Genomic DNA, 70,730 nt, shown 5'->3' with positions numbered 1-70,730 from the left:
AACCCATGGATGGGGGTGGACAGGCCGAGAATGAGGTGGTCGATGGATGTTACCCGGTATCCGATTCGTGACGTCGGGAAACTCTCGTCGCCAGGAAAGATCAGTGCGTCCTTCTTCTTCAGCAGCTCGTGCTTCTTGAGGGTGCTCTGGTCTTGGTTCGAGATCTTGGATCTCTCCCATCCAGAGATCTCCGTCTCCTTTGCTGGCATGTTGGTTCCTGGAGCGGTGTGCTTGGTGAGCTTTGTGCGCGGTGGAATTAAGGCAAGCGTTGGGGAAAATGGAGATGAGCGGAAGCATGAGGAGCTTGGGGGACATCAATGGCGATTTTGGAGAGAGAAGGGAAAGTTGAGCGGCGCAGCGAAGGGGAGGATTGAGAAAGAAGGAGAAGATTTATACCGAGCAATCGAGTCGTCGCATCGTTGGATAAAAAGGAAATGAATCTGGTGCCCTACACGTGTCATCAGGGGTATAATTGTATTTTTACTACAAAGTTAATGGTGCTACAGCGCGTGTGCCAGGAATTACGGAGGACATGTGTCCCCCACTTGTGCAACGTGTCAACGACGCAGAGTTTTGGACCCACATGTCAGGGAAGTGACAGGACTCGCGCCTTTCCAATGTGGAGGTCGTGGCCATCGTCAGCATTGACGTCGCCACGGTTCTCTTTCAAAATAGCGACAGGAAAATATTGATGATCCAAATAAAAGAATTTCGGGAGCCTTTGATCAAATACATGTATTTGTTCAAATGCTCGGGGGCTACTCTTATCAAAAGTTTTTTTTTCGCTTTCGATAAGAGGATAATGTGAAAACCAAGTATATGGAGTTGATTCAGAGAAGACAAAAAGTTGAGCCTACATCCAAGTATAAATACTCGACTATAGCCTCGGGGGCTACTCCCATCAGGAGCGCTGGTCGCGCACCGGATAAAAAGGAAAAAGATGAGAAGCTGACAATATAACAACAAGAAAACAAAAAGGTGAGCCTACAACCAAGTGCAAGCACTTGGCTGTATCCTCGGGGGCTACTCCCATCGGAAACGCTGGTCGCGTACCCGATGAAATATAAGGAGTCAAAATAAGCATATTCGAGTTAAAACATAAATCTTCATATACTCCCATCGGGAAGTCAAGATAACAAGTCATCATATGACTCGAGTAAATATGCCATTCCAGCAGCCAAAAAAGGCACTCGACAATATATTCTCAGAGTGCGTCCATCGCGAATAAATCTCAGAATGCCTAAATGCCGTAATACTTTACGAAGGTAAGACCCCGGGATCCGTCCTGCGTGGCATGGTATCGCACATGAATGTGCTCTACTACTTTTTTCTGTATCAACATATGCGAAGAAAAATCCTAACGGACGCGTTAGGTACCCGATAAAATATGACTGGAGTTCGGCATATGGTAAGACCTTAAGCGGCACATGTCGAATTACGCCAGTATACTGGGGACTTGACCTGGAAGTAGGTTGTTGCGGGATTGCCACAATAGCAGTTAACTGGTACCTGATCCGTTAGATGAACCAGCCATATTTACCATTATCCCTGTGCAATATATGACTGTTTTATGAAAATTATTTAGTGACTCGAAGAAATTATGTGTTAATTGTAATGATGAAGATTTTACTCGATTCTACGATTCAAGCAAAATTTCGAGGGCTACTGACATAGGCATACCCAATGGGCCTGCCGAAGGTTTACTGAATGCCCATGACTCAAAAAATATAAAACCCGGAAGCCCAATAATGTGTCGATATGGAAGATAGAGATATATTAGGAATAAAGACTTGTAACTATACGGGACGAACTCAAATAGTATCCCGCTGTTTGTAACTTGTACATCATGAAACCCTCGGCTCCGCCTCCTATATAAGGGGTAGTCGAGGGAGATAGAAAGCATCGATTTCATTGTCAACATAACCCTAGTTTTCTAGCAGTCGAGCACCTTTTCGGCTGAAACCTTCGAGATCTACTTGCCCTCTACTTTCCATGAAACCCTAGTCTATAACATGTAGGCATTGACAAGTCGATACCTTGTCACTAATATAAAAACTAAACTCACACATATAAAAAGTAGAAGCTTGCACATAAATATCCTCAAACAAAGTTGTCGCAGCCGTCGAGGAGGAGGAGCTTGATTGAAGCGTTTCGATGACCTGCATGCAATCGGATTGGATGATAATGCGAGCACAGCCAAGCTCGTTTGCGAGGGCCAAACCTCAACTAACAACATTTGTTTCAAGAGAATGTGCGTCAATAGCATATTCCATTGGGTCGCTGCACGCTGCAATAAATCTCCCTCTATCATCTTGAATTACAGCTCCAATTCCGCCTCTAAAGTTTTCTGGATTTTAACTTGCATCTACATAAATTAGAACATAGCGAAACTTCCCTAAATGTAGTGCACCATCTTAATAGAAAGGGCCAAAAGCTTTAAATCAAAGTCAAGGGGGCAATTTAAAATATCTTCTAATATTTACGGCAAACAAAGTTCTAAACATATAGTATTATTGCAAATTCTGAAGGAGTTACGCCCTAGAGGTAATAATAATTGTTTCCGTCTCTATCGCAAAGCTTAAGGTTTATATTATTTTTAGAAAGTCAAAGTATGTTAAATTTGACTAGTATGTTTTTTTTATCAAAATTCATTAACATGCAAAATACGAATTAATATCATTAAATATATTTTCGTATTGTATCAGTAAAATATTATATTTGTTGATAGATTGTTCTAAAAGTTTGGTCAAACTTTACTTGTTTTGACTTTTTTTTTAAAAAAGCCTTAAGCTTTGGTATGGAGGTAGTATTATTTAAACTCCAAGTTCATGATTAGAGGTTATTCCTTTTATGCCATAGCTTTAGGATGAAGGCATCGTATGACACAACACTAGGAGGTCGAACTCCGCAGCCTCGGGAGGAATTCCATGCATTTGCAAAAAGAAGGGGGGAGGGGGTCGAAAGGTGATGGGATGAGTTACCGTGCTAGAAAGAAGTTTGACTATAAATTTGGTCAACAAAATGTGAGATATATGTCATAAAAGTTATACTATCAACTTCAAATTCAACAGAAGTTTTCAATAGTTTATTATTCCAATAGTTTATTTATATATATATGGAGTATGTTTTATTGACTAAATTAATAGTTAATTTTTTCGAAATACGTAACATACTAATAGCTCCATAAACCGGTAGTATACTAGGACGCCAACCTTCATTTGTTTTTGGAAAATGATTCTCTTCCCCCGGGGGACGGAACGCCCCGCGACCTCCTGTTCGCGCGCGTGACGCGTGTCCAAGGGGACCCACCTTATCTCCACCACTTCCTTCCTTCTTCCTCTCTCCCGCACACGTTTTTGGCCCCAGTTTAACGCCATTAATTCCCCCGGCGAGTTCCCCAGCCAGCCACCGCGCTCCGCCGCCCCGGCGAGTTCCCCAGCCAGCCACCGCGCTCCGCCGCCCCGGCGAGTTCCCCAGCCAGCCACCGCGCTCCGCCGCCGTGCCGAGCCACGCGCCCGTATCCCCTCCACCCGACCGCCGCCGAGGACCCTCAGCCACCGCGTCCTCGTGCCTAGCGACGCCGCATGCCCTGATCCAGCCGCCGTGGCCCCATAAGCTACCGCCGCCACGCGGCAAGGTTCGTCTCCGGCTGCTGCGACCGCTCCTCCATGATCCGGCTCCGCGCCGTTGACTTCCAAGCCGGCGCCGCCTCTTGCTCCGCCGCCGGCGTGACGTCCTGGACCTCCCATGGACCCGGTCGTGGCCTCCTCCTCCCAAGGCCGAGGTAGTCGACGGCACGTCGCCATCGTCCGTGCTGGCCTACGGCTGCCGCCTTCCTCATCGGCCATATGGATGCGACCCCAAGCGGTCATAGCTGCAAAAGGGTGGCGATTTTGCTACCGTCCGCATCTGAAGATGCTACTATAGGTTGGCGATGATGCTGCATTGTTCGATGGCGTGGGGGTGCTGCAAACGACACACGGCGATGCTACCAACCGTGGTCGGGGTTGCTTCCAATGGTGTTATGTGCTGCTACCTACGGGATTGTGTTTTGGGGATTTTGTGGCCATATGTTTCGTGGATTTGCAACATAGGAATTATTTTTTTGCTACTTTTTTTTTGCGATGTTGCTACAATTGTAAAATATTATTGCTACGAGGTCTCCAGCGAGGTCTTCAATGAGTCTCCGGCGAGGTCTCCGGTGAGTTCCCCGGCGAGTTCCCCATCAATGTATCCAACAATAATCATTTTTGCTACAATAGCACACTTTTTTTGCTACGATCTTTCCGGCGAGGTCTCCGGCGAGATTCCGGTGAGCTCAGACGTTTTCTTTTATTTCATGAGCGAATCGTTTTTTGCTACATGAAGTTGCTGCCGGGGTGTTTATTTTGCTGTCGGAGGTGTTTTTTTGCTACATACAAATCTGACCGTCCATGATGTTGATCCGACGGTTGGGGACCCGGGGGCTGGGGAATCAAATCCCCCGGGGGACGCCCAGCACTGTCCTTTGTTTTTCGCGAGTGCCGACTTTCACTTCTTAATTATCAATGCGCCAGAATGAGTAATTAACCAACTTAGTACGTACCATAATTAACCAGGCAATACGATACTCCAGTTTTGTGATATTTAATACTCTTTTTTTTTTGCGGGGAAATCACATCATGCAAGTTTATTGACCACTATGAATGCACCTGGAAAACATTTCTCCAGCCGACTGCTTTGACTATTGAGGTGTGCTACAGACAAGAATCCAAATGGCACAAGTTTCTCAGAGAGTGACCTAGAGTCCTAGAGACTACTCATGCCCTTAACTTTCTACCAAACTTATGGGCGATAAGTAATGTTTCACCCGCCTTTTAAGCTGAAGAAAAATGTTATACGATCTCACGGCTTGTCTATTTCACTTTGCGTGTTTCCATACAATAACTTTTCATTTCTTGCGATTCAGACGCTTATTTTATGTTTTGACTCGCCATGAACTTCCGAAAAGTATTGACAATTCGACGGGTTATGGGATCAAGTATTCAAGCGGTTTAAGAACTAAACTATGGTCCGATGGTTAGGAGAACGGAGATACCTCCAACTTATCAGAGTTTGAACTCTAGGTTTATCACTTAGTGTCTTATAAAAGAAGAACAATTTTTAGTGGGAGGAAACTGTTCTCTCCTCAACAAGGAAATCCTCGCTGAAACCCAAATCAGAAACCAGGCAAAACCATAAGCCAATACGTACGCAGGACAAAAACCTACTCCCTTCGTTTACAATTACTCCGCTTTCTAGGTTCCGCCAAAGTCAAACTTTACAAAGTTTGATTACAAATACAGATAAAATATTAATATCTAAAATATTAATATGCTATTATTACAGAGTGGAAGTTTATTCCTGGATGTGCGACCGCAGAAGATGCTGAAGCGCCGGCATGTTTAGAGGGTCTGAAACATGTGATCACTCTTAATGGACAATCTTCTGTTTTGGAGTCAGATTGGCTCCGGGCTGTTCAAGTTCTCACAAGTGGTTCTATGGACAAATCCAATAGTTGGTGCACGTATAGTGAGTGTAGAGAGCTTCTGAAGGTGTATAACAACATTAGTGTATCCAAAGTGGATCGAGTGTGTAATTCAGTAGCTCATAGTTTAGTACAATTAGGCAAGAGTGGCACCTCGGGTTGCCTTGCTGGATCTGCTCCGCCGTGTGTGATGGAGAGTATTCATAAGGATTGCAATACGACTCTGTCTACCTGAAGCAACACGTTTCTAACGCACGTTTTTCCTCATCAGGGTACCTAAGGGGATTGGGAGGTTTTTAATGAGGCGGCGTGCTTGCTTAATATATTGTGCTCCATTGTTTCAAAAAAATAGCACCATTAGAATTTTCTTGAATTTATTTCATATTATATAAATATGCAATTATAGATGTTATTTTTTTGCTATGTCTTTGGTCAACCTTTAAGTTTTTGACTTTGACTAAAGCAAAAAAACGCAGGGTGAAATAAAAACGGAGGGGGTAGCATAGTGTAGGGTACTACATATTTAGCATTTCCGATCCTAAGATGGACACACATATTACATTATTACTAGTTGAGTGCCCGTGCGTTACCACGGATCCCCAATTTTTTCCACCACACATTTAAACCCTATGATGCATGTTAAAATTCATGTTTATACAATAGTAAAGTTTAATTTGAAAGACCAGCTAGAGCGCTTTCCCTATCATAGTCGTCCATTTCAACCACATTGTGACGAATGTGAGCGACGGTAGCTTATCAGTACCTTAAGAGATTTTAGTATTATATTTATCTCATATTAAGTCAATCCAAGGCTTATGCGAATCTCAACGGCCCTGACCGGTGTAGATTTCGTAAGTATATATTTTCCCGGGAGCCAAAGCGTATCTCTTTCCTTCTTTCTTTTTTTCTTTCTTTTTCTTATTTTTTCTTAGCACCTCCCTATGCCCATGTGATACTCTCCATATAAACTGGCAGACCTACCACTTTAACCTGATTTTCCTAGCCATATCTTTGCCAGCTACAATCATACATATCACAATTTTTTTTTAGTTCTTCTCATCACACATTGAACCAAAGATATTTTAAGAGAACACATTTAGCCGAAAATTTATTCTTAACTTGGTTGCACCTACCAATTTCTCATGGGAAATTACAACTACAACATACTGCAGATTATTTTTTTACTAACTCAACACAATGCAACTCTCATAATTTCAATGATATCTGTAGGTGTTCTTCGGATGACTCGTAAGACCGAAATTTGAGAAACAGAGCTTTTTCGTGTTGTTTCTTTGGAGAATGCAGATTGTGTTTATGTGCTAGCAGTCCTGGCAAACAAAATAGAACCTACACATGTTGACTGAATCTTCTTTTCGCCATCTATGACTTGGTGCAGAGAGCCACCATCCACAATATCTCATTAATCATCAACGAATGTGATACATCAAGATGAAATTGGTAACATTTTATTATTGAAACATTAAACTAAAAACAACTTCTAAATACATTTTTTATACATGGAACTTCAACGCATGGACTTTCAGTTTTAATCTTGAATGAAATTGTCTGTCAGCATGTCGACTTGATGCATTTACCTCCGATATAAACCAAATGTGTTCAGTATGTAATGTATCTACCTACACACTAAGACCCAGTAAGTACAAATCAAAATGTGTTCTACTCAGACATAGTCCTGTCGGGTTGACCTGTATAAATCATGATCCTGAATGTACCAAGTTTCATTTTGGCCAGCCAAAATAATTCTACCTAATGGTAAACAATCAAAGTAGAATGCTAAAAATGTCCAATTATAGTTTCTACTGGTTGTCCCAATTCCAAGTGAGCACTACTCTTTGGCAAACTAACTACAATAGCCTGAATTCTTGTTTTATTTTGAAGAGACTAAGCATCACAAACAACTTAATTTATTTTCAATACAGGACCTCCCCAAAAATATTTATTATTTTGATTGAATGGTCCTAAGGTTGATCGTTAAATGCATGCATAATTAAGGGTTTGCCATGATTCAATTTCTTACCTTTCTTTGGGTCAGATGGCTACCATATAACAAAAACATCACATAAAAGTTCAGAAGTGAACATCTGCAATCCTGGCATAAGGCCAAATTCAGTACAAGTCACCACAAAAAAATGGATTAAACTTACACATGTTTCAACAAGCCAACCATATGACTGCAATTTACAAGTGAAAAATCATATGAGTTCACATGACAATCACATAAAAAATTGATTCACAAACGAAAGTAGAAATTCATTTTCCAGCAGTGTTTCAACACACACTGCAAAATCCTACAAACTATCGGAGACACTTGCGGTATTCTTTTTTTTCGCTCTTATGCTGCTACTCTAGCTAGTACTATTTTTTCTCATCAAACATCCAAGCATACCCACCTCGAAAACTTGGTGGTTCATTTCTGAGATGATCATTACTCACGGCATTTGTAGCTCCATCAGTCATTGTGTTCGTTAAGTCTTTGAATGGGGAACATCCCAAAACTTTTTGCCAAGAATTTTAACTCATCGAGTCAATCTATAACCAACCAACTTAAAATATATATGAACCCTATGTAATATCTTGATATGTAAAATAGAAGGTTCACAATTGCGTGAGTTCGAAAAGGAATTGGAAATGGCCAAGTAGCATGTAAAATTGCAATTGTGAGAAATGCAGATGTAGGAAAAATAACGGTATGTTGAGACAATCTATAAAAAAACAGATTATTTTCAGCTTCTAGTTGCACAATTTACATGTGCTAGAGCCTGAAAGATTTACAACCTGATGCAACTCTTTTTCCATACCACTTCTCAATTCATGTTCATAGTAAAAAGTAAGAACTCATCGATACCCTAGCTTCTTTGCATTTTCATACAGAAAGTGCACAAAAATTAGTCAAACAAAAAACCGTTCAAGAACTGGAACCAATACATGTTGTACCACTGCACTATTTGGATATAGACAAGTAAAGAAGTGGAATTGATCGAAAAATGAGTAAATTGCCACCATGAACACAACAATGCAATAGGGGAAGTAATATAGGTAGTAAGATTGATGAAAAAGCAAGTCTAGCTTGACCATCAGGTAGCAGCGTTAGGGTACCATCTAAAAAAAAGCAGCGTCAAGGTACCCCTGTCCAAGCTGGTCAAGGGGTCGGGGTGCAGGCAGCCACCGATCGTCCTCTCTGAACCACCAAGCTCGGAACAGCCGTCAACGCACGCTAGTGACACATCTCTTCCTGAGTTACTATTCCTCCCCTTGTCGGCGACTGGCGGCGCTGACACCCGATCGCATCGCATGACCAAGAGCCACACCCAGAAATCCCTCGCCGTCCTGTGCCAGGATACTCCCGGATGGCCGGACCCTGTCCCCTCACCACCGCATGCCCTATCATCACAAGAGCCCCGACCACCGTGCCCCGCTCGCCTCTGGCTCCACACCTCCGTACATCTCAGACGGGTACCGCTGCCTCGACCGGGACAGCCACCACAAGATCCTCCGATCCCAAGCGATCGGTTATAACATGCCCCGCGCACGTGTACGCGACCTCATACGCCGCGCCAGTACGTGAACGTCTCAAGGCCACTTGGGGGTTTGGGATGAGCATGCAGCGACAGCCGAGGGGCACCGGTCCGAACTGCTGGCGCATTTCTCCATTCACCTGTGATGAGAGAGAGAGAAAGAGAGAGATGTGGGAGGCACCAAGCATGTACAGGAAACGAAAACTTTCACGGGAGTGATGCAAGGAGGTAGATATACATCACGTCCTGATTTTTGGGGAGATAACATTCGTTTCCATCTTGATAGTTTCCTTTTTTCGGAAATAACCTTCCTTAATGGATAAGGAGTGAATCACGTCTTGATTGTTAATTGGAAAGACCGGATCATGTCTGGATTCTTTTGTTGCACGGACGGTAGAAAAGACATTGAGTATATTGGATGGACAAGATGCTCCGAATGACGACCACCAAAGTGCGTTGAGTGTCAAACGACCAACTCCCATTTAATAGTAAAGATTATGAGGCCGCCGACCTTTTTAAAAATAAATTGGCAGTGCATCAGCAGGAGTAATTAAACCAGCCTATAGGAGCACTTTACGACCTGTGCGCACCATAAAATCAACCAGGCATGGATCATTCTTGTCGTACGTTCACTGCACTCACACCCCTGGTAGAACGTATGTATAGCTACGTTACGTACAGGCCTACCAGGTCCATGCGCTCTGTCCCACACGCCCGTTCTCGTGACGAACGTGATCGGAGAGCGAGACTTGATCACACAGCACAAAAGAATACTCCCATGACGACGAGACTCGGGCCGAGTGAGGTGACGGTTGCAACACATGGATGGAGTCATGGACGGACCGACCGAGGACGCGTACGTGCGTGCGTCACCCATTGCAGAAAGGACTGACTGACCGAGCCAGAGCCAGAGCCAGAGCCAGACCGAACCTTCCCTTCAGCGCAATGTCAGCGGCGCGTCGATCATCCATCCGGATTGCTGACGCGACGCGACGCGCGCGCGGAGAAAAGTAATCCGAGACCCATACGTCCATATCGAGCTAGCTCCGACGCGACGCATGCGAGCTAGCTACGGTGGAAATTTATGTAAACGACTAGACTAGCTAGTGTACGAGTAAGTTTTTATATATGTGCCACGATGATTGGTGGCGCGCGTCAATAGCTCGGGCGGGGAGCTTCTTCTTCTTCTAGGCGTGTCGTGTACCGTGAAACTTGCGGCTGGTCTCTCGCGACGTGAAACACGCGCGCACATTCTCGCATCTCCAGCACATAGACTCGTTTCAGACAACAGAAATACGTGGTGGATCCCGGGTACTCCGGAACCCGTTTCAATGTGCGGGCCAGAAATACGAATTTTCAGACCTTCAAAAATTTGCATGTATGTATATATGTGTGTGCCATTTTATACCATACAGTAAATTTTGTAACTTAGAAGTGATAACTTACTGTTGGGATAAGTTTAATTAATCGGGTTCCGCGGTAGCCAGGTCCCAAAAAATCGCTTATCCAGACAATAATATGTTATATTTGTTTCCTTTGGATTGGCCCCTAGATAGAAAATAGGAATAGTCCTTTGGATCGCTTTATCCTAATGTCTTTTGGTCGAGAGGTTCTGCAAGATGGAATTAGTCGTCGTAGAGCTGGACATGGTTGGCTTCCCGATTACAATTCAACTTGGCCTTTCGTCCATTCACCGAGTGCTTAAAACCCGTGAGCTGCCTCTCGTTGTAGTTATGGATGGGGGTTTGTCACTGCCGTAAAAACATCGGTATCACCGGGACTTGTCGTCCAACTATGTATCAATGAAAATGGTTGTCAGAAAAACTCGACTCGAGTTACTATCTATATATGTGCAAAATAAAGGACGACGGTCATATAAATGGTCACTAGATCATTGTCGATGCCGACACAAAATAGAGGTTGAGCTCGTGCCTCAAATTCAACATGGCAATTGGTCGAACATTACCTGGCGATGTTGTTCGTAGACGCGTCAGGGCCTACAAGACGCGAAGTGGAGTTGTCTTGGGCAGGTTCGAGAAAACAACTGTAAAAGCATATGCGTACAAACAACCGTCCGCGGGAACTGCTACATGTTCCGAGTTCCTCCGACATGGCACGTGCATACAAACAAAGTTGGCAAGAGAACTGCCCTTCATCAAGCAGCGGCCGAAACGGGTGACACCATACAAGGGTGAGGAGCGGTGCAAGCGACTACGAGGAGGGAGAGGATGATTCATGAGTGAAGTGATTTGTAGGCCACCTCGCAGAGGGACCTAAGTAGGACAAGAGGGGAACAAGCGCGGATGCAAACGCTATCCATGCGACCACTTATGCAATCCAAATTTAGGCTAGCAATGGATCCTCGTAGGACCGATTCACGTCGCTCGGTCCGTCCAAATCACACCGTTGGGCCATTCCCAATATTCTAGCTGACACGTTCGGACGTCATCCGAACGTGTGAGCTTGAATTCGGTGAATGGCCGAAAGGCGTAGCAGTACATGGTCGGAAGTTTCCTGGCACCCACATAGTTTTGACATGGTCCATACTGTGCAGCGGGCATGGTCACTTTGCGCTCCCGGCTTTGCATGCCCAAGTGTGTCAAAGTAATTAGCACACGCGGCCTTGAGCTCCTATAGAAAAACGGGGCCAGTGCGACTAACTAAACGTGGCCACTAGCCAAAAAATATAAGTCTAGGTAACAACGGCTTCATAATCCATTGCCCATGTACGGAGTACTTCGATAGACCGATGGATAGAAAAATGAGATCGGCTTAATCAAATGCGTCGTGATTGCTACACGGGGAATCTAACGAACAATCATCATCCGGTTGCTGGGAAGTCCCTTGCATCCACACGCACGCTTGCTGGCTGCATCTTTCTTCGATCTCTCCATGATCGATCGGTTAACGGCCGGCCGGCTCCGATGACACTGACCATGCAAAGCGTATGCGAGCCTCTCATGATCGATCGACCTGGTCCATGTCGTGCACACGCACACACGCACACACGGCACCGGCCGCTTCGTCGCCCGTCAGCGATCGGTCACGCCATGAACTGCGCAGTACATCATGTGCTTCTCGTTGCGCCCTGCCTGACCAAGCAATAATAGCCATACTCTAATACAGTATGTACGGAGTACTGTACTATCGATGAACTGATCACATATGATGATGATTACACGATGGGTATGTGTACCATGAGTTAATATTCATACTTACTTAATCTTTTTGAATGCGATAGTATGACAATTTCTACTGGTGATTGGCTACTTCGACTAGAGGCGGACTTGGGGCACATGAGCCACGACTTTACCAGATCAATCGATCTCAAGGGTGGATTTGATTTGACAGAGCCATATATCAATCCAGGTCACATCGATCGCACTGACTCAAGATTCTACAGTAATCGGATTGCATGGTAGGCAGAAGCCAGCAGGCAGTTGCAAATTGGCATTCCAAATCTAGGACCTCATCATCTATGACAACTGACAAAGCAGTACTGGGATAAGATAATGTACATGTAATAAACGATCTCATCGTGAACAGACAGACAGACAAGGAGGAATCGACAAAATGGCAGGAACTAGAGACTACAGAAACCGATCGGCTATGCATATGAATCATGAGAGCATCCGCGCGTACGTACGTGGACGGAGCATTAGTAAGTAGCTGCATGATTTGCTCAAGGAATTCTCATGTCAGGCTGGGGCACAGGCCGGCACCCGGCGGCGGCGGCGGCTTCACGTCCGCCCACATCTCCGCCTGCGCGTTGGGGAAATAGCACGCCGAGAGCTCCTGGAGGGTCGACGTCGCCCTGCTGTCCTGTTCCTGCAGCAGCGTCCCGAAGCCCCCGAAGAGGTCCCCATTCGGGAACTCGCCGGCCCCGACGAGCTCCGGCAGGAACATGTCGTCGAAGGCCATGTTGATGGCCCAGCTGTTCGCGGCAGCCGGCGTCGGGAACTCGGCGAGCGTCGCCGTGGCGGCGGCGTTGACGTTGTTGTAGTGCGCAAGGTGCGCCTGCGTCTGCGCCTGGTTGGACGGGGAGTAGGCTGTGGCGCCGAAGCTACTGTACGCGTCGCCGCTCGCGGTGGTGACGGCGGAGGAGGCGGACGCGGGCGACGGCTGCATGTATGATGATGGAGCGGGCGGCGGCGTGGCGATCGGAGTGGCATGTCCCCGGCCGTGGTGGTGCTGGTGGTGGTAGGGATGCTGCTGGTGCATGGCCATGGCCTTCTTCTTGAGCTTGGTGTTCCAGTAGTTCTTGACGTCGTTGTCCGTCCTGCCGGGCAGCTTGGACGCGATGATGGACCACCTGCTTCCGATGGAGTTGTAGAGGGAGCAGATGACGAGGTCCTCCTGCTCGGTGTAGCCGCCGTGCTTGATGTCCGGGCGGAGGTAGTTAAGCCACCGCAGCCTGCAGCTCTTGCCGCACCGGTTGAGCCCTGCGCAGGAACGTGTGTCCAGTTAGTTAGCTGACATCGAAACATCAGCGAGCGAGCTCACTGGCTGCAAGCTAGCAAGCTCACTGGCCGGCTTGGACAGCGATCACGTACTAGCCGGCCAGCCACCGGCAAGCTAGCGAGCTCACTGGGCACCGGCCAGTTCTACCCAAATTAGAAGGTAGCTAGCCGATCAGCAGGCACGTACCTGCTTTGTGCGGGAGCGCGATCCAGTTGCTGACTGCGCCGTGTGTCCGGACGTAGCTCCGCAGCAGCTCGTCCTCCTCCGGCGACCACGGCCCCCTCTTCACGCTCGCCTTGTCGCAGCACGGCGCGCGCCCCATGTCTGCCTGCCGCTATATATCAGCACGCAGCACACAGCTCGCGCACCCCCGCCGTCAGCTCCCGACCCAAATCTTCTTGCCGGCAGCGGCGGCGCGGCGTGAACCTTTATTTCTTCCTGCAGCAGCTGGGGGTGTGTGCGTTGCAGACTTGCAGTGTTGCAGCGCAGGCGATGGCAAGCCAAGGCTAGGCTCGCGGCAGCCCAGGTTTTATACTGGCCGTCTGAGCAATCAGGGAGGACGGGTGGGTGGGTGGGGCCTCGTACCTACGTTGTACGTACGACCGCGCGTCTCTGTCTAAATGTCGCCTCGTCCTCGACCGTCGACCGCAGTATTGTTCCGCTCCCTGGCCGTATTATTTCCAGCGTGGCCTTTCCTGGTATTATACAATCTGTTTCAGCCCGTGTTATCTGGTTGCTGCTGTTGACTTCCAAATTTCAGAGGTCGCTCCCTCGCGTTTTACCTGTGGCACTAGTGAGTGGTGGTCATAGTATAATTCCCCCGTCTGTACTTTTTGCACTCACGCGGATAGGAGAAGAGCGCGTTGTTTCGATTGTTTCTTTGCTACTATATAAATCCATCTTGGAAGGTGCGGTGCAGTCCGTTTTGCGTTTCGTGACAAATGTGCTCCAGGTTTCCGGGGTTTTCATCGGTTCATCGTTGGAAGCTCGTGAGTACGATACAAGATGGTTGAATTGGTCCACATCATGCTGTCGCTGCCGCTGATTCAGCGATGCTCTGAAAATATCACGAAATGTCGCACCCAGCAACGGGCTCCGGTGGCGGTGGCAGGGTCAAGCTGATCGACGCCGGGACTGAAACCGAAGGGGAAATGGATGATGATGCATCACAGCATCAGACGTCTCCAGAGCTCGGACAATCTTCAGGTAAAAGAAAAAAAAAACTCCCTTGTCCAGCACCGTCAGCTAGCCGCTGTCTGAAACTCTCAATCCACTTGTGAGTGTGTGCGCGTCAATTTCCAATCCATTGAAGTAAAACGCAGTGCTTGTCAAACTTGTACCCATGCAGCTAGATAAGCACGGTGCTATAACTAAACAAAGAATATAGGGCATGGCCAGACGAATAGTTTGATGACGCTTTCGGCACGCAGGCCGGCCGGCCGGGGAAAGAAGCTAGGGAGCGTCCGATAGAGTTTCTATTTCTAAACCCTGAGCCATCGCAGGGCAACTCAGGCGGTCAATCGCTCTGACTCACGAGTTTGGGGGAGCACCCGACTTGCGGTTACACCGAATCCGGTTGACATCACTAGTGACAGGCCGTATATATGCATGGGCGGCGCATTGACCCTGCTGTAGCTTCACCGGGGAGAGGGATGACGAAGAAGGAAGACAGAAGACGGCAAATCATCAAATCATGTGGTACGTACGCGTAAGACATGGCGGCGACGGCTGAAGATCAAGGCTGCCGTACTAGTTTATGATGATAAAATCCGTGAAGAAGAAAATGGTGGTGGCCGGCCTAGCTGGTGGGGAAGAAGGAAGATGCCGACGTACGTGTTCTCCGCTGCCCTCCGATTCTAGTAGCTTTGACTGTTGCTCTCTTGTTCCGACAGCTTTCAAAGGATTGGACTTCCAAGGCCCGGCGAAATGGTTTTTAAAATGGAGGAGAACATCGGAGCAGATTCACATGTACTGTACTACGTACTTCGTTTGTTGGAGTCGTGGCATGCCGTTTCTTTAAGAGAGTACGGTATGTATGTGTGCTTGGAAGTTCCGTTGGTCCACTGTAGTTTGTTATAAGAATTGGTAACTTTGACTCACTTACAAGTCGTTGTGTACTAGGATACAATTAATTATTTCTTTACCCGAGTAACCCTTGACTTATATACTTAAAGTTGTTTTCACACAAGGCATTGCACCAATTAATTAGTCACATTATTAGTTTAAAAAAAGCGCGACATTTCCTTGTGAAGTTGACTGTGTCAAAGCTAGACCAAGAATCTCTAGATACATGGTAAGTAGAGAAGTATTCATCGCACAGACCTTTCTTCCATTTTGGTTTTTCCGCTTCGAGCGAGGAAAATCAATTTTAGCATGCGCAGAGAGCTCCTATCTATATGTTCATGATAACCGGTGCAGTGTAGGTGTTGTCATCTACATCATAATCTTTGCATGAATGACCGCCAAATAGAAAAATGAACAAGGGTTTGGGTGAAAGATGTGTTTACCTAGTTACCCACCAGGGCATTGGCTGGTACTCTGGGACCAACCGAACCAGGACCTTAGTGCGATCCTCCATGGTGGGTTTTAGTGGGGTGAGGTGTTTTGTCATCATCGAGGGACAACGTCGCCTCCAACACCCGACTCGAGTGCCTACTTCATCCTTGTACTTCTGAATCACGCTGATGGATGCATCCATGCACTGAGCCCCATAGGCGTCTCGGTCTTAGTCATGGCCTTGATTGAGTTGTTCTCTATCGCTTCTTGGATCTCCAATTTGGATAAGTATGTATGGACTTTCTCCGTGGCCACGGGCCATCGATATCTATTTTCTCTTGACCATAGTGTGAAGGCGATTCATTGCCAATTAGACTGTTCTTCAATGACACGCAAATCAATCGATCGAGTTGGAATTTTACGATTCAAAGTAAGGATATGTGATCAACTACCCAAGCAACAACCATTTTGTATATGACCTAACACTGATTCATGTCCGTGGGTGCCAGTATCATGTTGCAAAACCTCTCACATCGTGGGTGCACAAAAACGAAGGTGGGAGTTCACGGGAAATCCTCACCACTTCGTCTAATTCACTGCTATCGACGGTACAATGAAGCAATAACATGGATAGTGACTCTCTCTCTCTCTATGGTTATGTGGAAATCAGATCCGACTCAACAGGAATCACAAATTTTATTGGTCACTACGCCAAAAAATTGGTCACTCTCATGCCTTATGCATTCACTTATTATAACTAGGCACAAATTAAACGGAGTACAAGCATTATCATGATGCCGAGCATGAGAAGATGTAATCGAGATGACCTCAAATGTTCAATGGATCATCGAAGAGAGAAGGTGAGAGGATACACCAGTAAAGTTTTTGGTCTACATAATAGATCAACCTGCCTTTTCTAGAATAATAGATCAAGCTTACTTTTTTAAGAATTATTCAGACAATTTGTTTTTAGACAAAAAAAATAGATCAATCTAGAGTCTAGACTTTGGGCCTTTTTTTACTTCCCTTTCAGATGGGCTTCACGGATGAGCTGCGTCCATGGGTTCTCTCCTTGAGCTTCCGAGCCTCGACCAGGTAGGGGAGCAGCTAACCATCACCCCTTAGCGATGGTTTAAATCGTTAATGGGCCTGACCCATTAGTTCGGTTGTTTTAAATTTTTCCAAATTCGAAATTTCTTTAGATTTAAAATTTGCTCAGAATTGAAATTTTCTCATGTTCAAAAATTTCTTAGATTTCAAATTTGCCCAGATTCGAAATTTGCTTAGATTTTAAAATTTCCTAGATTCAAAATTTACTCAGATTTGAAATTTGATCAGATTAAAAATTTGCTTACTTTGAAATTTGTTCAAATTTGAAATTTTCTTAACTTTAAAAATTTGCTTGACTTTAAAATTTGTTAAAAAAATAAAAAATAGAAAAATGAAAATTGAAAAAAATTGAAAGAAAACCGAAAACCAGGAAAAACCTCGACAAAAACCGAAAAAACACGAGGCCTACTAGCTTCCTATCTGTTGATGGGCCACGACCCAAAACTACCCGTTAGCTGAAACCACGCGGGTGATGATTTGTACCCATCATCTGTGGGCGATGAATAGGATTTGCTGTCAGGTAGCATGTCGTGACATTCCTTCCTGGGCCGTAAAAGCCTGAAACCGCCTACAACCCAGTCAGCGGTGGGCACCCTGGACTCCTGGAGACGAACCCCACAGACCCAGCATTGATAACTCGTAAGCCCAGGGGGTAAAACGGAAAATGTGCACCCTTCTCTGAGCTCTGTCTATTTCCCCTCCCCCAAATCCAAAGCCAAAACCCCTCTCTCCCTCTCCCTCCCCACCTCGCCCGCTCCGTACGGCCACCGGCGGCGGCGGCGGCGATGAGCGCGGTGAACCTGACGAACGTGGCGGTGCTCGACAACCCCACCTCCTTCGTCAACCCGTTCCAGTTCGAGATCTCCTACGAGTGCCTCGTCGCCCTCGAGGACGGTGCGTTCGCCTCCTTCACCTCCCCCTCCCTCCTAAATCGAACCCGTTTGTCGATGTTGTTTTGCGTATTTCTCGGGAGCTCGTTTCGATGCTTTGGTGATCCATAAGTTATTTCTCCCGATTCGGTTGCCTGATATACGAGGGACGCTGAAACTGAAATAGGGGCGTCAGCCTGGGATAACGCGGGTTGTATTCTAGGGTTTAGGGTGGCGGCGGAGCAGTTTCATGACTCGATGGGATTGTAAGCTGCCTGGAATTTGTGGATGTGGGTGTCATAGTTTCAACTACTTGTTTATCAGTGCATTTTGATGAGTGAATGAAATTGTTTATTAGGTAAATCCCCCCAGCTTTGAGAATAAAACAGAGCTCTGAAAGCAAGGCAAGTTTTAGCAGGAATTAGCACACATCGGTGGAATAAACTACTCCTATCTGTTTCCATGATACTTAGGGTACCAGTTACCTCTTACAATGAATTTGTCTAGTATTGTCAAAGCTACAGCTCATTATACTGGCATGACATGAACTGGCATACAATTTAACTGGTGTCAGGGATAAGTGTTATAGCACCGGTGTGCGCTAAGTGTTTTTTTTCTTCCTTATGAATAGTAATTTTCTTCTTCACAAGCGGCATTTATATTGTATTGAGGTGATATGCAATTCTGATGGACTCTCCTATTTGTATGTTTTTATCCTTCAGTTTAAGAATCATTTATTCTAATCGATGATCGTTAGGCTGCTGGATACAGTGCATAATAGGGACATGCTATCAAGATATTTGACTACTCTTCAGGGTCTTCCCGTCGAGTTCGCTAAAATAATGTAGTCTAGAAACTGTATATTGTACTTGGCATGTGCATCTACGCCCCTAAGGAGATTGATTGAATACTGCCATTTGATTACTTTCCTCTATAAAAGTCAATGGTTTCTAGAATACTTACATGGGCTGTATTCATGCTTCATTGCTGTTTTCGTTCGTGCTGTCCTCGTGACAGAGCAACTCTTGGTAATAGGATCATAATTGTTTTCTTATGTCGCTACTTTCTTATTGGGGCACCTTTTATGAGTCTGTCATACTATTTTGGGCTCAAGACATAATTGTCGGTCAATTTGCTGAAACATTTCTTTCTCAAACCATCATGAGTTGGGTGCCACTGCAAATTATCACTTATCAGTATGCTTTTATTGACCATCTTCCTACCAATTTCACATTGTTTTCACAATGAATTAACAAGTACAATCAGACTACCATTTACCGCTATTGTCGAAGGAGCTTATCTAAAATACCCTAGCTGGTTTCCTTGGTGGCTTGGTGTTCCTATTTTTGTTTGGTATGTGTTTATGCACGTGTTGGGCCAGTGAACATTTGCACTGCTGCTGATTGAAATTATAACCTGCCTCTACCCTTTAGTGAAAAGATGTGCAAAAGCTTTTGCAGGTTCTCTAATAAAATAGCTGGTTTACATCTTGATAGTTTTACTTGATCTATTTAACTATTTAACTTATCAGTTGTTGTAAGTACTGTGGAAGTGCTAACATTGATTCTGTTGGCTGGCCTTTCAGATCTGGAGTGGAAGCTTATATACGTTGGATCAGCTGAAGATGAGAATTATGATCAGCAACTTGAGAGTGTGCTGGTTGGCCCTGTGAATGTTGGGACATACCGATTTGTTCTGCAGGTAAAATAGGTCATCTTATACGGATCTACGAGTTCACGATTGGCAATCATGGACTCTGATAAGAGTGCAGTTTGACTGCTGTGCAGAAATCTCCATGTTCATGTTGCAGTCAGCTGCTTTGCTCCTACCTGAGGTCTAAGTTTGCGACATGAGACTGATATATGTCTTTTCTGTTTTCAGGCTGACCCTCCGGATCCCTCAAAGATCCGGGAGGAAGACATAATTGGTGTTACAGTGCTCCTGTTGACTTGTTCGTACATGGGGCAGGAGTTCATCAGAGTAGGTTACTACGTGAACAATGACTATGATGATGAGCAACTCAGAGAAGAACCCCCAGCGAAGCTGCTGATTGACCGGGTGCAGAGAAATATTTTGACTGACAAGCCCCGAGTCACCAAGTTCCCCATCAACTTCCATCCTGAAACCAGCGCAGGACAGCAGCAAGAGCAGCCACAATCAGCTTTACCTGAAAACCAGGCAGGCGAAGGGGGCAAGCCCACCAACACGGATCCATGATCGGAGTTGAAAACTTGGAATGTCAAAATTTTGAGCTGCATGCCTACTAGGACAGTACTGCAAGTCCTGGGACTGGGAGACTGGGGCGGGTATCTGAACTGTCTGTTCCAGGACAGAAGCTGTGTGCACCACTAAACTAGAGTGATTTAATCAAAAGTTCGCATTGGTTAGTCAAGTGCCTGTAGTGACTAGGTTCTGACGTGCTACTGAAATGTTGCATCCTTTTGTTAGCGATGAACTGTAAGATCTTCGTCCAGTAATCTGTCCAACCCTAGTTGTCTTGGATTATGTCTGCAATCGCAAGACCTTGTTAGATGACTTGGTTGTACATAACCATGTCCTGTTATAAATCAGAGATGCTCCTATTATCTGTGACTATGTGTTGGAAGTCGTGCTCTTTGGGCTCCAAATGCGGCACTGACGTTTTGCCTCATAGGAGTAGATGATCTTAAAACACATATAAAATGTTCAAAATATTTTTGAAAGGTACTTTTCTTTGCAGTAGCAAAAAAAGTATTTTACACAGGTAGCAACAAATGTATTTTTCCCTGAATTTTATATGTGGAAAGAGAATATGCAGATATGCAACAAGTTTTTTTCCTTTTTCTTTTATTTTTAAAATATGATTTTTTAATGGAGTATCTAGTCCTATAAACCAAAGTGGATTTCTGCTCCAAATGAGCTACGTACACATGTGTGCACTAATAAAAAAAGGCTTCTCTATCGGAAATGCTCATCTGATCTCAGGTGTAGCTGCTCCTGATATGAGGACCAATGGCATTCTGCCAGATTAGCTCACCTCCTCGTATTTTCACCTGTATTTTAGATTGTTAGAATGATTTGGTACAGTGGCCTGACTCACATCTGCAAAGTAATAAATACGGAGCTGCCGTTTCTTTCTCCACTGTAGAAACGGAGACATCGGTCATAGCCCGACACGAGTAGATTTCTGGACTGTTCCTCTCCACCGCATCCATCCCAGCCTCACATATCCAACCCAATCCGTCGTTCTTTCCGCCGCCGCCGCTCGCCGCTGTCGGCGACAGCTTCGGCAACACCCGAACACCCTCTAGCAGGCCATGGTCAAGTGCTCCTCCCACCGCCGCCCAGCCGCACTCGGCCGCTTCGGCAACTCTGTCTAGGAGGCCATGGTCAAGTGCTCACCGGGCCATGCTTTGGTAGCTGGTGGGGATTTTCCCGAAGCCGCCAAACGCACGGTGGACAGGGCGTTCATGCGGTCTCGGATTGACTGCCTGTATCCGGATAATGGCGTTCAAGCGCGCAGTGGTTTAGCGCCAACATAAGTGGGACTTCCGGCCATCGGTCCATGGACCATGACTGGCTTGATGTACGCCAGATCCGTTCAATCACGAGCTCGTGCGGGGCTCGCTGTTCAGATCTATTTGTACCAGATGTCGCTGCCGTCGTTTTCTTCCGCTCCCTCTTGCGCTGCTTCGTCCCCATGGTCACTTGTTCAGGTCCGTCCACCACGCGCCCCAGCATCAACTCGCTGTTCGCACTGAACCGGCCAGGCAGCAACTGCTAGTGCTAGGTAAAACGGTGGTCACTTTCCTGCCAATTTGATGATGTCGATTTGTATGTTCGTTTACTTCCAGTTACCTCCATACTCCATTGGACCTTGTTCTTTCTCTAAAACGTGTTTCCTTGATTAGAATTGGTGCTCGTATTTGCACTTGAGCCCTTTTTATGTGTGAAAACTAAGATGCCGTTTGTTATAAGTCGACCAGTCTCAATAAATAGCAGTATGTGCAGATTAAATTGCTTGATCATCTTGTGCAATTATTTGTTTTTGTATTTGCAGTTCTTTCAAAAAAATTGTATTCCAGCAAAATTTGAATAGAAATAAAGGATGCAATAGTTATTCGGTTTTTTTTTGTATTTGCGTGAATGCACTGTTTGTTCTCACCACCCAAAGAAATCCCCACCTAAGCGGTCAGATTCTGTACCACAGGAACAGCCGTTTCATAGTTCTGTTCCACTAGAACAAGCTCACGCCCGCCAAACGTCACCGCTCGCCCAGCCCAAACGGCCGTCCCGCACAGTGCCACGGTAGGTTACCGTACCGTAGACGTATCGATCTTTAACCCCCTTTTCCCTGGCGCTCTTCTGTCAACAACTGTCAGACTAGCTCAGATCCCAACACGAAATGGACGGTCCACAAAACAGGACCATATGTGCTCGGGACCAGAAATGCCCCTCTCCTTCTCTATAGCTTGAAAAGTTAAATTGTTTTAGCAATTAGCACTCAACTTTTGTACTCTGTCTATGATGTTTTCTGCTTTATTTTGTCAAAGGTGCAAAACTATATCCTATATGTGTTGAAGTTCTCAACTCTCATTATATTTTTTTTTACCAAATGTTACGATGACTTGAAACAGAATGGCTAGAAAATTAACGTATTACTAAATTGTAACAAAAAGAGGCTGATTTTTACGTCGAAACATAGTCATGTGGGTGACACAAATCATCCAACACAAACTCCCAAAGTATTGTTCGCAAAAAAAAAAAACTCCCATAATATTCCAAAACAAAAGTGGGGCAAATTATAAGTGCCCAACCAATATGGGCCCAAATGATCAAAAACTTGCCAGTCCTTCGGTCCATCTTGTCTCGGTAGGGTTCTGCCCAGGCGCCGCCCGCTCTGCTCTGACCAGCTGTTCTCCGCCCCGACCAGCTCCCTGCACCTCTCCACGCCCCGACCGCAGCCGCCACCCCGCCGCCGCCCACCGTCTGCCGCCCCATCCCCGCTGCCGCCGCTGCTCGTCCGCCCCGGCGCCCCGCCCGCTGTCTCTGCCCAGTCAGGCGCTCGCCCGCCCGAGCTGCGTGGCTGCGTCCCGTCCGCCCCCCGCCCTCTACATATCCTCGTCCGGTCTGTCCCGCCGAGCCCGGCGCCGTCGGCCGTCCCCTGGCCATCCTCCGCCCCGGAGCTTTCTCTGAAGTTTCTCAACTTCGACATGTAAGAGGGCGCTCTCTGTTACAAATCACATATGCAGTGTAGTTCATGTATGGTTGATGCCACGGTAGCATTGTTTCAGCAGTTGGTAGTGAGATCTAAATTTCCTTCCATGATGTATGTGTTACGCCTTTCTGGAATTCTTCATATTTTGTGCAAATGGTTGAGCATGTCTTGGGAAAGTTATAGATACACGAGGATTCAGATGATAATTGATTCATGCATATATCTATACATTATTATCTCCTGCGTATTTGACTTGTTCAAGTAATGATGACACCACATATTTATTGTAATTTCAGCATTTTGTTATTAGATGGTCTGCAACACACACACACGCTAGTAGCACTCTGTCCATGCCACCGCCTCAGATCCTCCTCTCCGACCCATCTTTTGCTTTGCTGCCACCTTAATAGTGTATTTGGTGACAACTGGTTTCTACAGAGATAAAGATGGGGTAAACATGATTTGGGAGCTTCTGATCCTGACCCGGTCAAATAGCATTTTCTTTGATGAGCACATCTACTTTTAGTCGTCTGAACCCTTCCTTGGACTGGAGTAATTTTGTCTTGTACTGTTATTGCGATTTGTTTGCGGAGTTGATTCTTGTTGTCCTCTTGAAGAGTCCTTATAACTGAAAATTCAAATGCTTGCAGGACTGGGTCTAGGAAGCAGGAGCTCAACTCTAAGAAAAAGCTCGAGAAGAAGCTTAGCTTCTACACAAGTAAGTGTACCCTTCCTGCTGAGGTTCATGATTTTTCTTCCATGTGCTCCTTCTGTGTAAGGTTTTTCTATGCTAGTTCTTGTGATCATGTACTACATGTTCTGGATTATGCATTGTTGTGTGTTGAGCAACGCATTTTGAAAGTACTCAAGGCGTATGGTAATTGTTTGTAATCATATCACTTCTGCGGTATTCTTAAAGAGAATGCTATTATTGTTAGAAAATCATTTTCCTATAGCAGATAGCTGGTTAGTGCAATGGTGAATTGTTGCAGAACATTTATTGGTTCCTTTGGTATTGTACAAGGTTATATTTTTGGTAGATTTCAAAAGGCTCACTTTGCTTACCCATGTGCGTAAGATTAGATTGTACATCGATTTTTCATGTCACCAAATGGACCCTGATAGGTATTATACAATATTTTAAGCAATTACCAATTTACTACACTTTTCTAGAAAAGAACCAAACGCCTGCCTAATTCCTTGAGCTATTGCTCATCTGCTAATATGCACAAGTCCCCCTGCCTAGCGAATCAAGATGGGCAGTGCAAAGTGTTTCTTAATTTGCCTGAATATCTATGAATTGCGTTCATCCAGAAAATAAAAAAGACCGTCCCCTTTTTTCCATGTGCTTGTTTACCATCGTCAAAACCTTGTGTAAAGTGCAACATTATGTGGCCCTCCTGATGTATAATGCTGCATCTAGACATACATGGTCCAAAGTCCAAACTGCAACTGCTATAATAAAATCTGGTCTAAAATGCAATTTACTCATACTACAATCTGTTATATTTTTCACATATTATTGTACTTATCTAGTATCTTCATTTCTCGTAACTCATATGCACTTCAGGACCATCAACTTTCTCTACAATAAAGTGTACAGGATATCAGCTTAGTTTGAGATATTGTACTGTAGATTATGCGTTATGATTGATGATTGATTTTTTTTCATGTATGTATATTGCATTTTGCTTCTTCTACTTAGCCACCTTGAATGTATTTTGCAGAATATTATGACTTATTTTGTTTGCCTCAACTTATAATGTAACTCATTGGACCTTTTGCTTGTCATTTCAGAAGTGAAAGATACGGTTACTTCCCTAAACGCTAAGAAGGCTATCAGTAAGGTACTTTGGTGTTTTTATGTTCAAAATCCTTTTCCTTCATTAGCATAACATTCTTTTTTACCAGCTTTTACATAAATGTGCAATATTGTGACTTGTTTGTCCGCTTGATAGTTTGGTTAAAACAAAAAAATAAGCATTATTGCGCTTCCCTTGTAGAACCCTGCCTACGCTTGCCGGTTATTGACTTACAATGACATTTAGTATGTTTAATATGTTACGGTTGGCTGATGTTTCTGTGATGTTATATTATCTATTTCCATATTCCAAGGATACTGTTATATTCAGTATGAATTATCGGGTCACATGCGTGGGAAGTTGTCCAATTGGACTTCATGTTAAATTGGAGTTCACAAAGAACTAAGGTTTCACTGTCAATACCAGTTTAATTGAACTAAGGACTTGCCCCTTGAATACTGGATTCTTCTAGAATGTCTTTTGCATCATTTATGTATTGATTGAATAATGTGGAACGATGGCTTGCAGATTTTGTCTGTCTGTTGGCTTTCATATCTATCCTACTCCAACTTGCTTGGGAAAAAGGTTTTGATGTTGGTGTTACTCTAATGATAGTGATGAACCAATGTTTTTGCTTGAAGGAACACTAAAAATGGGTTAAAGGGACTAGTGAATAGCAGTATTTGACCATAGCCCAGTTGAACCTGACATTGACGATTGTTCTCTCTCCTATTTGCAAAATTCCAGCTCTTATTTGAAATCTGGAAACTGATAAAGTACTTATGTTTACCCCCCAGCAGTATTTGACCATGGCCCAGTTGAACCTAACATAGGTGATTGCTTTCTGGTTCATGTTTTTAAAAATCCTAGCTCTTATTTGAAATCTGGAAACTGATAAATTACTTAAGTCGGGTCGGTTATCAGTAAGTTCCCAACCCTGGTAACTTTTTCGCACTTTAAGAGTTCCTTCATCTTTGACAAGGCCATGATGGTCACAACACATTATCCATCTCCAACAAGGTTGATACCTAGTTAACAAGATTCAGTTCTGAAATGTTAAAATAATGATAAGAGAGTGCAGACTGCCAGAGTTCTCCTGGTCAGTTTACTCCATCTTTTGTTACCAGAAGTATGCTGCCTCACCTATCCAGTTCTTTTAACCAACAATGATTGACATGCACATCCAAGCAACATGTACAATTTATTAAAAAATATAACAGGGGGCGCCATCCTGACTTTTATTCTAGTGGGTGAATCCTCGGAACCCTGTGAGTGTACCTACAATTTCATCCCAGGAGACTTCTAGCATGCCCTCGTCAACAAGCTAACACTGAATCAGATGTGCCAGCCAGCGCGTGGCATGGCAATAGAAAACTTATGGTATTGTGGTGTCATTCACATGTGGAATTTTAATTATGTTAGTTTTCTCCAGTTTAGCGACGGGACAATTCACAGAGGCCGAGATCAGTATGATTGCTTAGACTCACACCTTTCTTTAGCATAAGCTACTAATAGTTACATGGACCGTGTGTCAGCAAGACAAACACAGTTACGTGTAGTAGTCATGAAAACTTGAAAAGCCAAGCCACGATATAAGCTATAGACTCGGCGAAGCCAGTATACCAAGCTAGGCCATTTGCAAAACAAAACAAAACAAAGTTATCTACATGGGTCTAGCTTGTTTAGGTACTCAATTGTAACACATTGAATAGTGAAGGCTAGATCGATAGGAGGTCCTCCGTAGTTGGAAATGTGTACATCTTTTTACCACAATTTCTGCTGCTTGTGTCTTGTTACAAAAAAATGCACGGCCAATTACCAAAATTTTGAGTTTAACTGCTAATTTGCCTCCAATATTTCCCTGTCTGTATATATCTTTTGTATCTGCTACCCTCGTGTCCTTAGTTGTGCACATTTGATGCATGTAGCTAGTACCCTTCTGTATCTGCTGCACCTATCAAGCAAATGTATTTTCGGGTGTTAAAGGATGCCTTTTGCTTTTCCATATTAGTCTGACACTACTGGTTGTGTACTTGTTTGTCTTGTTTTTGTTATTTTGAATGTACATAATACATAAGTTCACATTCAGTTCTCATCAAGTGAGTGTTGTGCTCTCCCAATTTGTCACGTGAATGTATTTGTGGGTGTTGAAAAGAGGCATTTTGTTCCTTGTCAAAGCTGGACAAGAAAAATGTCTCTTGATATGAAGCTGTCGTACTGGCAGTTTTTCTTGGTTTTGTTACTGCTGTCTGCTTGATACCATATATGCTGTAATTGCCCCGGTATAGAGGAAATTTACATGCAGTTGTCAAACTCTGGCTCATTTTGAGTTCCATGTCTGCAGAAAAAGAAACAGAGGAGCCGTCAGAAGAAATTGAAAGCATATGATTTCTCAGAACTTTCTGAGTTCCTCCCTGAAACAACTAGCTCACAGAAGCAGACTGAAGTAAAACTGAACTGCAAATCTAAGCAGGCTTTAGTGTAATTCTCAGTTGACATCTCTGTCCTCCAGTTTTCTTTGCTCTTTCCATCGTTAGTTTCAATACCTGCTTTGTTTTTCAGGCAACGGGAATCTGCTCAACTAAACGCTGTACTGAACAATCCTCAGTTCCAGTTAGACCCATTTGCGGCAATTCATCAGCATCTGGTATTAACACAACCACCTTCATCCATTAAAGAAGATGACCCTGCAAAGATTGGGAAGAAATCTAGGAAGGACAAGAAAAGGAAGAAAAAGAAGAACGGCGCTTTGTCGGCCACCGAGTCAATGTATATCTGATATTACCAACTATAACTATCTAATGAAATGAACGCAGTTATTTTTTTAAGGTGACCTTTGTCACGTGTGAGTTTGAAGTCGTCAAATTTTGATACCGGTGTGAGTTTTCTCTGCCAGAATATCTAGAGGCCTATTTCTCAAAAAAGAAAAAAGATTACAGTACCAGATTGCATGTAAACATCACTCAGAAGATTCAGGTTTAGCTCATTGTAGGTGATGGTCATGCGGTTCCATTTCACCATGTTCTGTCAGATGCTATTAAATCACTGGACATGCTTCTCATTTTGCTGCGGTATTGGCGATTTTGTCGATATGGACATTTTGTGTCTCCCAGACATCATAAATTCGTCCCTTTGCCTGTGTGGTCTAGATTCTGGAATCAACAGAATCTGAACCAATCAGTTTTTCAAACATACCACAATCTGTAGACGCATGTGATTCCCGAAGTGCAAATGCCGCAGCAGCTGGAGACCAGCTTCCACCCCCCGTTGAGAGCATCTCCAGCTGTTTGAGGTCCTCGGGCCAAAATCCGGACTTAACAAACGCTGGGTTAATAAAAAGAGCGTGGGTGATAACATTTTTCTAGTCGCATCCTGTCATTCGCCCATCAGCGGGGATGGTTTCAAAAAATTGTCTTCCCGCTACACAAAAGCATCATCCAATAGTTCGACGATCGAAACATAAACTAGACGAGAACAACCGCATCGGTGGTCCCTTCCTGCGCCTTGTCTGGCGTGGAATAGGGCGGCGATGCATCGTAGCCCGCCGGTGTCGCATCGGCGGGAGTGGACGTCGAAGGGGAGGACGAAGCAGTCGACGAAGGCCGGAGGATGTCTTGGTGATGGGTTTCGTACTAAGCCCTCGTCTCCTCGTCCATCTTATCGTCGTTGCTGCCGATCAGGAACGCCATGTCGATGTTCCTCTTCTTCGTCGCGGAGGTTGCTTTCAGCAAGGCGATCCGGACACCGTGGTTGGCGAGCATTTCCTTCGACCGCACGTCATACTTGTTGTCCCTCCCGGCGGCGTGCGCCCTCGCATCGGCCCAGCACTTGTCGAAGGACGCATGCAACCTTTTCGGCTGGATGGCCCGCCTTCTTCAGTTCTTTCAGCTTCTTCCGGCCGAGCTCGGGGCGGACCGCCGACGCGGCAGGGGCTGGAGCGTCGGGGTTGTACTGCTCGTCCTTGTTCTTCGCGATGTTCCGGCGTATGTCCGCCCACTTCTCGCAATTCTCGATGCGGGCGAAGACGTTGAGGTACTTGAATGTCTGGCTGTCAGTGTCGTCATTGTACATGTCGAACGCCCGCCGCATCTGCAAATAAAGGCCGACGAATCAAAATGAAACCTCGGCGATCCATGGTCGACAACGACACGACGAGTGAGCTTACCTTTGACTCGAAGTCGGCGCCGCTCATCGGCGAGCTTCAACCCGGCGACCCAAACGAACGCGCTGGGCCGTTTGGGTGGCCGCGCTGACACCCGGACAGCGCCCTGCGTCTGTGTGTCCGTTTGGGTCGCACGATGCGCCCAATGCGGCGACCCAAATGGCCGCCACGTGGTTCGTCTTCCCTGCGCGGCGCTGCGCCATGGCAGGCCTTGATGGGACAGCAATGGCGGGCGGGATAACGCGCGGGAAAGTTCCCGCGCGCACCAGGGTTCCCGCGCGAAAAGGCCATGGGCGCGCGCTCGGGCCCAAGTTTCCCGCCCAAGGCCGCCTGCTATAAAAGACGGCGGCGGCCTCATAGATCTCACACCCGCTCCGCCATCCTCTGCCCCTCTTCCTTCTCCGGCGCCCTCGCCATGCCGCGCACCCTGCAGGCCACGTGGGCCAAGCTCTCCCTCGCCGCCTGGGCCAGGTTCCCGCGGACGGAGGAGGAGGAGCGGGCGGACGCGCGTTGGGTCTCCGACGATGAGGCTCTCCGCGTCGCTGCCGAGGGGGCGGTGAAGAAGGAAGAGGACGCGGAGATGGTGGACTGGCCCGCGGACGGCTGATACGAGGCCGCGGAGGAGGGGGCGGTGACCGCCACGGAGGAGGAGCCCGTCGACGCGAAGGACCTCGCGCTGGTGAACATCAACGCCGCCATCGAGGAGCGTCTCGCCGACCTCACGCGCGTGACGAAGGAGCACGAGGCCACCTGCCGGGCCGGCCGCCGCCGATTAGGCGACCTCCTCGGCCAGAAGAACCAGCTCCTCGCTATGCGAGCAGCCCGCCACCTCATCCAGCTCCCCTCGCCCGAGCGGCGCGCCCGGGAGGCTGCTGCGTCGGCGGAGCGCGGCCGACAAGAGCGCATGCGCAGTCGGAACGAGAACCACGAGGCACAGGCGGCCGGCCGCGTCCACGGACCGCTGTGGAACGCGCCGCCCTGCAGGAGGTGGAGCTGTGCGGGAAACAGATGGTGCCGCCGCAGGAGGCGGAGCGCGAGCGTGCCCTAGGCGCGAGGACAGAAAGGAGGAGGGCGGCCGCGGAGGAACGCCAGAAGAGGGCCGCCGCCGAGCCACCCAGCTGGTAAGTTGGAGTGGAATCCTCACGCGTACAGGCCGCCCGCGTCGAGTGAAATCCACGGCCCCGGCGGCGAGTCGGCGGCGAGGCCGCCGGCCCCGTACGTATTAGTGTAGTAGTAGTAGATTAAAAAAAATGTAATGGCTACATTTTTAATGAAGAAAAAACTTTCTCCCTATGATACGCGGGCCAGAGGCGGACAAGGGTCGGACGCGAGCGGCCAGCCATCGGCGTCCGCGGCCGCGCAAACTCGTTCCAGATTTAGGCCGGGTTTGGATCGTCCCGGACGCTGCGACCATCCGTTTTTGGATGTCCGCGCGCTGGGCCGGGTTTTTGTCCGGTTTGACCCGTCCGAACGCGCGCGGGATAGATCGCTGCGTTGGAGAACTGGATACCAAACGCAAAAACACCCTCACACAAAAAAATATACACGTTAATACCCCTTCCCGGAGAAAGCTAGTATGAGAAATTACTTTTTAACCCTCTAGAGTAGGTACTCCGCAAGTTTATGATAAAATTTGAGTTGCTACTGTATGTCCTGTTGTGGAGTACAAGCGCTCGTTAGCCGCTCGATCGTCGAAAATGGATGGCCCATATAAACTCAGGGGTACTGTAAAGGTCCTCAAAAAGACCTCTCCGTTGGCTAACTCGATTTGACCGTTGCCTAACAAAATTAGACCAAATCGAGATTCAAATTTCCCGAAACCCTAAAGGAGAAAAACACCACAGCGGAGCTCAAATAGTACAAAATTTGGGCAAATCTTGAACAAGCTCCAAAGCTGCGGGGACCGCCATGGAGAGAGGAGAATCAGGAGATGGCTGTGAGCGAGGCGGGACGACGGGGGCGCCTGCTGCTACTCATGATCATCCTCTAGCCGTCGCAGGAGGTGAATAGATCTGCCCTCCTTTCTTTCAAAATGTTGATGCCGACGCGGGCACATCCTTTCTTTCCTCTAATCGCGCATCGTTTCTTTCTCGGTATCTGAAATCTTTGGCACATCGTTTCTTTCCTCTAATCGCGCATCGTTTCTTTCTCGGTATCTGAAATCTTTGGCACATCGTTTCTTTCCTCTAATCGCGCATCGTTTCTTTCTCGGTATCTGAAATCTTTGGCAAGTCGACGGATTTGGTTCTGTTATGTTCGTGTTGCTCCCCCACTATCTCTTCCAGACCGAGCCTGAGCCGGTCAGCCGGCGACGAAGGCGAGGCTGGACCGAGCCGAAGGCGGCGCTCGACGCGGAGGCGGCGGCGCCGACGGAGGCGAGGAAAGCACTTCGGGGTGGGGTGGAGGGGCACGCCGGCGTCGGAGATAACCACTGCTCCCGGGGCTTCGAGGGAGGCCCCGGGCAGCGGCGGACCGGCGGTAGAGGCGGTTCGGGGAGGGCGGGGCGGCGAGGCGGGCACGGCAACGCCGCCGGCCGCGGGTGGCCGGATACAGCCGGTGGGCACGGTTGACGGGCGGCTCAGGCGATGGCGGCTGAGATGGGGAAGAAGGACTGGAAGAGGCGGCGGTGTCAGCTACAGAGTATGGTTGAGAATTGGGGAGCCCCGGTAGCATGTGTATGTCATTGTACTGCCTATACTTGATGATTAGCTACCTAGGAAGTAATTTATCCAAAATAATTTCCTTTTCCCTGTGAGTGATAGCGACAAAAGCTGATTATAGACTGCAGTGACATCCTTTACCCTGTTAGTGATAGCAACAAAAGCAAATCATCAACTTGTTCTTGAAGATTTCTGACCGCTCCCAACTGGTGATTTATCACTTCACCACTGGTTCTTGAGCATTCTCAGCGCATTCTTTCACCTATTTTGGAACGGTGGATAATTGTTCTGCATTTTAATTATTTACAAATGCTGCTATATGTGTACTGCCTGGAGGAGGAAGACAACTTCTCGTGTCTTTTTCTTTCCATGCTTGATTTTTTTTCTACAACTATTATAAAAGAACATAACCACCATGCTGATATGTTTGTATGGTATATGCAGGTATTGCCCCCATGGATATTGATATCCCCTTAGTGAACAGAAGCGATCTCCATGATCTGCTCAAAGACACAGAATATAGTCAAGACATATATGATGTACTGAGTACCGACGAGGTAGTTTCTGAATTGAAGAAAGGATTGTGTAATTCATTATGAAGTTCTGTAGATCCGGTTCCCTTTTTTCCCATGCTATATGATGTTCGATGTTCAGCAATTTTATGCTACACAACTATGGTTTAGTTTCCCTCTCGTTTCTTGTCACATATTCATTGACTTTTTTTAGGGAAGCTTTATTGATTATAAAATAAGCTCGTGCTATCCTAGTTGTGCCGAACAATGCGCCACTCTATTGCTACTCCTATCAACTTTCCGTAGCTCTAGGTCCGGATGAAAGTGTAGCAGATCTTTAATGTCGATGTAGACGCTCCAGGAGGACAAGCGGTCCGGCAGAGTGATCACCCGGCATATTTATTACTAATAACGTTTTGTTGCCAGTATACCAATATTTAGTATGGTCTATTCTTATTCCTTGTTTCATCTATCGTTTATAGAACTCATTGACCTTATTTGGTTACTCACTTTCTTAAGGAATAATAACGTTTTGTTGCCAGTATTCCAATATTTAGTTTAGTTTGTTCTTGTTCCATGTTCCCTATACCAGCAGTTATGCTTAATTGAGCCATTGAACTTATCTAGTTACTCACTCTATGTCAATTCATTAATGGTCAGACAAATCTGTCATATCTTGGAGCGCCATACAAATGTTTGCTCAATGACCAAGATGAGGAAAATGTGCAAGCAGCGAGAGCACGTGTTATCAGATGGATTCTGGACAGCAAGACTGGCAATGGATTATGCTGCATATTGCCAGAAACTGTGTTCTTGGCGGTCAACATAATTGATCGGTTCCTTGCTGTGCAAAATGTGCCATTGAATGAGCTACATCTTGTTGGAGCTGCTGCTTTACTCCTAGCCGCCAAATATGAGGAGGGATTTGCATGGAACATCAAGCAGTATGTATTCAATACATCAAAATGCCGCAAGGAAAAAATTGTTGCTGCTGAGAAGCTTGTCTGGGATACACTTGAGGGACAACTGAAAGTGCCTACCTCCTACCAATTCCTGATGCTCATCCTTAATACATGCTCTATTTCCTGTTCAGCAGAAGAATCGGTAAAATATTCACAAAACATGGCTTCATTTGCAGTTTTTTTAGAAGATATTTTGTTTTCTCACCATTGTCTAACATTGTTTTCACAGAGAAGATTGGAGAGGAATACACTTTCACTAGCAAAGACCGCATTATTGCACTACACATTTGTAGGCGCAGTACCCTCACAGATAGCATGCAGCTGCATCTATATTGCAAGACAGAAAACAGGACTTATTCCATGGGACCAAACGTTGATGAAGTTTACAGGCTACCACCAGACTCAGTTAGTGTAAGTTTTTAACTGTATGCAAAGCACAACTTCTAGTTTATATTGTAAGACTTACAATACAATCCTTTAACTGCAGGTTTTGCATTGATAAGCTACAGAGACTTATTCAATCTCCTACAAGACCTCGTACTCCTCCGCCTTTGCCGCCAACAGCCACTCGGATTCCAGGGCCACACCATCCCCATAGTGATTTTGGCACTCATCCCTTGCCACACCCTCAGTGCACTGGTTTTGACAATCGCTCAACTCAGTCCGATCTGCCTACACGACCTCACTATGGTCGGCCATCCCTTGCCCCAACAGTTTGTCCGTGGAATAAATTGGAGATGCCTGGTGCCACTCTTCCTCCACAGCCACCACAGCCTAATGATCAGCTTCATCATTGCCATTCTTTCGAAGTTCGGAAACCTCCTATTGAGAGGAGGGTTAACAATACCAATACTTGGTTATGCTGTTTGCCATTGATGCTTCTTTTTATGCTTTATGGCCTCCGTACCACAGTATGTGTTCTGATTGTATGTGCCTGGTGGTTTGGGTAAGGCAAAGTAATGGAAATCATAGATCCAGGTATACTTGTAATGAGAAATCAGATCAATTGACCAGGATTCTCAAGCAGCTCCACTTGCCTCTCATTGGCAATCCAATTTTTTCATAGTTTGCTGTCGCAATTAGATTAGAAATAATCCATGTACCGCTTACCTGCAAAAATTAGATATTCTCATAGTGGCTTCTCTACACTTGTATAAATGGCGGCCATAGGTCTGTGCAGTAGTGCACACTGTGATGATGTTGGTGATCTGTAATTCCTTTTATGGATTTAAACCCAGATTGGGAATCTGGAATGTACGTGATTTAAATGACTCCGGAAAAAGAGATGTGATGAGAGAGTTTATGGATACTATCCATGTGAATCTTGTTCATAGTCTAGATATATTTTGAAGAGTCACAGTAGTAGCTGGCTCTGCTCGGTGTGTAAGTCGTGCTTGGTTCCTGGCCTGCTCTTTCTACTTCCCTTTGAGCCCCTGTGGCGTCACTGCTGAAGATGACTCAGTGGTATAGCATGGTTGATCTCCTTCTTTATTTTCATCTTTCTATTCAGCACTTGTTTCTACGCTTTGGTGCTGCAGAAAAATGCTTTTTAGGCTTCAGGTATTTCAGTAAAAGGGACTGATAATATTAATCTTGAGATTCTGGGATGCTCCTAATGGAGTTTTGTTTTTCGCGGGGGAACGGAGTTCAAAGTTTAGTTGATGTGATTATTAGAAAATTTAGTCAATTCGTTGTTCCATCTATATTTGACCATCTGGTCTACAAGCCTTTACCTGTACATATTGTTTTGATTGCTAAACTCAAACTGCTTCTTCATACTTACCTAGAAACCCTTTTGGCAGCAAATGAAAATCCAAATATGCAAGATTCCATGAATACATTTAACTGCATATGTGTTATTCTTTTCAACTAAGATACACTTTAGAGTTTCTCCATATAGTGAGATGCCTGAGTAGTTCATCAAGTAATCTTTCCATGTCAAGACATGTGTTATTCTAGAGATAATGCATAAATATGCTGAGGATAGATTTTTTGACAGTTAAGGATGCACGAGAATGTACTTGCACTAAAATTCAGTTTATAAGATTCTCTACAGTTAATGAAGCATGCTTAATTTGCATGTGGTGTCGGAAACTAATGCGTGCTAAAACTAATGTGGGATGGTAATTTATCTTCAATAGTTTTTCCTGTTAAGGTCATGAAAACAGGTGAGAGAGCATCTGGAGGAGACAAATCATCTCTTTGCATCATTCATTTCTGTTATACATGCAATAGGATACTGTCCTGGGTAATGAAGTTTCCCCCCCATCTTAGGACATATGGTTTTTTAAGTAGTATGTATTATTGTTACTAAATTTAACATGTATAAATCAATTTTGGTTTGCTAAATGCCTTCATATTGTCGTTACTAAATTTAACATATATAAATCAATTTTGATCTGCTAAATGTCTTCATAGATAATCATTCAGAGCAATCTCTGTGTTAGACCTCTATTTATTTGCTGGTTACAATGGATTTGGTTGGATCAGTTTTAGCTCTGCCACGATCAGTTAAAATAAATCATGAAAGATCCTTGGTTTTTCTTTTTTTCATGCATGTTGATTAGGATTATATATTAGGTTAGCTGTACGCATGTTAGGTTATTGGTTTTAGTTGTCCCCTGCTGCACTGGTATGTTTACGCTTCATATTATTGTAGCTTTCTACAGATCATGATAAGTAATAGGGCTCATTCTTAACTCTTGGCTCCCAGGCTCATTCTATTAATATGAGATGCCAAATACATGATAAGATTCCGTGATCTTTGATATTAATGCTGAGTTATTCCCTATAAATTATGTTGATTTATTTTGCTGCTGATTTGCATGGTCACTCCCTTATTCTTTTCTGATATAATTTTCGTCCCACTGTTTTGCCATTATTTTCTGCAATCTGCTACATGGATATTTTTCCATGTACGGGTAAAACTATGACTTGCATAAGATGTCTTGTTATATGTACAAATTACCAATTTTTGGCGATGTGTGCAAGCTCCGTTTTGGATAGGATTTGAAATGGGAGGCATGTTCACAATAGTTTGAGAGCTAAAACGGGATGTCCACAACTTATTTAGGACAAAAATGTACTCCAGTTGGTAGATATATGACAACATTGCAGAGAGGGATGTTGAGGGGGATTTCCTTCGCAGACTCTGAATATTTCTTACCATGACTGAATATGTGAGAGTATGATGTTCTTCCTCTTCTTTTCGCTACACGATCTTTTATGATGTACTGCAATAATGCATGTTGAACTCACTCATTTCAGATTAATGCATGTTGCAAGCTAAGATTAATTCCCGAAGTGTAAGATTCTTTAAGATGCCAGTGGATGCATGTTTTAGCTAGCCTACCAGATTTTCTTTCTTCTAGATTAACCATGGAAATGGGCTGCCTTAATCAGATATGTCTGCTGAGAGCTGATTTTGGCCAAACCTTTTCTGTTCTTATTTTGGTTACACCTTAGTCATCTTAATGTGTTTTCCTTTTCACTAATAATATTTACCTGGAATCAAATAGAATTAGTCTCCCTGTAAGTGTCCTGACTTTAGAATGCTACCTATTTAGCTGATTTCAGAAACAATCTTCATCTTTCTATCATCTGGATTCAGAGTACTTTGTGGGTTGCATATGCATGAATCTTCCCCTTTACGCATCTCCCTTGTTTCTTATTCTCTGATAGACAAATTTATTACCAAGAAACTGTTTTAGAAGGGGAGCCTTGGCGCATCGGTAAGAGCTGCTGCCTTGCAAAAACTGTGGTGCCACGGGTTCAAGTCGTGGAAACAGCATCTTGCAAAAATTGCAAGGAAAGGCTGCGTACAATGACCCAATGTGGTCTGACCCCTCCCCGGACCCCGCGCAAAGCGGGAGCTTCATGCACCGGGCTGCCCTTTTTATTAAAACTGTTTCTGTCGACTTTCTGTCTGTATCACGATGCTTAATATATTTGCCTTCCTTCTCACGATGCTTCTCTTGTGTCATTTCTTTCTTTGCAGTATCCACAACAAAACGGTGCAGCACCTCACCCTTGATGGTAGCTGCTTGACGGATGTCCGCAAGAAATTCTTCAATCTTCAGCTGGAACGGTGTGCTCGGTGCTCCACCACCACTTCACATCTTCTGCAGTATGAAGCATCAACTCATGAAATCCTAATTAATCAGTAGCCATAAAAAACAGTAAACTGAAAATGGTTCATGTGTATTTCACACGCAAACCAGAACTTAAAGATGTTGTGAACGATTTGAAATATCTCTGCATGAGGTATGCTAAGGCCACTCCATTGCAAATTTGCTCGCTGTTTGTGAATAGAAAAGTGGCAAACCAGTGAGCTTCACACTTGATGTGCATTCTGTCTTTTGATGTATCTTATTGTCTCAGAAGTTGTGCAAGGAGATTAAATAAAACTGTTTGCCATGAGTATGTTTTAGTAGATGGGATTGGAATGGTGGCCTGTTTTCCGTAGTCTATCACTGCGTACTCGAAGAGATAGAATTGTGCATGCAACCTATCTCCCTTTTCAGGACTATATTGATTTTAGGACTTCATGTTCCGTAAGTCTGATGCTTTTGTGTTTTAATCGATATGTCTGGCTCCAGCAGGATATAAAATAAGGCCGTGTTAGGCATGATATTTGAGTTCTCATTGTTTAGTCCTCACTGGTCTGCTGGATTCTGTTAATTCTGTAGGCAAAACCTGATGGACAAGGAGATAAAAGAGAGAATATCATGAGAGGAGTGTTGTTTGGGATGGCCTCCTTCCAGAGATGCCACTCCCTTTCCTGCCATGCCAGATGCTAATGTTGAAATGGTAGGTTTGGTTTAATGGTTTCTACTCCTGTTTGATTGACACATTTACATAACTTGAGAGCTAAAGTCAGTTATCCATCTCTATTAATTCATGCAGAACATGGTAATATGTTGGGATGCTGCATTGGATACTGAATATGCTAGGATGCTATGAAGGGGTATGGTGGGGTCACATAATTGCACCATGATGTGTGAAAAAAACAAGCTAGGAGTACACCAACAGTAGTTTCAAATCTCAGTACAAACACGTGTACTCCTGGGAACAAGGTACGTCTTCAAAATACACATATAATCGAATGTATTTTATCATTCCTGCATATGACTTGAATAGTGACGGATGCTTGCCAAAAACTCTTAACATGCCACATTATAATCTTATTAGTATAACTAGAAAAAATACTCCTGGTAACATTAATCTCTGAAACATATACACTGTCACTGGCGCCGTCTGTCAGGTTTCCCGTTTCCCTCTTGTGTTCATTAGTTTTGAGTCAGGAACAATGCACCACACTTAAAAGACAGTCCACGCCAAAGCATCCACTTGCAATATTTTGATGTGCATCATTACATTTAGATTTTACTTCTATATTTCAGAGGAAGTGACAACCATACGATTTGTTGAGGTGTTGCCTAACCATAGTTGTACCTGCAGGTTGCAGTGGTGCCACTGGTGGCCAACAAGATGGAGCTGCAGGCAACAGCTGCAACACATGCACTTGAGATCCTGCAATCCGTTACATACACTCCTGGGGACCGTTGTGCAAGGAAAAAAGACAAGTCGCTACTGCATCGTAGCCTACACCTACTGGAGCAGGCAGAATTACTTCAAGTTGGTTCCTTCTTCCTTGAGCCTCTCTGATGCCCTGTAATCAACTAGAGGATGAAAACTGCTTTAATCTCGCATTTGCCTCATAAAGCTTGAACTATCACCCTGTTACTTTGTGGTTTCATGCCTGCAATTAAATCTGGGGGACCCTTTGATCTCTTAATAAATCCAGTTCAATGTTAGCTTTCTGGTGTGGCGGTGGTCATGCACCTAAAACCAGATACTTTACAGACGTCTAGCATGTTTGTTGATTTTATTGAAGAAAATGTGCAAGTCCATTTTTGAGTAAAGCTACTAAGTCACAGTGCATATATGTTGCATTTTCCCCTAGATTACCCTACTATCTGTATCGTTTGAACAGTGGATTCATCACAGGAAAATAGAACTGATAGTGACAGCTGAATAGACTTCACTTGACTACGTGGTCATTGAGATTGTTCAGCTTGGGGTAAATGACCTACCTTGCGCATCGAGTATATACTTGGTTCTTTTTTAGTTGCTGAAGACTCACCATACATGAACAAATGGTAACGACAATCTTGGCAACACAATCACCACCTGTTAGTTATTCCTTATAGTTGTAATCATGTTAGTTCCTACATAGCCAGTATGAATAAAACTGTTCTGAAAACATAAGTGAGAAACTCTTCACCTTGAAGATCTGTCCCTTTTGTTTAAAAATTATTTAGAAGTTTGTCCAGTGCAACGATTCCTTTCTATGGAGCCAAAAAAATTCATGTGCACAGAAAGACAGCTCGACAACACTACTGTTCCTGCTCGAATTTCAGTCTTTTATGTTTGTTGAAATACATAGATGTTCCTTCCAACCACCTTGTTCAAATACTACTGTTCTTGCTAGTTATAATAACCTATATAAAAGCCAAACCCTTTTGCTTTAACCTCATCAATTTGGGTACTATTCATGGTTAATTCCTCTCCAATCAGATCTTACCACGTTGGCTTTTTTTCCTGTAGATGGGTGAATGGGTACGGCAGATCTAGGGAGAGTTAGTCTCATTTTACTTTTTTCTATGTGCAAATCCCTAGATTACCGGCACTTTCCTGTAGCCTTCTCTTATTTATCCGGTTACCATTTCTGTGGAGTATGTTGTTTCCTTCTCTTCTCTCCCTTTGATAACCGGTTTTCCGGTTTCCATCCGTTCATTCACAGTCAAAGCGGTGGAGATGTCCCACCACCGAGTAACCAGCAATCTCCACGAGAAAGAGGAATTGGATCCTCTCCTCCGCGTCGCCCACATCCTCACGGCAGTCGGCAGCCTCCCCTCCCTCTCTAGCCTCCTCTCTCTCCCAAAGCGGCGGCTGTCATGAATGATAAGGTTGGTGCCCTCCTTCACAAGGTGAGGGGCCTAGGTCTCTGATCCTCTTTTTCCTCTTCCCTATCTCCTGGTGATCACTGCTGCCCGCCATGTTGCTGATGTGTGTGATCTCTTTTCCTCTTCCCCATCTCCTGGTGATCACTGCTGCCCGCCATGTCGCTGATGTGTGCGACACATCCGAGACAAACGGACGTGCTCCTGCTGCGTTGTTTGCTCTGCTAGCCGCCGCTCAGGCCAAGGCTCTATTGAGTCCTCAGCAGCGTGATAGCCCCACACCCCCTCCTTCTGCTGACCGCCGCCGTTCTACTAGCCTCCCACATGGGATCTGGCCGGGCTGCTGAAGGCTGCGATCATGAACAGCCACCTGTGAGAGGAGTCGCCGACAAGGGCAGGATGTATTCTGCGCCCTCCCGTTCCTGGCACAAGGATGCATAGAGGAGTCGCAACCTTCGCCTCCATCGACGACACCATCAATAGGTGTGTGCCAGCCCCACATCCCCTATAGAGAGAAAGCACAAGCAACTTAAAAGGTGCGACCTTAAACAGAAGTGTTTCTTTCTCTTAGTCATGCAATGTAATCTTTTCACGTTTTGACATATCTCTGATGTTTTCTGAATGGACTATGCCACATACCTATACATCTATGTTTTGGATTCAAGCGATGCTGGTCTTCAGCTGCTACAGCATCATGTGCAGGTTTAGAAAGCTATGATGCAGTTCAAAATTTAGTGATTTCTAAGTAAGAAGATTACTGATGAAATTTACGTTACAATGAATGTTACTGACATCACTCAGCCTTGCTGTTATTTCCGTAATCTATACTGTATCATATACTTGCAGTTAATTGCAGTTATCTGAAAGTGAAGGAAAAGAGGGACACAGGAATGCCAGCATATATTTTCTCGAAGGTGATGCAAGCTATTCTCATCTCATGGCATGAAATCTTTTGTTTACGAGTTTGGCAAGCAGAAATTATGGTTTGCTGCTCTTTTTCTCTACATTTTATGAGGTCTATATAATAGTCCTAGATTAGACTTATATACCCATCCCTACATTATATCATATACTTTCTTTCTTTTTTGCAGCAGAAATACAGTACTATGAAAATAAAAGGTTGGCTTCCTTACTTAAGGATCAGATGATACATTAATTAGAACATTTCACATTATTTATGTTTTCCATGCACAATTGATCCTTCTTTCTGGTGACCTCAGGTTTTATGTGAAAAGAACAAGGTCGGAGAGGCCATGATTACCATGTTGGATTCAAGATCACCTCGATTACAATTTTGCCTTCCGATGCCTTCCGACACAGTAGGTTCTAGATCTCTATGTGCACCAAAGAGTAACTGCTTCAGGTCGAATAGAAGTTTGATTCGACTGTCTGCAAAAATCAAGATCAGATCAGGCATCTTTAAAGAATTGGTTGATTTACTTAAAGGTAAGGTTCCCCTGATGTTTCTTAATTAGTTTACTGAATTTTTCGTTGTTTCCATCCAACGATTTTCATTCTTTCTTTTGTATTGTTTGTCAGTCTGGCGCAGCCCTCTCTATATTTTATGAATATAATTAGAGGCATAATTAGTCTTTACATATCATCTCTTGGATAAAAATTGCAGACATCAGTAAGTAATGATGGGGCTAAGTGTGCTTTTCGCACAAAAAAAATTAGAATGGTCAGAATTAGTTAAAAAGCTACTTCACATTTGTAAACCAAGGTGTCAATGAAATACCGCAAACCTCTACTCTTGCTGTATTTCCTTTAGTAACTTTAAAAGGGGATAAGTGACCAGCAAAACTTCCCCATTTGTGCAAAATGAGCACCACAGGGGCGTCCTAGAATTTTAAGCCTCTCTATTCCGTGTACAAAATATCGACTGAACCTCTCACTATGAATGCCTGACTCAAATGTGTTGAACACATGCAGTGGCCAGATTTAGCATGTTAAAATCAGCATGATTATTCGGTGGGATAAACAAGTTGGAACATAAAAGGTTAGATTGGGTAAAATGCAATGAAACGAGTCAATATCTGCTTTGCCGGCATGCATATTTGAATTCTGATTCACAAATATGGACCTTATGGTATTAAGAATGTGTCCTGAAAAAACTACATTGGAGTGACAGGACACAGGTTTTGAAGAAGTGAAACCATGCTGCTGTACGGTTCTTGATTTACCATTAAGAACATAATCTCATTTTTATTAGAAATTGGAAAATATAGTGCGAATTTTCTTCCAGGCTATTTCCTCATAATCACAAACCGGAGAGTATCTAAGGTTTCAAACAGAGCTAACAAATTACGAAACTCGGCAAAAAAACACAATCAAAACAACTACGACAAGTACTATTATTTCAACCATCAGCTACAATGAACAGAGGGTTCATACTTCGCCAAACGAGCGAAAATATGGTGGAGCACCTGGGTGCCAGTGCACCTGGTTTCAATTTTTTTGAAAAATGCGGTTTAAATAGTTTAGAAAATTTTGAAATAATTCACGCGTGTATATGCCACCTTGATACTTTCCTGTGCAAATTTTCAAGAAAAATTACGACCGTATGTGACCTACACAAAAAAGAGAAAACTGAACTTTGTTATACTGTAAATAGTGTACGTGTACTTCTTATACTGTAAACAGTATGATTTGTTATTTTTGTGTAGGTTACATACTTTCATATTTTCGGTTCAAACTTGATATGACCATACCTGAATACATTCTCTACACACATGATTTATGCCGATTTTTTATAATTAATTTTAGTATTTTTAGAAATTTATTGTTAAAAAGGGGTTCTGGCGCACCCGAGAGCCAAAAATCTGCGTGTGCCAAACGAGCACTTATTTTGCGAAAGGACAGATAAAGGAGCAACGAGAGGAGGATGGTGCACCGTACATGGAGATGGTGTTCTTGGCAGGGAAGATGTGCAGCTGCTGCGTGGGTGGGGTTTCAGACTTCGAATCTAAAGGTATAAACGATGCCCCCCATAGGGGGACTCACAGAGCTTTGAGCTTCTCAACCATTAGATCTTGTCAGCACGTGTCAGTGGGTGTATCGCGTCCGTTAATTCCGAGCCAGTAGCGTGCCCGGGCGTCGCTGGGTGTGGGCGCGTGAGTGGCTCCTGTTCGTTGCCCTCACTAGATCAAGCCATGAAACGGCCAACTACCCGTATGCGACTGCGCATGGGACCTATGTTCGTCTGGTCCACTCGTCAGCCTGGGTTGGTTTTGGGCGGGTCGCGCGTGGCTGTGGGCATAGGGTACGCCGCCCACCCAATCCTGGTTCCCATTCCTCTCCCCAATCCCCGCTCCCTTTCTCCCCACTAATCCCCAATGGATTCTCCCCAATCCCCAAACCCTAGGCCCATCTTCACCAAGCTCGCCTTCCCCAGAAGCTGCTGCGCGCGGGGCACAGGTGGAGCAGCAGGGTCTTCCTCACCACGCCTCTTCTCCTCCTCCTCCCCATCTTCTCTCGAGCCGTCGGCCGCGCACCAGCCTCCTCCATAGTCCGCTGCAACCAGCCTCCACTGCGCCTCGCATCGACCTCCACCTCGATCTAGAACACGGACGGCCAGATGAGGCCACCACGTCACGCCCATCTCCCTCTCCAAACCAAATCAGGTGGCTGTGGAAAATCCTGGCATGGTAGGCGACCGTGCGATGGGATTGAGGTTAGTAATGGCGGCATCAGGTGGCGGACGACGGTGGTTGCAGCGGTTCGCCGCCTCGTCCTCTTCTCTCTCTCCGACCGTCCCAACACGATTCCCCACTTTTCTCTTACTTATTCACTGCCTCTATCTATGTATTGCCACCACTTTTGGGTACTATTTCAACCTCTACACTCAACACAAACACAAATTCAGAGAATAAACATCATATACAATACCACATACACAACCTTTAGAATACACACCAGGATGTACAAAAACAAGCAAAACACCACAGCGTCACAGGAACACAATACACGTCTTTATTTTGCTAAGTAAAAAAGATAGTTTCTGCACTAAAGGTACTGACAAAGAGCTTAAGCACTAGCTAATATACTTCTCAGCTACTTGCTCAAACTCGCATATACCATCGTAGACCGTCATAGAAGCAAAATTCTTGGTCTGCGGATATGCCCGATCTACTACTCCAGTATCATAATACACGAAGGCAGTGAACTGAGCACGTGTGACATGCTAATACGTATTGTCAATGCTCTAGACAGTACGACGACAACCTTTAATCAGCACCATAGACAGCACGCGCCACGCCGCAAACTTCCTAGTTAACTTTATGATGGAAGTGATTTGACATTTTCACCGTTAGGCAATGCCTAGGCCCAACCTTCTTGCTTGGGATTCATCACTGCTGTCAGTTTCGAATGCCAGTTTGGACACACACTCTCCGAATGAGAGGTGCACTCGAAGGATGGCAAGGTGTGGTGGCTCACTGTGGTCTACTGCCCACAAAGCAACGAGGATAAAATTAATTATTAACTTTAACTATATAAAAGCTGACCCCCTTTGCCTAAACCATAAAATTTTGGTTACTGTAGATGGTAGGTTTTCATCCAATCAGACATTTCCACATCAGGTTTTTTCACTGTAGATGCGTATGGGTAGTTTCCGTCCGTCACGCTAGTAGTTTTGGTCCTCCTTTATTTTTATGTGTAAAAATCGTGGTTACCGGGAGGCTTCCAGTTATTCCATGCAGATGCATCTGGTAATCTTGATTGTTTATTTATTTTTCGGTATGTTGTACTTGTACCCATGATTTCCGGTCTCCGTTGGTCAAAACGGTAAAGCGGTGCCCAGGCTGAGCTCTCTTCTTTCCAATCTCAATCGTTGCCTACTCCGTCTTCCTCCTCTAATCCCCATCAGTCAGGCCAGGAAAAGTATCTCCATCATCGGCGCCGTCCTCTCCCTCCAAGGCCGGTACTTCTCAGCCTTTCAACCTCACCGCCGGTCTGGGACGAAACTCCTAGCCGCCACTACCGTACTACTGAAAGAAGTCTAGATAACCCCCTAAGTATCAGGTTTGGGTCACTAACCCCCCTATGTTTAAATCGGGACACTTAACCCCCCTATGTTTGCAATACCGGACAGAGAACCCCCTTGGGCTGTTTTGCTAGCTGTTTTGGTCCACCTGGACAAGTGGTTTTAGTCACGGTGTGCACAGCAATTCCAGCGTGGACGATTGATTTCATGGAGCTAGCATGGACGATTGGACGTGAAGCTTACCTGCGGGACATGCAAGTGCAGGTTAAGGCCGTTTGTGATTTGGTTTTGTGTATTAGATAGGTTGTTCTCGCCCGACTGTATCTGCCCCGCCTCTGCAACATTGACGGCATCGACCATGTCTCCCTCACCGTCGTGGGAGTGCTAGAGGCAGGCTGAGGCTCCACGGTTGCACGTAACAAACGATGATGCAGCGCCAGTGTTTAAGGCCGATGACCTGGTCGAGGAGCATTAGCCTGGAGAAGAAAGCAAGCCGGATAAAGCGCTCCGGGCTGCTGCAGGGTGTGACTGTGGTCCGCAGCGTTGACCAAGATTCGGCTGCTGCATGACGCTGCATGTGCGCTCCGGGCAGCTGCAGGGGCGGGACGGTGGTCCGTGGAGCTACGGGACCGCGGGAGCATGACGCTGCCATGCCCGTTCGGCTCCTCGGCTGCAACGTCAACGACACCGGTGCGCGGCTGCGCACGAGCTCATCCTCGCGACCTGGCCCCCAACTCCTCGCGTTCGTCGCAGCGCTCTTCTCGGACAGACAACTCCCTTTGTCGATGACGCAGAGCATGCGCAGGCATGGCGCGTTCACCACCAGGCACCGCAGGTCGTGCGCTCAGCTGGAGCTGAAGCCTCTTCATGCAAGGGAAGGACGGGGACAACCGACAGGGAGCGTGAGGGTGGCACTGCCTAGGGTCAGCGTCATGGTCGCCGTCACCGCTACAACCGAAGCTGGCAGGTCAAGATCCATGCCATCGTTCTCCGCATTCTTGTGGACATGGACTCATGGAGGCACCGGCGCGGACATGTCGTAGTGCAGCCACACGCGGATGTGGTCGGCCTTGATGAGCGCAGCCTGGGAGTGCTCCGTGGTGTACTTTGAACTGATCTTCCATTGCCTCCTCTCTCTGAACAGTCTGCCGCCACCCGGGTGCTGCTATGTCCTGCCAGTGTCCTGCTTCTACGACCATGGCTGCTGACCATGTCTCTGATCATCCGCCGTCGTCGTTGTTCAGGAGGAATCGTCGCGCGGGTGCGGTGATGGAGAGCAGGGACAACGAGCCCACCCGTGGACAACTGGACAAGCAAGCCTAACTTTGCCATCGTGGCAACTGCCCGGACTCCACCTACCAGAAACCATCGATCAAAACCGCCTACATAGTCTGAGGGGCTCTCTGCCCGGTTTTGCAAACATAGGGGGGTTAAATGCCCCAATCTAAATATAGGGGGTTAGTGACCCAAACCTAATACTTAGGGGTTATATGGACTTCCCACAAAAAAAAAAAGGGGATTATATGGACTTCTTTCCCGTACTACTCAGCTTAATCAAAACTCATGGCTTACTATTTTTTTTTTTAGCTCTCTCCACCAATCCCTAATGCTGTGTTTGGATGCATGGAATTGGAGTGCGGAATTGAATTGGACTAAGATTCCAAATCCGAGATGGAAATGAATTGGTTTCTAATTCGATTCTGCTGTTTGGATGTGCCTAGAATTTGTGGTTGAAATCATATGGTGCACCAAATTCAAAATCATGTTTGGATGTGTTTGGAATTGGAATCAATGGATGCTCACCGTCCCGCCAGCGCCGGCCATCATCCCGTCCGCCGCCGCTCACCCTCCCTCCGCCGCCGCCCTTTCCCATCGCCGCCGCCCTTCCCCATCTGACCGCGTCGCCGTTCCTATCCCACTGCGTCGCCGGTTGTTCTGGAGCAGGGCGGAGCAGGCCGGGGCGGCGGCGGGGCGGGCGAAGCGGGCGGGCGAGCGGGGCGGAGCGGGGCGGAGCGGGGCGGGGCGGGGCGGGGCGGGGCGGGGCGGGGCGGGGCGGGGCGGGGCGGGGCGGCGGGGCGGCGGCGGGGCGGCGGCGGCGGGGCGGGGCGGCGGCGGGGGTGGAGCAGGCGGAGCCAGGGCGGAGCAGGCCGGAGCGACGGCGGGGGTTGGCGAGCACGGGAGAGACAGGGAGGAGAGCGAGCGAAGGAGTTTCCGAGCGATTCCGAGCTCGCGAGCTCGGAATGTTTGCTCAACTTTTTACACGGGAGGATTCCGAGCGCGGAATTTGGTTAAGTTTCCACGTCAAGATTCCGAGGCCAGACCAAACGCCGGAATTCGCGGAATTGGCCCAAATTCCAATTCCATACCCTAATTCCATGCATCCAAACACAGCATAATCGATATCTCCCCTCTTCCGGTGGATAGCTCCACCCGCGGGCCCCTCCCTCCGGCCAAGCAGACCGGCTCCTCCTATCCAGCGGCTGCCTGCTCCAGCCTCTTCCCCTGCAACGACGTCTCCCCTTGCTGAGCTCCTCCGTCACCTGCCGTCGTCGCTTGAGTCGGGTCCTCCATTGGCATCGTGGACGCCGTTCACGCCCTACCGCCGTCGTCCACTCCAATTTCCCCGGCGCGTTTTACTCACCGACGGCGGCCCCGACGACCAGCGATTTTGGAGCGTCGCGTTGGGACTCCCATGCCCTGCTAATTCCTCACCCCCCACGCCCTCCTGCTAATTTTCCACGCCTGCGCTTGGGATTCCCTCTGTCGGCGCGCGATATGGCGCGGCTCACCGTGGAAACTCCGGCCCCGGCAGTACAAGACCGAAGCGGCGGGCACCACGAGCACTGAGGTGAACGACGGCAATCCCGCCGGACGCTGATGATCCCCGCGGACTCCTGCCGTCCCGCGGCGTGTCGACGGCAGGAAGGTCTCCATCGACGAAGGGGAGATGTCGACGGAGGAGCTCGTGCGCGTCGTCTGGAGGAGGACGTACCTGAGCGCTTCTCCGCCAGGGCGGCCCCGTGCTTCCACATGAAGAAGGAATGGAAGGGCATCAACCAGGACACCACGGTCGCATGGGAGGTCGCCGCCGGTAACTGCCGTTTTACTGTGTTTCTCTGTGTGCTGGTTTGTTCCGATGGATTCAGTGTCCCGATCAGCAGCGGCTCTCTGGGCAAGCTTCATGGTCAGCTTGAACAGAAATTAGTCCACCGACTATTGGTTACTTTGGTTATGATTTAGTCTGTATCTTCGCAGCTTCTTTTAATGACCGGGCAAGGCTTTGCTTTTTTTTTCCCTCTCTCTGATTGCTTACTGATTTTGGTCCGTGCTGTCTATTGATTAATATATTTAGGCATGTTGCTGATATGCCAGGCCAATCTGGGTTCCTCTGGTCTTCGGCAGACTTAATTCGTAATTCAAAGTAGATCACCTGATACAAAGTGAGTTGTCCCTGGTGGGATTTAATCTTTTTTTTTTTCTATATGACTATCCTGAAATAATATAAGCATTTTTTCAATTTTCAAGAAATAGCATCGGTGATTCATCCTGATAGAAATAGCACCAATCAGATATTAATCTAATTTTTTTCGTAAACATAGTGGAGATGACATTCTTAAATGCAGGTGAAAGTTAGAGTATTGAGGCTTGAAGAGCTGAAAGAAATATTAGCCTTTTCTGCTGGAAAGTATGTTTCTATTATGTTTTTTCTGATGAACAACACATGGAGCAAGGTTAAAGAGGATTGTTGAATTTGAGAAGGGTCTTAAGGTTGGTTGGTTATGCTACATATGTAGTTTATGTATCAACAGCATCGTTGATAACATTCTTCATTTTCATAGGAAGTTGCTATTCGAGATGAGCAAACTGCTCTTAATCGTGTTATCTCAGGGCATTTTACTGTTATGCTGTTAGGTTACCTCCAACCCGATTAGTGGCAGGTAGTTAGAATTGAATCTTAGAACTTCTGACAATCTGAATTTTTTTTACGACAAGACTATCAGATGAATAATCGATGATGCTACACATTACCAATGGTGATAACATGTGGCCAGGATCAACTGTCCGATCTTATCCACAGGTAGCATGCTACTTCGGCAATTCACAAAAACATTTTTTCTTTATTTATATGGCCACATGCTTTTAATATGACGTGGTAGAAATTCGGACATGTTTTTGCTGTCATTTCCTGAGAAGAAATAAACATTGTTCGAGCATGTAATGGATAGCAGTAACTTGAGAAGTATCAAAGCGTGCATGTAGTGATGTAAACGGATCGGATCGGATCGGATATTGCTCTTACCATATCCTTTACCATATTTTTGTAACGGATTCGGATCGGAGCGGATAATGGTCGGATGCGGATTCGGATACGGATTATATCGGATTACGGATATGGAGCGGATTCGGACCGGACTCGGATCGGAAACGGATTATTAAGAAAATATACGCATAAAAAATTAAAAGTATGCTTTTCTATGTAAAATATGCTTGTAATTATAGAATATAGCTAAATGTACACACTATTTCGTACAACAAAGCAATTTATGTACTAATAGCATACATATTTTGACCGACGAACTAACTATATTGTCTAAATATTTAGGGTTGGGCTAATTTTCTCGGATTATCCTCTTTGTAGACCTCGGATAATCCGCAAAAAATGGCGGATAATCCGTATCCGTCGGATAGTATCAATACCATATCCTCTACCATATCCGTCGGATATCCGCTTGATCACTATCCGCATCCGTATCCATATCCGGCGGATTTCTAAAAATGCATACCATATCCTCAAAAACGGATATGGAAGCGGATTCGGAGCGGAAATTATCCGTACCATTTACATCCCTACGTGCATGTACAAAACTGTATGTTTTATTAATATACTGATTCCATATATTTATTTGTCACTTCTTATTATCTTGCATAAATTGTAAGTTATGTTTTGCAGGTTCAAATAAGTATCTTTCCAATAATATTGACCATCCGTATTTAGCATTTCAAGATGAAAGATCAACTCAGTGCATATGAATTATCGTTCATCGTCATTTTTAATTACTAAAAGCTTATCCGAAAATGATAACCTTAAGAGACATCCATATTTTCTTGATTGGCATTTGTTAGATGGATATCTTAGTGTGTGTTCTATACCCCCAGTTTGTTTTCTATACTGATCCGAAATCTGCTACCAAGCATAATATTTGAACATATGTAGCTAGAAAAAAATTTATATATACAGTTTAAAATAGTAACATGGTTTCATCAACCTATGATGTTGTACAATTGTGTTACGTACTCTCACTGCAAAATCTTTGCATGAGATTGTGAGATTTTTATCTGTTGCTGTGAAACTTAAATATGTTCTTTTTTGTATAAACTTTCGTCTTCAAATTTATATTGGGAAATACAGGTCAAGTTAAAAAGGAACAAACAATGTGGCTCTTCGCAAGAATATTTGTGTTGTGGCAACGAAATAGTTTCCTTAATTCTGCAATAAACAACAGGCGGAGCCGGGCCAAACTGAGAGTGCACTCAGCAACATATCCATCTGGTAAGTAGATGGAGGTGCTCCAGTTATGAACACTTAATTTCTTTTGATCTTAAGTAACTTCTTCGAAGAAATCACCTTTTAATAATTGAGCAATTCCACTTTTTAGTAACTAAGGATTATATTTGTTCACTGTCACTTTGGCTTCCTCTGTGGAATCAAAGCTTTAATCAACCTTAATACTGTTTTGAATGCAGAAGTAGAGAGCGCAGCGGATACACAGACTGATCATGTCGTCAGATAGGCAAGAAGGTATGAAGGCTAAGCTGCTGGTATAATATGGGGACTAATTGGTGCAGCGGAGTTGATTTCGTACAAGTGACATTGTCTTATATGTTCGGTAATATCCTAGCTTTCATATGTTTGGTAGTACCACCTTCACTTATACAGTTATACCACTGCAACCATTTTCACTTATGGGCTTGCTAGCTTATTGTATGTTCCGCGTTGTAGATCTCTCCAGCATAGGAACTGAACAATCGCAAAAAGAAGTAACAACTCGCGAATTTTTATGTGAGCTTCCAAGTGGTGTATAATTTCTAGATATTGGATGTATAATAGACTAATGGTTAATGTACTGAACATATATTTCTTACTGGTTACTGTTTGTCCATGTCCTAAAGTTTCCTATATACTCTGTGGAACCTGAACATTAGTGAGGCACTCCTTGATGCGGAGGAAATGCCTGGAGTCGTACTAAAATACTTTGTAACTTATGCTGGGAGTTAAACATACAGAGCAGGGTAGGAATTCTGAATTGAAGTGATCATTTATTTAAGCATCCAACTACGGTTACGATTTGCTCCTCTCGAGGAACAAACAAAATAGGGTAGGAATTCAGCATTGAAGTGGTCAGTTATTCAAGCATCCAATTCCGTTTGTGATTTGCTCCTCTCGAGGATAGGATGATAAGTTTCATCCCATTGGGGTTGGTCAGAAAGTTAGTGTTTTCTAAATGGAGTTTATTTTCATGATTTTGTAGGTGAGTGGAGGGCCAAATCGGAAGATTGTGAAGCAGATACACAAACCAGCATTTAGAGTAGAATGAAGAGCTGATGTGGTTTTCTCAAAGGTTCCATAAGAGGGGTATCAGGGAAGGATGCAGTCTTTGCTGATCTATTCATGTTTTATAGGGCCATCTGGATCGCTCTGACGACATGGGGTTTGCCATTCTGATTTGCCAGCTACTACTGATTTTGCTAAACTATGCGGTCGTTTTCGTCGGGCTTACCCGTTTATCCATTTTGCAGACCTGCTGGCCCGTGTCTTCCAATGTCCTATCGTCGGCACGTTGTAGCTGTTGAATCAGGTACGACCTGTCAGTTATATATGAACGGTTGTTTGTTCCTGTTTTCTTTATGCTTTACTGATTGTATGTATCTTATTGTATTCTTACAAGCCAGCCGATGGATGTTCAGTTGCCTTTGTCTTCGAAATTCTTTTGCATGTTGAAATGTGAGTACATTTTCGTTTGTTTTTCTGTTTGGCTGTGTGGAACTGTGCAGTTTGTTCCAATTACCTCTCTGGGTTATCCTTTTTTTGTGGCAGATCGTACTAAGGTGGTCCTCACCATCCTTCAAGTTCTAGCTATGAAGCAACATGATTCCTCCTTCGACATGAAACCTGATCGAACCCTCAATTTGGTCTGACAGTGGTGGCTCCAGCTATCGACTTCTTCGCCAAGGGCAGAAATCATCGTGGCTACCGACTTGTTCACCAGGGGCATGAAATTCATCTTGCTTTTCTCCGACGATGTGGACAACTGGTCGGACCACTGATGCTCTTAAGAGCAAGAAGACCTTAGGCAGATACGGATGAAGCCCGGTGATCAGGGGGGTACGTGAGCACCCCCTGACTACTCGACACGTGTCTAACGGCATCCAATATTCCGTTAACACTCTAAGACACTTGAGGGGACACTGGAGCCTCCCGTGGCACGTTTTTTTTTTATCCAGAAATACATAGCCCAAGATTATATACATATTCATACTATTCTCATCCCTGAGTCACATAAACGGGCCTGGGCGCAGGTGCCCGTCGTAGTGGGGGCGGAGGGCCCCGCCGGCGGCGTATTCTCCGGCTGCAGCTTCCCCAGCTTTCTCCCCTCCCTTTCTCACGGCGGCGCCGGCGCTGGTGGCGTATTCTCCGGCTGCAGCTTCCCCAGCTTTCTCTCCTCCCTTTCCTGCGCACATCCATGGCGTTCCCCGTGCATGTGACCACCGACGCAGATAGAAGCTACCAATTCGATACTTGAATGTTACTGATTGACCATAATACTTAACTTGTGGCTTGAATACAGCATGGATCGATTGCAACCTCAGGTAGAAAAGAGGATGTGGAAAAGACCGGCCTTTTATCAGAGGTGCTCGGCGGCGTCGGGAACGATGGCCAGAGAATCGTCCCGCGGCGCTGCTGCTGCTCGAATTGGTCATGGCGCCTCCCGCCCGCGAAGCCGGACGATCGTGAGCGCTGGGGCGGCTCTTGATGGCCTCGAGCACGGAGACGGCGCGCATGCTACTGGGCAGCGGTTGGAGCGCGGCCAGAGCCGATTGGGCGGTAGAGCTTCCAGGCGGCCGGAGCGCGAGAGGAGAGGAGAATCGAGATGGGGATTGGGATTTCATGGCCGTTTGAGTTTGAGGACAGAGCATTTGTCCTCATTTCTGCTCTATTTTTTCACAGTAAACATTTTCATGATAGGTCGTTATTAGCAATCTGAGGTAGGATAAGCTTTTGCCGACCGCAGGTATAAAGATTGAAGATGTGATAACGAGGCTGGGAGGGTAACAAGGATGGGCAACGGTGCACCCTATATAGGATGGACCTTCCCAGGCGAACAGGGAGCATAAGCACCTGAAAAGGCAGAACTCATTTTGAGTTTCTCAAAGAGCCGCGAGTCTTGGTCTAAGTGTAGAATTTGACATGCTTGGAACAGTGCCTTTTAGTCTGAAGGTTGAGATTCAATTTGCTCGCTATAGGACATAATAATTAGTATTTCTGGTGTTTGGATAATGATGTATATGTGCTTTGCTATTTTATTTTTGTAATGAGCAGTTCCACAAATTATTGAATTGTTTTTACCTTGCACTCTTAGATTTTCTCTTATTTTCACTCAATGGTGTTGTGTCATCTACTGTTTCCTAATTTGACAGATAACAACTTACAAACTCTAGCAGATAATCTATACTTCTGTGAACACATAACAATACCAGTTTCCGTAATATTGAAAATTGGTGTACCTGTATACAAGTACTGTTATCAGTTCAGCTATAACAGCTCTGCTGATACCATTATTTTTATAACAACTATATACAAAGTTGAATAGGAGACAGAATTTTTTCTATTGAGTGCAACCTTTGAGTGTATACAACAGCTCATTTAGCTTTGCCTCCACTTTGCCTCCTAGAACCAAACATAAGAACTGTTTGACATAACCAAAGACAAACCTCTGAAAGTAAACACGACATTTTCCACTGTATACAACACATTTGTTTGAGACAACGATACAACTGATTTCCTAACAACAATTTGGTGTGGATGATGATAGAGATAAGACATCCTTGGACTAGATGATCAGCTCGTGCCTCCAACTTGCTGTTAGTGGCGGAGGAAGATGCAACTTATCTACAGATATACCCTTTTCATATCAGGCCGTGTCTTCATGTCACTTGCTTGCATTGCAGGCAGTCCACGGGTTAACTATATAAAAGCTAACGCCTTTTGCTGAAATATTAGCTATTTGGGTACTGTAGATGGTAGACTTTAATCCAATAGGACATTGCCACGTCTAGGATTTTCACTGTACATGGGAGATTGGAAACTGCACGTCTTTCCCGTTGGAATTTACTTATCCTTTTTTTGGCGATGAAAAACCCAGGGTGACCGGCTTCTTTCCGGTAATCTCCTTAAATCGCAACCGGTAGTATTTCTGAATCACTTCTGCTTCATGCCTTGAGTTCCGGTCTTCCGGTTTTACAGGATCGTGATGTTATGCGTGGTTAGAGCATGTCTAACAGGCTCCGTATTTTTTCGCCCTTAAAACGCGAGTAGAGGGCCCTGTATTCACTTTTCGCCGGCCGAAAACTCGGACGAGCTAGTAGACCCCGTATCCCCACCCCGTAAAACAGAATATTCTATTTTACTGGGTGGGGATACGTATTCTATTTTACTGGGTGGGGATACGGGGTCTGCTAGCTCGTCCGAGTTTTCATCCCCTCAAAACAGGGTTTTTTGACAAATTGGATACGCCCCACCACGGATCCTTTCCGCTGATCCAGTAGCTTCGCGCGGTCCTCCATGTGCTTCATGTCGAACATGAGCAACATCACCTCCGTCTCGTCGTCGTTGAGCAACTCGTCGATGTCCGAATCTTCGGAATCCGACGAGGACCAATCGGTCGACGTCGCGTCCAAATCCGCCATGTGCACATCCTCCGAAGCCATCTACCACGGTGTAGCATACATCAGCCCCAAACACAAGCATTTTACCGGCGAGAACGAAGAAGAACGCGGCGGAATACTCACCGGCGAAAATGGCGGAGAAGACCGCGGCGGGAGGGCGGCAGCGCGCGCGGAGGGACACGGATCTTCAGTGGGGATGCGGCGGAGGTGCGGCGGGCGTCGACGCAGCTCGGCGCGGCTCGGTGGACGGCGGAGGGGCGCGGATATGACGGTTTCCGGCGCCGGCGCGCGGGGTGGCTACGGCGGCGCGCGCGGGAAAACAGGTGGGAGGAACTGAAATGTCCGCGCGCGGTTTCGGAAATGGGATACTGGTTTGTCCCTCTATCCCCGCTCCCACCCCGCACAAGTAGGGGGCGAAGACCCGTCCCGTAATCGAAAACAGGAAAAATCGGTGCGGGGGGCGTTTTTACGGGGCGTGCTAGACGGCCGGGTAGAGCCGAAACCCGTATTCCGACGGTTATTATACGGGTTCGCCCCTTTTAAGGGGTCTGTTAGACATGCTCTTACAGCGGTGATTATAGGACCCACAAGAATCGGGATGTTTTGAGATGGATTCGTGGGGATCGTGGCGCGCATCCTTCCCAGACCCAGACATGTGGTCTTTCCCGATTCCTCTCCCAGTTCCCTCACGACCTCTCCCATGCCCTCCCGGTCCAATCTCCACGTCCGCCGGTCTCTCACTGGCCAGGGCCTTTCCTGATGGTGACTTCAACAATGGTCGTGGATGTGCGACGTATACCATCGACAAGTCCGGCCCCGAGCACTGTTGGCACCACGATCTTTGTGGGCGATGAAGAGGAATGCGAAGGGCAGCGCGGCGGAAAGCTCCCAGATGGAGCGGCCGCCTCCGGTGCCAACGTCAGCGAGGAGAGCTGCTGCGACGCGTCTTTTTCTCCTCTCTTCCTCCCACCCCCCTTAGGAATTTGGAGTCTATATCGATTTTGACTGTCTTCTCCCGTATTTTTCCCACCAGGAGGCACTAGCGGAGCCAACAACCATGCATGGAAGCGCTGCCCTACATACTTCTCATCCGCGCGAGGAGCCTGTTTCCCATGCATGGAAGCGCTGCCCTACATACTTCTCATCCGCGCGAGGAGCCTGTTTCCCAGCAGTGGCGAGGTGCTCACCAAGATTGATCATGTGTTCTACTCTGATGATTGGGACGCTTTTTCCCTGATGCCTATCCTCAGGCGATCACCTCGGCATGCTCGGACCATGCTCCTCTGTTTCTTCAAGGTTCTGTGGCCTCCACTCGAAAGCCTTCGTTCAAGTTTGAAGAATTCTGGATTCGTATCCAGGGGTTCACGGAGACAGTCTCTGAGGCCTGAAACAAGGCGACTTTGGCTATTGACCTAATCCGCCGTGTCCACATAAAGCTTTCGCGCACCGCCAAGGCTCTTCGCAAGTGGCAAAGACTATGTATTGGGGATATTCGTATGCAGATAGCCGCCGCTAAGGAAATCATCCTTCGCCTGGACCAAGCTGAGGAGGCTAGGCCCCTCTCAGATGAAGAACGGGACATGCGTCGCCAGATCAAGTGTAACTACCTTGGCCTTCTCTCCATTCAGAAGACAAAATTACGCCAGCGCTCTAGGCTCACTTGGATCCGCTTGGGGGACGCTAACACAAAGCTTTTCCACTCTCGGGCCAATGGGCGAAGAAGAAAGGTTCATATTCAGTCCCTGACCATGGCCACGGCCACGGCGATCACCAACGGCGACAAAGCGGAGGTTCTCCTGCAACACTTCAAGGGACTTATGGGCACCAAGGCTACCAGACACTGCAGCCTCGATTGGGAGAGCCTTGACTATACTCCTCATGATCTATCTGATCTCGACGCGCCCTTCAGTGCTCAGGAAATTCGGGACGCGGTTTTCTCGTTACCCTCCATCAAGGCTCCGGGCCCAGATGGCTTCATAGGGATCTTCTCCAAGTCGTGTTAGGAGATCATCAAAGCGGACATCACGGCTGCTATCATTCATATGTCCAACCTGCGCCACGAGTGTACTAATCTTGTCAACTCGGCGAACATCGTGCTCATCCCCAAGAAACCGGACGCCTCGTCGGTTGGGGACTATCGTCCGATCAGCCTCATTCATAGTCTGTCCAAGGTCTTCTCCAAGATCCTGGCCAACCGCCCTGCGCCAATTCTTCCTGATATTGTCTCCAAATGCCAGAGCGCTTTTGTAAAGAAAAGGAGCATTCACGACAACTACTTACACGTTCAGAACCTCATCAAGGAGCTGCATTCCTCAAGAACCCCAAGCTCAAGCTTGACATCTCCAAGGCCTTCGATTCGGTGGGATGGGCCTACCTCCTTGAAGTTCTTATGGCTTTGGGCTTTGGGCAAGCCTGGAGAGACTGGATCTATCTCTCGTTGGCCTCGGCCACGTCGAGGGTGCTGTTGAATGGCGACGCCGGCCGCCCGTTCTGCCATAAGAGGGGGCTTCGCCAAGGCGACCCTTTGTCGCCCATGCTCTTCATCCTCGCCATCGACCCCCTGCAGCGCATCCTCTCCAAAGCCACCCTTCATGGCATCCTGAGCTCCATCCGCTCGCGGATTACCCGTTGCCGCATTTCGCTCTATGCTGACGACGCCGACATCTTTGTGAACCCGCTCAAGGACGAACTGTAGGCCATTTCCTCCATCCTCGACTATTTCGGCAAAGCGAGCGGCCTCATCACCAACATGATCAAGACGGAGGTCTTCCCGGTGTGCTGCGATGAGGTTGATCTTGTCGATATCCTTGCTGGTTTCCCCGCCAAGGTCGCCACCTTCCCCGGAAAGTATCTAGGCCTCCCTCTCCACTTCCGCCGTCTTCGCAAAGTGGACCTTCAACTGCTGATTGACAAGATTGCGGGGAAACTTCCAGGTTGGATGGGGAAAAATCTCGCGCGCCCGGGGAGGGTCACACTAGCAAAGTCGGTTCTCATGGCGACTGGGATATATCATGCCACTATCATTCCCATTCCTAAATGGGCTTCTGACAAGACCAACAGGATTGCTCAGAACTTCATTTGGGCAGGAGACGAGGGCGAACACGCGGCGCAAGGGAAAGCGCTTGTCAACTGGAAGACCGTTTGTAGGCCGAAGGGTCTGGGCGGCCTTGGGATGCCTGACCTAGAGAGAACGGGGCGTGCTTTGCGTCTTCGTTGACCGTGGTTTAACTGGACAGATCCGGAGCACACCTGGTCCGGCTCAAAGCTTCCGTGTGATGACAAGGATATGGCCCTTTTCAGGGCCTCTACCAAGATCACTGTTGGCGATGGCGAATCTGCCTCCTTTTGGCTTGACAACTGGACCAGCCGGGGACCTCTGGCCATTTGGGCTCCTGACCTTTACTCCATTGCCTCCATGAAGAACCGTTCTGTCGCAAAGGAGTTACGTGACAACTGTTGGAGATATGCTCAAGAGGCAATAATAAAAGTGGTTATTATATATCTTTGAGTTTATGATAAATGTTTATATACCATGCTATAATTGTATTAACCGAAACATTGATACATGTGTGTTATGTAAACAACAATGAGTCCCTAGTAAGCCTCTTGTATAACTAGCTTGTTGATTAATAGATGATCATAGTTTCATGATCATGAACATTGGATGTTATTAATAACAAGGTTATGTCATTATATGAATGATGTAATGGGCACACCCAATTAAGCGTAGCATAAGATCACGTCATTAAGTTATTTGCTATAAGCTTTTGATACATAGTTACCTAGTCCTTTCGACCATGAGATCATGTAAATCACTTATACCGGAAAGGTACTTTGATTACATCAAATGCCACTGCGTAAATGAGTGGTTATAAAGGTGGGATTAAGTATCCGGAAAGTATGAGTTGAGGCATATGGATCAACAGTGGGATTTGTCCATCCCGATGACGGATAGATATACTCTGGGCCCTCTCGGTGGAATGTCGTCTATATTAGCTTGCAAGCATATGAATGGTTCATAAGAGACCACATACCACGGTACGAGTAAAGAGTACTTGTCAGGAGACGAGGTTGAACAATGGCATAGAGATACCGATGATCAAACCTCGGACAAGTAAAATATCGCGTGACAAAGGGAATCAGTATCGTATGTGAATGGTTCGTTCGATCACTAAGTCATCGTTGAATATGTGGGAGCCATTATGGATCTCCAGATCCTGCTATTGGTTATTGGTCGGATAGAGGTCTCAACCATGTCTACATAGTTCGCGAACCGTAGGGTGACACACTTAAGGTTTGATGTCGTATTAGTAGATATTGAATATGGAATGGAGTTCGAAGTTTTGTTCGGAGTCTCAGATGAGATCCAGGACATCACGAGGAGTTCCAGAATGGTCCGGGGAATAAGATTCATATATAGCAAGTCATTTTATAAGTTTGAAAATGATCTGGTGCATTTATGGAAGGTTCTAGAAGGTTCTAGAAAAGTCCGAAAGAAATCACTTTGGAAGGCGGAGTCCCGGAGGGACTCCACCAAGCTTGGACGGCCAACCCTAAGGGGGTGGAGTCCCAGGTGGACTCTACCAAGGTGGCCGGCCACCCCCCCTCATGGAAAGGTGGGAATCCCACCTCAAGTGGGAATCCCACCTTGGGTAGGTTTCCCTACACATGGAAGGTTTTGGGTTTGGGTCTTATTCGAAGACTTGTAGTCCAACACTTGGGGGTTCCACCTATATATTGAGGAGCAAGGGGAGGGGGCCGGCCACCTCAAGCCATAGCTTGGCCGCACCCCATAGTGGCCGGCCACCCCCTCTCCCCAAACCCTAGCCGCCCCTCCTCCTCCACCTCTCCCGCAAACGCTTAGCGAAGCTCCGCCGGAGATCTCCATCAACGCCGCCACCACGCCGTCGTGCTGCCGGGATTCAAGGAGGATCTACTACTTCCGCTGCCCGCTGGAACGGGGAGAAGGACGTCGTCTTCATCAACACCGAACGTGTGACCGAGTACGGAGGTGCTGCCCGATTGTGGCACCATCAAGATCTTCTACGCGCTTTTGAAAGCGGCAAGTGATCATCTTCTGCAACAACGAGATCTAATCTCGTAGGCTTTGGAAATCTTCAAGGGTTAGTCTCGTTCATCCCCTCGTTGCTACCGTCTTCTAGATTGCATCTTGGCTTGGATTGCGTTCTCGCGGTAGATTTTTTTTTGTTTTCTATGCGACGAATCCCTACAACAACAACTGGATCCGCTATGTGGCCAGGATCAGCTCCCCCATACAGCTGACACAATACCTCGAGATCTGGGACACCGTCCACGATATCTGTCAACACCCGGGTTTTAAAGTCCAGATGCCTATTATGCCATACATCGCAATCCCAGGAAGATTGTTGTTGCGAGACATAACAGTCGATATCATAAGTCATCATTCATTACAAACCATACTTGTCTTACAAATTTAGATCACATGATCCAATATTACACAAATAGTTGATCTAATGATCAACGAACACAATACATCGCGGAAGCGTAATAGAAGGGACTATCTTGTCCACAGGCCAACGCTTGACGTTAGAAGATTCCTAGTTGTCGTAGGCGTCCTGCTGGTCGTCACCTTGGTAGTGCTGCTCCTCTTCATAGTCTGGCCATTTGAATAGCCAGGGACACAGCCGTGAGTACTTTAAGTACTCGCAAACTAATACTAGTGTAAGTACTATTAATTCTAGTAAGGGGGTGCTAAGCTCTAGTTTATTTTGCATAAAGCCAGTTTTAGTTCACAAGTATTTGATAAAGACTCTTTATGTGCTAACTAACTCAGGTGGGAACATTAGTGTCATTCCCACAACTCAGCTGCGATTCAAGTCAAGTCACCATTCAGTTCATCAACCCTTTTCAAGAAATATCTGACACCGGAAATAGTATGGCCTTTCCAATCGTCCGTAACCGTGGACATGGCTATTCGAATAGATTTACACTCTACAGAGGTTGCACACTTGTGCCACAACATTTGATTTCATCCGTCAGGGACAACCCTGAATCATCGTAACTCAGTACGCGGATCATCAACCATAACCTTTCACTTACATACCCTAGTATAGGTACCTCACCCCATGAGCTTGGCCTCCCAGTGAAGACCAACTGTCAACCTGGGAACTGCACAGGGCTTGGGCCGTACATTCACCTCATTTCACATCATTTCACATCCTTCCACTTACAACGGAGGCAGCCTCGGCATAACCCCTATGATGCTTGTTCAGAGGGAACCCATACTAAGATGAATAAACTTCCAGTTAAGCCCTACCCATAATCAGGTATTGTGGGGGTACTCAAAATTGGAAAGGTATCGCATCCAAACCAACATCAGTTTTGATCAAAATCCACCATATCCTTCAAGTCATATTCACCTTAAAAGACCGTTCAATAGAATGACTCTTCATTCTAAGGTTTTCAAATTCATTTCAAAATCACAAGTTCCCATCTAGAGTAGTCAATTTTAGTTGTTAGCACTAGCACTAATCATGAGGGGTGCTATCTTGCTTATCCATCTTTGAGGCTAACTTTACTACTCTTGTAACACTCTATACTTAGACCAAAGTTAACTATAAAAGTAAATCCTTAGTAAACAAAGGAAATGCTTGTAAGGTAAAAACTTGGGATGGGATCATGGTAAGTAAGGTAAGAGTAATGGTGCCTTGCTCCAATAGAGCTTTCCACTTGCAAGAATATTAGCTTGCCTTGATTGGGGTAGTGATCACAGTTCTCTTCTTCCTCCTCTTGGTAGAAGACCTCCTCCTCTTGGTAGAAGACCTCCTCCTCTTGATAGTCTCCGGTACTAGCGTCTAAAAACGGATACGAGATAACAATCACCAAACCAGCTTAAGGGCTAGACTAAGCACACACAATGGGTTCACACAACTATCCTAGCATCATCACATTCCTTACATGTTGGTTGGATTTGTTTTCTTTTTAAGAAAAATAATTTCCTCTCATTACATATATAAATTAGAGTTTCTATTTAGTTCTTGGAGGAAATAATTTCCTCTCATTGAATCTTTTTAAGATTTAATCTCCTCCAACAATCATGCATGAATCCATGTTGACCAAGGTCAACCATTCATCATCATCATTTGGGAAAATAATTTAAATGAGGTAGAATACCTCATACCATTCAACAATACCACTTATGATTTAACATCACCAAGTAATTCAATGTGAGAGTAATTAGACCAAGGTCACAACCTCATATGAAATTACTTGGGACAAGATTTAAATGAGGGCAAACACCTCATATGATTGATTATATAGTTTTGGACAATATCACTTGACTAGAAATAGCCATATAGTCCTTTATTTCAACTAGGCCATGATCACCCAAAGTAACTGACACGCGTACAGCACGCGACCGTTGGGAACCCCAAGTGGAAGGTGTGATGCGTACAGCAGTAAGTTTCCCTCAGTTAGAAACCAAGGTTTATCGAACTAGTAGGAGTCAAGAAGCACGTTGAAGGTTGATGGTGGCGAGATGTAGTGCGGCGCAACACCAGGGATTCCGGCGCCAACGTGGAACCTGCACAACACAAACCAAGTACTTTGCCCCAACGAAACAGCGAGGTTGTCAATCTCACCGGCTTGCTGTAACAAAGGATTAGATGTATAGTGTGGATGATGATTGCTTGCAGAAAACAGTAGAACAAGTATTGCAGTAGATTGTATTTCAGTAAAGAGAATTGGACCGGGGTCCACAGTTCACTAGAGGTGTCTCTCCCATAAGATAAACAGCATGTTGGGTGAACAAATTACAGTTGGGCAATTGACAAATAAAGAGGGCATGACCATGCACATACATATTATGATGAGTATAGTGAGATTTAATTGGGCATTACGACAAAGTACATAGACCGCTATCCAGCATGCATCTATGCCTAAAAAGTCCACCTTCAGGTTATCATCCGAACCCCTTCCAGTATTAAGTTGCTAACAACAGACAATTGCATTAAGTATTGCGCGTAATATAATCAATAACTACATCCTCAGACATAGCATCAATGTTTTATCCCTAGTGGCAACAACACATCCATAATCTTAGAGATTTATGTCACTTCCCCAGATTCACGGAGACATGAACCCACTATCGAGCATAAATACCCCCTCTTGGAGTTACAAGCATCAACTTGGCCAGAGTATCTACTAGTAATGGAGAGCATGCAAGATCATAAACAACACATAGATATAAATTGATAATCAACATAACATGGTATTCTCTATTCATCGGATCCCAACAAACACAACATATAGAATTACAGATAGATGATCTTGATCATGTTCGGCAGCTCACAAGACCCGACAATTAAGCACAATGAGGAGAAGACAACCATCTAGCTACTGCTATGGACCCATAGTCCAGGGGTAGACTACTCACACATCACTCCGGAGGCGACCATGGCGGCGTAGAGTCCTACGGGAGATGATTCCCCTCTCCGGCAGGGTGCCGGAGGCGATCTCCTGAATCCCCCGAGATGGGATTGGCGGCGGCAGCGTCTCTAGAAGGTTTTCCGTATCGTGGCTCTCGGTACTGGGGGTTTCGCGATGAAGGCTATTTGCAGGCGGAAGGGTAGGTCAGGGGGCGTCGCGAGGGGCCCAGGAGACAGGTCGGCGCGGCCAAGGGTTGGGCCGCGCCGGCCACCCTCCTGGCTGCCTCGTGGCCCCACTTCGTTGACTCTCCGGTCTTCTGGAAGCTTCGTGGCAAAATAGGACCCTGGGCGTTGATTTCGTCCAATTCCGAGAATATTTCCTTACTAGGATTTCTGAAACCAAAAACAGCAACTGGCGCTTCGGCATCTTGTTAATAGGTTAGTTCCAGAAAATGCACGAATATGACATAAAGTGTGCATAAAACATGTAGATATCATCAATAATGTGGCATGGAACATAAGAAATTATCGATACGTCGGAGACGTATCAGCATCCCCAAGCTTAGTTTCTGCTCGTCCCGAGCAGGTAAACGATAAACAAAGATAATTTCTGGAGTGACATGCCATCAAAACCTTGATCATACTATTGTAAGCATATGTAGTGAATGCAGCGATCTAAACAATGTAAATGACATGAGTAAACAACTGAATCATATAGCAAAGACTTTTCATGAATAGTACTTCAAGACAAGCATCAATAAGTCTTGCATAAGAGTTAACTCATAAAGCAATAATTCAAAGTAGAGGTATTGAAGCAACACAAAGGAAGATTAAGTTTCAGCGGTTGCTTTCAACTTGTAACATGTATATCTCATGGATAGTTGTCAATGCAAAGTAATATAACAAGTGCAATATGCAAGTATGTAAGAATCAATGCACAGTTCACACAAGTGTTTGCTTCTTGAGATGGAGAGAAATAGGTGAACTGACTCAACAATAAAAGTAAAAGAATGGTCCTTCAAAGAGGAAAGCATCGATTGCTATATTTGTGCTAGAGCTTTGGTTTTGAAAACAAGAAACAATTTTGTCAACGGTAGTAATAAAGAATATGTGTTATGTAAATTATATCTTACAAGTTGCAAGCCTCATGCATAGTATACTAATAGTGCCCGCACCTTGTCCTAATTAGCTTGGATTACCGGGATTATCGCAATGCACATGTTTTAACCAAGTGTCACAAAGGGGTACCTCTATGCCGCCTGTACAAAGGTCTAAGGAGAAAGCTCGCATTGGATTTCTCGCTATTGATTATTCTCAACTTAGACATCCATACCGGGACAACATAGACAACAGATAGTGACTCCTCTTTTATGCATAAGCATGTAGCAACAATTAATTTTCTCATATGAGATTGAGGATATTGTCCAAAACTGAAACTTCCACCATGGATCATGGCTTTAGTTAGCGGCCCAATGTTCTTCTCTAACAACATGCATGCTCTAACCATTAGGTGGTAAATCTCCCTTACTTTAGACAAGACGGACATGCATAGAAACTCACATGATATTCAACAAAGAGTAGTTGATGGCGTCCCCAGGAACATGGTTATCGCACAACAAGCAACTTAATAAGAGATAAAGTGCATAAGTACATATTCAATACCACAATAGTTTTTAAGCTATTTGTCCCATGAGCTATATATTGTAAAGGTAGAGGATAGAAATTTTAAAGGTAGCACTCAAGCAATTTACTTTGGAATGGCGGAGAAATACCATGTAGTAGGTAGGTATGGTGGACACAAATGGCATAGTGGTTGGCTCAAGGATTTTGGATGCATGAGAAGTATTCCCTTTCGATACAAGGTTTAGGCTAGCAAGGCTATTTGAAACAAACACAAGGATGAAGCGGTGCAGCAAAACTCACATAAAAGACATATTGAAAACATTATAAGACTCTACACCGTCTTCCTTGTTGTTCAAACTCAATACTAGAAATTATCTAGACCTTAGAGAGACCAAATATGCAAACCAAATTTTAGCATGCTCTATGTATTTCTTCATTAATAGGTGCAAAGTATATGATGCAAGAGCTTAAACATGAGCACAACAATTGCCAAGTATCACATTATCCAAGACATTTTAGCAATTACTACATGTATCATTTTCCAATTCCAACCATATAACAATTTAACGAAGAAAAACTTCGCCTTGAATACTATGAGTAGAGCCTAAGGACATATTTGTCCATATGCTACAGCGAAGCGTGTCTCTCTCCCACACAATGAATGCTAGGATCCATTTTATTCAAACAAAACAAAAACAAAAACAAACCGACGCTCCAAGCAAAGCACATAAGATGTGACGGAATAAAAATATAGTTTCAGGGGAGGAACCTGATAATGTTGTCGATGAAGAAGGGGATGCCTTGGGCATCCCCAAGCTTAGACGCTTGAGTCTTCTTGATATATGCAGGGGTGAACCACCGGGGCATCCCCAAGCTTAGAGCTTTCACTCTCCTTGATCATGTTGTATCATCTCCCTCTCTTGATCCTTGAAAACTTCCTCCACACCAAACTCAAAACAACTCATTAGAGGGTTAGTGCACAATCAAAATATACATGTTCAGAGGTGACATAATCATTCTTAACACTTCTGGACATTGCACAAAGCTACTGAAAGTCAATGGAATCGAAATATCCATCGAACATAACAAAACAGGCAATGCGAAATAAAAGGCAGAATCTGTCAAAAACAGAACAGTTCGTAATGACGAATTTTATTGAGGCACCAGACTTGCTCAAATGAAAATTCTCAAATTGAATGAAAGTTGCGTACATATCTGAGGATCACTCACGTAAATTGGCATAATTTTCTGAGTTACCTACAGAGAATTTTGCCCAGATTCGTGACAGCAAAGAAATCTGTTTCTGCGCAGTAATCCAAATCTAGTATGAACCTTGCTATCAACGACTTTACTTGGCACAATAAAACTCAAAACTAAGATAAGGAGAGGTTGCTACAGTAGTAAACAACTTCCAAGACACAAATATAAAACAAAGTACTGTAGTAAAAAAACATGGGTTGTCTCCCATAAGCGCTTTTCTTTAACGCCTTTCAGCTAGGCGCAGAAAGTGTGTATCAAGTATTATCAAGAGACAAAGTGTCAACATCATAATTTGTTCTAATAATAGAATCAAAAGGTAACTTCATTCTCTTTCTAGGGAAGTGTTCCATACCTTTCTTGAGAGGAAACTGATATTTAATATTACCTTCCTTCATATCAATGATAGCACCAACAGTTCGAAGAAAAGGTCTTCCCAATATAATGGGACAAGATGCATTGCATTCAATATCCAAGACAACAAAATCAACGGGGACAAGGTTATTGTTAACGGTAATACGAACATTATCAACTCTCCCTAAAGGTTTCTTTGTAGAATGATCAGCAAGATTAACATCCAAATAACAATTTTTCAATGGTGGCAAGTCAAGCATATTATAGATTTTCTTAGGCATAACAGAAATACTTGCACCAAGATCACATAAAGCATTACAATCAAAGTCATTGACCTTCATCTTAATGATGGGCTCCCAACCATCCTCTAGCTTCCTAGGAATAGAAGCTTCGCGTTCTAGTTTCTCTTCTCTAGCTTTTATGAGAGCATTTGTAATATGTTTCGTGAAAGCCAAATTTATAGCACTAGCATTAGGACTTTTAGCAAGTTTTTGTAAGAACTTTATAACTTAAGAGATGTGGCAATCATCAAAATTCAAACCATTATAATCTAAAGCAATGGGATCATCATCCCCAATGTTGGAAAAAATTTCAGCAGTTTTATCACAGGCAGTTTCAGCAGTTTTAGCAGTTTCGGGCAGTTTTTCGCGCTTTGCATTAGAAGTAGAAACATTGCTAACACCAATTCTTTTATTAGTAATAGTAGGAGGTGCAGCAACTTGTATATCATTGGCATTACTAGTGGTGGTAATAGTCCAAACTTTAGCTATATTATCTTCTTTTTCATTTTCTTCTCTTTCCCACCTAGCACGCAATTCGGCCATCAATCTTATATTCTCATTAATTCTAACTTGGATGGCATTTGCTGTAGTAACAATTTTATTATGATGATTTTCATTAGGCATAACTTTCGATTTCAAAAGATCAACATCAGCAGCAAGACTATCGACTTTAGAAGCAAGTATATCAATTTTCCCAAGCTTTTCTTCAACAGGTTTGTTAAAAGTAGTTTGTGTACTAATAAATTCTTTAAGCATGGCTTCAAGTCCAGGGGGTGAATTCCTATTATTGTTGTAAGAATTCCCATAAGAATTACCATAGCCGTTGCCATTATTATAAGGATATGGCCTATAGTTGTTACTAGAATTGTTCCGGTAAGCATTGTTGTTGAAATTATTATTTTTAATGAAGTTTACATCAACATGTTCTTCTTGAGCAACCAATGAAGCTAACATAACATTATTAGGATCAACATTAGTCCTATCATTCAAAAGCATAGACATAATAGCATCAATCTTATCACTCAAGGAAGAGGTTTCTTTGTCAGAATTTACCTTCTTACCTTGTGGAGCTCTTTCCGTGTGCCATTCAGAGTAATTAATCATCATATTATCAAGAAGCTTTGTTGCTTCACCAAGAGTGATGGACATAAAGGTATCTCCAGCAGCTGAATCCAATAGGTTCCGCGAAGAAAAATTCAGTCCTGCATAAAAGGTTTGGATGATCATCCAAGTAGTCAGTCCATGGGTTGGGCAATTTTTAACCAAAGATTTCATTCTTTCCCATGCTTGTGCAACATGCTCAGTATCCAATTGTTTAAAATTTATTATGCTACTCCTCAAAGATATAATTTTAGCAGGGGGATAATATCTACCAATAAAAGCATCCTTGCATTTAGTCCATGAATCAATACTATTCTTAGGCAGAGATAGCAACCAATCTTTAGCTCTTCCTCTTAATGAGAAAGGGAACAATTTTAATTTTATAATGTCACCGTCTACATCTTTATACTTTTGCATTTCACATAATTCAACAAAATTATTAAGATGGGTAGCAGCATCATCAGAACTAACACCAGAAAATTGCTCTCGCATAACAAGATCCAGTAAAGCAGGTTTAATTTCAAAGAATTCTGCTGTAGTAGCAGGTGGAGCAATAAGTGTGCATAAGAAATCATTATTATTTGTGGTTGTGAAGTCACACAACTTAGTATTTTCAGGAGTACCCATTTTAGCAGTAGTAAATAAAACAAACTAGATAAAGTAAATGCAAGTAACTAATTTTTTGTGTTTTTGATATAGAGTGCAAACAAGATAGCAAGTAAAGTAAAACTAGCAACTATTTTTTTTGTATTTTGATTTAGTGCAGCAAACAAAGTAGTAAATAAAACTAAGCAAGACAAAAACAAAGTAAAGAGATTGGGATGTGGAGACTCCCCTTGCAGCGTGTCTTGATCTCCCCGGCAACGGCGCCAGAAATTTAGCTTGACACGCGTACAGCACGCGACCGTTGGGAACCCCAAGTGGAAGGTGTGATGCGTACAACAATAAGTTTCCCTCAGTTAGAAACCAAGGTTTATCGAACCAGTAGGAGTCAAGAAGCACGTTGAAGGTTGATGGCGGCGAGATGTAGTGCGGCGCAACACCAGGGATTCCGGCGCCAACGTGGAACCTGCACAACACAAACCAAGTACTTTGCCCCAACGAAACAGCGAGGTTGTCAATCTCACCGGCTTGCTGTAACAAAGGATTAGATGTATAGTGTGGATGATGATTGCTTGCAGAAAACAGTAGAACAAGTATTGCAGTAGATTGTATTTCAGTAAAGAGAATTGGACCGGGGTCCACAGTTCACTAGAGGTGTCTCTCCCATAAGATAAACAGCATGTTGGGTGAACAAATTACAGTTGGGCAATTGACAAATAAAGAGGGCATGACCATGCACATACATATTATGATGAGTATAGTGAGATTTAATTGGGCATTACGACAAAGTACATAGACCGCTATCCAGCATGCATATATGCCTAAAAAGTCCACCTTCAGGTTATCATCCGAACCCCTTCCAGTATTAAGTTGCTAACAACAGACAATTGCATTAAGTATTGCGCGTAATGTAATCAATAACTACATCCTCGGACATAGCATCAATGTTTTATCCCTAGTGGCAACAGCACATCCATAATCTTAGAGATTTCTGTCACTTCCCCAGATTCACGGAGACATGAACCCACTATCGAGCATAAATACCCCCTCTTGGAGTTACAAGCATCAACTTGGCCAGAGTATCTACTAGTAACGGAGAGCATGCAAGATCATAAACAACACATAGATATAAATTGATAATCAACATAACATGGTATTCTCTATTCATCGGATCCCAACAAACACAACATATAGAATTACAGATAGATGATCTTGATCATGTTCGGCAGCTCACAAGACCCGACAATTAAGCACAATGAGGAGAAGACAACCATCTAGCTACTGCTATGGACCCATAGTCCAGGGGTAGACTACTCACACATCACTCCGGAGGCGACCATGGCAGCGTAGAGTCCTTCGGGAGATGATTCCCCTCTCCGGCAGGGTGCCGGAGGCGATCTCCTGAATCCCCCGAGATGGGATTGGCGGCGGCGGTGTCTCTGGAAGGTTTTCCGTATCGTGGCTCTCGGTACTGGGGGTTTCGCGATGAAGGCTATTTGTAGGCGGAAGGGTAGGTCAGGGGGCGTCGCGAGGGGCCCAGGAGACAGGTCGTCGCGACCAAGGGTTGGGCCGCGCCGGCCACCCTCCTGGCTGCCTCGTGGCCCCACTTCATTGACTCTCCGGTCTTCTGGAAGCTTCGTGGCAAAATAGGACCCTGGGCGTTGATTTCGTCCAATTCCGAGAATATTTCCTTACTAGGATTTCTGAAACCAAAAACAGCAGAAAATAGCAACTGGCGCTTCGGCATCTTGTTAATAGGTTAGTTCCAGAAAATGCACGAATATGACATAAAGTGTGCATAAAACATGTAGATATCATCAATAATGTGGCATGGAACATAAGAAATTATCGATACGTCAGAGACGTATCAGTAACCATGCCATATTTTTACATAATCAGTTAGAGTATGTGAAATTTGATCTATGAGAGTTGAAAT

The 70,730-nt window shown here is 45.2% G+C and overlaps 4 protein-coding genes and 3 long non-coding RNA genes across 19 annotated transcripts; 5 read left to right on the top strand and 2 right to left on the bottom strand.

The window, feature by feature from the left end:
- Nucleotides 1–12,542: 12,542 nt before the first annotated feature.
- LOC127343385 (uncharacterized) lies at nt 12,543–14,006 on the bottom strand. The gene is made up of 2 exons (XM_051369506.1): nt 13,690–14,006; nt 12,543–13,484 (listed from the first exon to the last, which is right to left on the bottom strand). The coding sequence occupies exons 1-2, from the start codon at nt 13,823–13,825 to the stop codon at nt 12,736–12,738; spliced, it is 885 nt and encodes a 294-aa protein (XP_051225466.1). The 5' UTR covers nt 13,826–14,006; the 3' UTR covers nt 12,543–12,735.
- Nucleotides 14,007–17,785: 3,779 nt separating this feature from the next.
- On the top strand, nt 17,786–20,570 carry LOC127343384 (histone chaperone ASF1B). The gene is made up of 3 exons (XM_051369505.2): nt 17,786–18,003; nt 19,564–19,679; nt 19,860–20,570. The coding sequence occupies exons 1-3, from the start codon at nt 17,895–17,897 to the stop codon at nt 20,193–20,195; spliced, it is 561 nt and encodes a 186-aa protein (XP_051225465.1). The 5' UTR covers nt 17,786–17,894; the 3' UTR covers nt 20,196–20,570.
- Nucleotides 20,571–22,812: 2,242 nt separating this feature from the next.
- Nucleotides 22,813–27,805, top strand: LOC127343383 (uncharacterized). Its single transcript, XM_051369504.1, has 5 exons — nt 22,813–23,172; nt 23,826–23,893; nt 24,973–25,022; nt 27,322–27,458; nt 27,540–27,805. Coding segments are annotated over exons 1-5 (474 nt in total). The 5' UTR covers nt 22,813–23,170; the 3' UTR covers nt 27,757–27,805.
- A 3,122-nt stretch (nt 27,806–30,927) lies between these two features.
- LOC127343382 (G2/mitotic-specific cyclin-2) lies at nt 30,928–34,592 on the top strand. Of its 2 annotated transcripts, none has more exons than XM_051369502.2 (5): nt 30,928–31,141; nt 32,244–32,356; nt 32,972–33,415; nt 33,503–33,684; nt 33,761–34,592. In XM_051369502.2, the coding sequence occupies exons 1-5, from the start codon at nt 31,048–31,050 to the stop codon at nt 34,221–34,223; spliced, it is 1,296 nt and encodes a 431-aa protein (XP_051225462.1). In that variant the 5' UTR covers nt 30,928–31,047; the 3' UTR covers nt 34,224–34,592. The 2 variants fall into 2 exon arrangements, with proteins under 2 accessions (XP_051225462.1, XP_051225463.1); XM_051369503.2 differs by lacking the exon at nt 30,928–31,141 and adding an exon at nt 31,166–31,814.
- A 5,241-nt stretch (nt 34,593–39,833) lies between these two features.
- LOC127343381 (uncharacterized) lies at nt 39,834–41,683 on the top strand. Of its 3 annotated transcripts, none has more exons than XR_011755729.1 (4): nt 39,834–40,940; nt 41,095–41,152; nt 41,330–41,357; nt 41,459–41,683. It is a non-coding gene; the product is annotated as an uncharacterized lncRNA (long non-coding RNA). The 3 variants fall into 3 exon arrangements; XR_007877233.2 differs by having other exon boundaries at nt 39,834–40,983; nt 41,333–41,357; XR_007877236.2 differs by having other exon boundaries at nt 39,834–40,983.
- A 5,938-nt stretch (nt 41,684–47,621) lies between these two features.
- Nucleotides 47,622–52,766, top strand: LOC127343379 (uncharacterized). 10 transcript variants are annotated; one of them, XR_007877229.2, is made up of 8 exons: nt 47,622–48,313; nt 48,595–48,662; nt 48,846–49,300; nt 50,633–50,773; nt 50,968–51,110; nt 51,753–52,079; nt 52,174–52,225; nt 52,319–52,766. It is a non-coding gene; the product is annotated as an uncharacterized lncRNA (long non-coding RNA). The 10 variants fall into 10 exon arrangements; XR_007877227.2 differs by having other exon boundaries at nt 48,595–49,300; XR_007877223.2 differs by having other exon boundaries at nt 47,622–48,662.
- LOC127343378 (uncharacterized) lies at nt 52,685–53,533 on the bottom strand. Its single transcript, XR_011755728.1, has 2 exons — nt 53,087–53,533; nt 52,685–53,005 (listed from the first exon to the last, which is right to left on the bottom strand). It is a non-coding gene; the product is annotated as an uncharacterized lncRNA (long non-coding RNA).
- Nucleotides 53,534–70,730: the final 17,197 nt, after the last annotated feature.

Source organism: Lolium perenne, chromosome 3, assembly GCF_019359855.2.
Source record: "Lolium perenne isolate Kyuss_39 chromosome 3, Kyuss_2.0, whole genome shotgun sequence".
Classification (NCBI taxonomy): Eukaryota; Viridiplantae; Streptophyta; class Magnoliopsida; order Poales; family Poaceae; genus Lolium; species Lolium perenne.
This window is presented reverse-complemented; position numbering and strand designations above follow the sequence as displayed.

Bases quoted from the DNA above. Each gene is read 5' to 3' on its own strand.
- LOC127343385 (XM_051369506.1), bottom strand. From the start codon at position 13,825: ATGGGGCGCGCGCCGTGCTGCGACAAGGCGAGCGTGAAGAGGGGGCCG. The intron at 13,485-13,689 runs GTACGTGCCTGC...GTTCCTGCGCAG, and splicing joins CGCGCTCCCGCACAAAGCAG to GGCTCAACCGGTGCGGCAAG.
- LOC127343384 (XM_051369505.2), top strand. From the start codon at position 17,895: ATGAGCGCGGTGAACCTGACGAACGTGGCGGTGCTCGACAACCCCACC. The intron at 18,004-19,563 runs GTGCGTTCGCCT...CTGGCCTTTCAG, and splicing joins CCTCGTCGCCCTCGAGGACG to ATCTGGAGTGGAAGCTTATA. The intron at 19,680-19,859 runs GTAAAATAGGTC...TTCTGTTTTCAG, and splicing joins CATACCGATTTGTTCTGCAG to GCTGACCCTCCGGATCCCTC.
- LOC127343383 (XM_051369504.1), top strand. The intron at 25,023-27,321 runs GTACTTTGGTGT...CCATGTCTGCAG, and splicing joins CTAAGAAGGCTATCAGTAAG to AAAAAGAAACAGAGGAGCCG. The intron at 27,459-27,539 runs GTAATTCTCAGT...TTTGTTTTTCAG, and splicing joins AAATCTAAGCAGGCTTTAGT to GCAACGGGAATCTGCTCAAC.
- LOC127343382 (XM_051369502.2), top strand. From the start codon at position 31,048: ATGGAGAGAGGAGAATCAGGAGATGGCTGTGAGCGAGGCGGGACGACG. The intron at 31,142-32,243 runs GTGAATAGATCT...TGGTATATGCAG, and splicing joins TCCTCTAGCCGTCGCAGGAG to GTATTGCCCCCATGGATATT. The intron at 33,685-33,760 runs GTAAGTTTTTAA...CTTTAACTGCAG, and splicing joins TACCACCAGACTCAGTTAGT to GTTTTGCATTGATAAGCTAC.